This window comes from Cibotium barometz, chromosome 59 (assembly GCF_041138505.1).
Source record: "Cibotium barometz isolate CiBa-2024 chromosome 59, ASM4113850v1, whole genome shotgun sequence".
NCBI lineage: Eukaryota > Viridiplantae > Streptophyta > Polypodiopsida > Cyatheales > Cibotiaceae > Cibotium > Cibotium barometz.
In genome coordinates this window covers 21,481,735-21,553,823 of record NC_141104.1, presented here as the reverse complement: position 1 = coordinate 21,553,823, position 72,089 = coordinate 21,481,735, and the positions used below count along the sequence as shown (strand labels likewise).

The 72,089-nt window shown below is 42.6% G+C and overlaps 1 protein-coding gene across 1 annotated transcript; it reads left to right on the top strand.

The window, feature by feature from the left end:
- The first annotated feature begins 12,488 nt into the window (after positions 1-12,488).
- On the top strand, positions 12,489-44,488 carry LOC147605599 (uncharacterized). The gene is made up of 6 exons (XM_086793286.1): positions 12,489-12,647; positions 12,981-13,111; positions 39,315-39,436; positions 39,514-39,661; positions 39,760-39,916; positions 44,132-44,488. Exons 1-6 carry the CDS (start codon positions 12,632-12,634, stop codon positions 44,221-44,223), a joined length of 666 nt encoding a protein of 221 aa, XP_086649412.1. The 5' UTR covers positions 12,489-12,631; the 3' UTR covers positions 44,224-44,488.
- The last annotated feature ends 27,601 nt before the right edge of the window (positions 44,489-72,089 follow it).

Genomic DNA, 72,089 nt, shown 5'->3' with positions numbered 1-72,089 from the left:
CTAATCTCCACCTCCACGCTGTCTCACTAGCGGGAGTCTCTCACACCACAATACAAGGCAATCTTCCTCTCACTCTCCCATACACATGCATAGAAGAGGAAAATGCACTAGAGTACACTCTCTCTCACACACACACACAAGACAAGTCAAGAGCTCTCATAGCACAAAGGGGGATTGTGTTCTATTGCCTTTTATACATCTTGCCCTTATTCACACGTGGGCGCCCAAAACTTAGTAATCAAAGCCTTGGCTGGCTAGTATCTCATAATGTACAATGTTTATAGTGCCTTTATATAACACTTATTAATGTCCTCAAATAGAGGAGAATTTTTCTTAATCCAAAATGGGATTAACACTTTGTAACATGCCCAACACCTAATATAACCGTTATGGGTATCCTCTGGCTACTATCACATAGTCTACACTTACCTTGAGCAAGCCCTCACCTCCAAAGATGCCACCATTCATACCATCCATGTGGCTTACCCACAAGACATCTTTGTTTGACGAGGCATAGGAGGCCTTTACCTTTTTCCACCAAAGCCACAAGCCTAAAGATGAAGAGAATGACCTTGATAAATCCTCACATGAAAACTTTGGTAGTCTTCTAAAGAAGAAGCTCTGCAAACCAATTAGGCTCCCTCTTCTGATAGTTTGGGTGACCAAACAAGCTACTCTAGGAGCCAAACCCAACCCCTACTAGGAGTTCATCAAAAGCCACCCCACCCCAAACAAGCTACTATAGGAGCGAAACCCAACCCTGCTAAAGGGATTCCAAATCCACCCCACCCACCCACTCCAATGTGCATAACTCTACACCCCCCCACCCATAAGCATCTTCCATTAGAGCCCCTACACCATTCAAACCCAAAGCTTAGAGCTTCTACCCAGCTCCACCACCTCATTAATTGCATCTACATAATCCCCGCCATCCTTGAATCATTCCACGAGGGGATGGATCTCGATAAGGTACCACCACCAACTACTACTCTCGTGAAGAGGCTAGTGATGCAATGGTGGAAGGACCTAGAGGCATTCTTGCATGTCCATAAATAGCAACTTGCATGCCCACCACCACATTCCAAGGCAACTTCTAGAACCACTTGGATACATCCTTTGACATGGCTGAAACCTATCTAGTGAATCAAAACATCTATTACCTATTTGCCTAGTATAAGATTTTTAACCACCATGTGGCACACTGGAGGAGGCTGGCACTTTGTCGATCCCAAGGGCTACCAGGACACATGTCACATAGGAATCCAACCCAAGTGGCACACATGCCCTATCTCCTCAGGATCACCAAATGTGGTGGGAATACATGGTTGCACACCTAGAGAAGTCCAACCCAAGTGGCACAAACCCTCACTAAATGTGCCGATCACATGTTTCTCCTAACTCAACATCCTTAAGGAGGTGCAAAAAAAACAACAAACAAAGAGTGGTTGGTCTTTGGTCTCAATGAAGGTCCCAACTTTTGCTAAGTAGATAGATCTTTATAGCATGGCCAACTACTTCCATGGTCATAGATTGGTCACTTTCAAAGACATGCCACATATTGGGTTTTGAAAGCCCTTTGAGATCATGTATCGATCTGGTCATCAATGGCATTCCCCACCACAAGCACTTCATCCCATCTTTCTATGAGGTCGATAGTATCTTTAGAACCAATGCAACCATTGGTAAGTCTCACCCCATGCTAGGTTTACCCAAATTTGCTACAAAACCCTTGGGTGCACCAATAATCTACATGAAAAAAGAGTCAAAGAAAGCAAAGTTAAAAGAGACAAAGCAAGCAATGTGCTAGAGTTTTCACCAAAATTTTCATCAAAAGGAGCTGCCACATGGGCACACCTTAGCCCATGCTCATGCACAACACATGCAATATGTACACGAAACCTACATGTAATAGACACATAGGCACCCCTCTTTCAAAAACCTACATTAAGCCTCATCGTCTTGATAACTATCTAGGTACATTTCTGGATGGGGGGGATCATGGTGGCAGGCACAAGCTTGGCCCATGGTACAACCCATCACACCACCACCTCATCTTTGCCTTGCATCAACTCTCAGTCGACCTTGCTTCTACCCCTAGTGCTTGTGCCAAATGCCTTAAGCCACATAGGCCACCTAGCTCACTGCAACTATGGGCAAAGCTAGCTAGCTACTATGCATCCACAATCTAATGATCTTGACTCCATAAGAAAAGGGATATGAAATGTCAAAGAAATTAGTCAAGAGAGTTAAAGAAACCAATTGAGTTAGTGTTAGAGGAGTGCACATACAAGACACAACATCAATCCATTGCCCATGCACGTCATTCACTATGAGCATCATATTTTTTTCCACATTTCGCATTTAACAGCATGCACGTACACATACACGTATAACTAACCTCATTAACGCCAACTCTCCAGGTATATCCCTAGATGGGGGGACCATGGTAGCACAAGCTTGGCCCATGATGGTACGCCATGGTACGGCCTATTATATGGAGAACCTTCGACCTTGAAAGTACCTCTAATGAGCTTCAATGCATGTAACCTTTGCTTTAACTCCAATTCAACACCAACATAACCTTGCCCTGCACTCATGTATTCACCATGCATAAGCCTAATATCTAAGAATCACCATGTGATATCTATGCATGATATCTTGTCATACACTAAGACATCTCATAGCACCATCATCTACCCATGACAATCCTTCCATGTTGGTACTACCCCCCTCATTGTGCTATCTCATAGACCACTAGGGTGTAGACCACTTTTACCAACTATCTAATTGTTAAGGGTCCATGCCACTTCCACAACCAAACAAGGGAGGCCTTGCATGAAGATCCTCTACATCTGCTGCCTCCACAAGCTTTGTACCACATGGGCTACCCAATGCTTATCACCAACATGCCAACATGCCCTAAATCCAACTACGAACTAGTCCCAAACTAGGCCACTTAACCTCGCACACCCACTTTATGGTATATCATGGACCATCCACACCTTTACACCACCTTGTGAGAGTAGCTTCACCATCGACGGGTGTGATGCGAGGATGCGATTACCATTAGGAAGGGGGTTCTGTTAACTACTCCATTGGTTAACATGGTTTCACCCACCCGACCTATCATAATGCATCTTGCATGGACTTGGGTGTGATGCGAGGATGTGAGGATGCGATTACCATTAGGAAGGGGGTTCTGTTAACTACTCCATTGGTTAACTACTCCATTGGTTAACATGGTTTCACCCACCCAACCTATCATAATGCATCTTGCCATCTTACCCACTTGAATGGGCACTTATCTTTTGTAATTCGACACCACTAGAACATATAAAGTAGCCTAGCCTTATGCTTAATGTTAAAAAGGGAAGGTCTGAGGATTCTATGTACATACTTGCTTAAGACTAGTAATAGAGGCCAGACCATTTTTTAGTTTGGCCAACCTAGTGCAAAAATTAGTCGCTTGTATAGATAAGTCATTTTTCATAACAAGCAAGGACAATAATTGACAATCGTTCTCTTACAATAGAGAATACTTGTGTGAGCTCCCCTTCTTCTCCTTACTCTTTTCACGAGGTTAATGGTGCTATTCACTGAGCGAATTAGTGAATCTGTGCTCTACCTTGTAAGGGCCCCCAGTGGCCAGATGGTTAGGAGACAATCTTGGTACTCTGGATGCATACTTGTGCAAGCTATGTGACCAAATTTGTGAGTGGTGGATAGTAAATTAAGGACACATTGTTCTTGAGTTGCAAGGCCCGTTTGAGGGTCTAGGCAGTCTCAGATGGGCATGGAAGCTGTGCATAGTCTCTACACGATTGTGTTGTATTCTAATATGGTCCTAGTTGGATGATAAGGCTGGTTGGTCATTTTGGACCAAGTAATACGCTGGTGGATATAGCCGATCTACGTCTATACCAATCCTAGGCACTATATATAGACTAGTTTAGTAGCCCTAGTTTATCATCGAGTTTATTGTGTGAAAACAAGATATCCTTTGTCTAGAGTCTATCTAGATTGCCATCAAAGTTCCTTATCCAAAGCACATGGGTGGGCGGATACCACCATCAATTTATAATCAAAGATTGTAGGCAAAAATATTGTTTACTCCTCCACTTCTTTCTGCAATTCAGTGCTTTGTATTGTGTTGATCATGCTATATATTACCCCTTTGATTATAGATGGTGACACTATTGTGGGCCACCTCCAAATGTCTTTGTTTTGAGCTAGCTGCATGGTAGCCCTCATTCCAAAGCCATTGGAGACTTTCCTTTTAGTAGATCTAGTAAGATCATTGCTACAATAATGAACCATAATTATTCGCTCTTAATCATCACTAGTACCATTGCACCTTGCAAAATATGGTACCATGATTTATATAATGGATTGGTTGCTTAATATTTAGGCAAACACAACCATGCAGTACTCTTATAATATCCTTGAGATTTTAGTAGTATTCTTGCTACCATCCCCACCATTGAAGTGTTGTGTAGTGACGTTCTTTCTTCTTAAACTGCTTGCATATTATGGTAGATGGTGTCTTTGGTATCTAAAATTTAAAGTAACCATCACTGTAGCTTTTTGCTACCTTCATCTTATAGGCACCTATGTTTGAGAAGGTCTCCAATTGTTCAAAATAACCTACACTAATAAATGGTACATATGTATGTGTTAGTTCTAGTGTTGCTTGCCATGGATCTCCATGTATCATAACTCATCATATTAAGATCATGCTTTGGATACATAGGTTCTTGCTTCAATTCTATCTCTACATGAGTTAAGAGATCTAATAATATTTTTGGTTCTTTACATTTAGTTAATTGAAGGTTACTCATAAACTCACTTGGTGTTTGTATTTTGGATCCATTTCTTCTTCTTCATGCCTTCAGAATATGGTCACATTACCTATTGGTATAGTTGTAATGTCAATGTGCAATCGAGCTTCTTCTAGTGAATCTATGGGCACTACATAAAACTTGCATTGTGATGGATTAGGTACAATGTGAACAAGTGGTATAAAACATCCCAAACTTTTCACTCTATACAATTTCTCCCAACATAGAGCAATGTGTTCGTCCCTTCAAGAATTGGTATATGGGATGTTTTTGTGCTCTCACTGTTTGTTTCAGTTGGTTCGTATGGAGGGGTGATTCCTTGGGTACTTACACCTGGCAAACATGTGTGTGGATGCCTTCACTGTTTGTTTTAGTTGGTTTGTATGGAGGGGTATTTCCTTGGGTACTTACGCCTAGCAAACATGTGTATGGCTATTATTTGGTTATTTATGGGTTGTCTATATCTCTGGATGACGTGGATACCGTCTAAGTATAGCAACGAGAAGTGCGACGATACCGATTGAGGTGTCGCACTATACGAGGGTACTGATTGAGATGTCGTATGGCTGGTGGATTGTGCAATGGTGTGAAGATGATGATCATTTTTATACATGTTTTCTTGATTTAATAATCAGTGTGATAATCACCAACCTTGGTGTTGCACGAGTTTTCTTGATTAGTATTCCATGTCCATAAGAACCTCTGAGCCATGCCTTTGTGCCTCTCAGCCATGTTCGGACCTCTGAGTTTACCTTGCAGGTTATGACATCAACAATCGTGTTCTCTTGGTATTTTTCTTAGGCAATTGAGGATAATTGCTTCCTCAAACGGGAGGACTGTTATACAGGTATATATTTATTCATATTTTTGGCGAATTACAAAAAGATGTTTAATTTCATTTGTGCAAGATTAAGTTTAATGGAATGTGCAAGTTCGCACGAGATTAATGTATAGATGTAAATGTGCACTTAGTCATTTTATGTAACAAGGCCCACTATTAATTTTATTTGGGCAAAGGTTTTTATTTGTACAAACCTTAGGGGACTTCATATGGTTAAAAATGTGTAAAGCAATACCCCAAAAGTGGAAAAAGGAAGCCCAATATGTATGCTCATCTATTCTTAGCTCCTTGGCCTATTTTTATTAATAAAAATCTCAAAATACTCAAGTCGTGGAAGGGAAGCTACACGCTTGAGGGGGAAAGATTTCACCCAATCTGTTTCCATTGTGTGGTACTCTCTATCTTATATTTTGATGATTATGATGCTATTTTATTGATGTTATTTTATTTTCTTTATTTTAAAGATATGTTACGTTATTTGATTTTAATTTAATTTCAAGTCTCTATTTTAATAATTGATGTATTTTGTGAGAATTTAACTATTTCTTCAAGAAGTACAAAAAGGATCCCATATCAAGCATTGGTTTATTTGAAAGTTCCTAAAGATTCTCATACTTTATAAACAGGAAAGTACTCAAAATTATCTCCTAGATATTGTCTTCCATTTCGAATTATACGTTGGATTGGCAGGGTTACGTATGAGCTAAAACTACCTCCACATGTAAGAGTTCATCGAGTCTTTCATGTCAGCAGACTGAAAGAGAAGTTGGGAGGAAGGATAACATAGTTACTCCACGAACTCATTGAGGTCGTGGATTTATCATATGTTCAACATGAGCCTCAAAAGTTACTTGAATTCAGGGAAAGGTAACTTTGTAATCACTTAATCCCTGAGGTTAAAATTAAGTGGAAAGATAGGAAACTTGAGGATTTGACTTGGGAGTCAGTTGAGAATGTTCAGCGCAGGTTTTCTTGTTTTCATTGCAAGAGTGCAATGTTTTGAGAGAGAGGAAGTATGTTATGTGCACATCATATTATGTGCATAACTAGGAGGCTGACCCACCCTAGGCATGTGAGCATGGGATCATGGGATCATGCTCTAGTGGGACAAGGGTTAGACCTAACCTTGGGTTGAGGTTATAATTAGGCAACCAAGGGTCACACATGGAAATGGAGAGTCAAGAGTCACTTGAGAGCTCTCCTATATAATAGGAGCATGGGGAACTCTCAAGGGATGTTGTCTTGTGTAGAGCATAGTATCTACTCTCTTGCCATTTCATACTAGAGTTATATGCTACTGGATTCAAGACATACCTCTTTGTGGTATGGGACACCAAGGTTAGGTATGTGGTTCTTCATTACTTTGGTGTGTGCACCCTTGGGCTGGGGGGGGGTGGGTGGGGTGGATGAGTATATGGCTGGATTATGTGTGTTTATACATAGTGATTAGCTAGAGAGATCTATGGGTTTTTAACAGTGGTATCAAAGCGGTCTCTAGTTAATTTTTGGTGTTTTTTCTCCTCTTAATTCTTTCATTATACCAATTTTTAAGCATTTTAAAGAAATTTTAACGTTTACTAAGCAAAAAAATCTTATTTTTTGGTTTGGTTTGGTGTCTTATGTGTTGGAAACATCAATATGGTAGTCAAAACATGGTGCTTCTTGACTTGGATGGATGTATCGACTATGCAAGGAAATTTCGTAATAAGTGAAAATGCTATTTTTCTCTATTTTTATGGTTAAAATAAGCATTTTACATATTTTTAACCAAAATATTACATATGCTACGGTAGGTATTTTTTGGTAGAAAGAATTCCCTATGTCTCTACAATTTTTAAGAATTTTTTCTGATTATTTAAGACTTTTTTAAAGCATTTTTATGGTAAAATGGGCATTTTCAATGCATTTTTTGCGTGTTTCCCGCGAGTGTGTTAGCAAAATTCTGTCGATTTTCTACTCAAAATCAGTGGGGGAGGTAACATGTTAGAGCATCGGGTTCTCTCCTGTGTGCACGGCATATTTTTTATCCCTTTCATAGGAGTTTTCTTTCAAATTCTCTCTTGCGCGTGAGAACACCCCTTATGTGGGTAGAATTGATTAATTACTAAGTAGAATCGATTAATTACTAATAACATTATTAGTAATTAATCACCTTGTTTAACTATGGAAGAGAAGAAGGAGATGAGAGAAATGGTTGAGGAGGAGGATGAGGTGGAGAAGTGGAGGGGAAAGTGAAGCTTTTGCTTCTCCCCCTCTCCCTCACACAACTAGGTGTGGATTCCCCCCATGATGATTCAAATTTAAAAAAAAAACTCTTTACAATAGATTTAAATCAAAGCTTTTAAAAAAAGTATATCATTATCATGATTTTTAAGAAAAAATTCATCTTGAATCTTTTGGCCTTTCGGGTCCAATTTTTTTTTAACCATTTGCATTCCGAGAAATTGCATGTTCTTTCGTTTTCCGCATCCGTTGGCTGTTCGCATTTCGGGATGGCTGGTTTGCGTTCTGAAATTTATGTCCGTTCGTATTCTCGTGTGTTCAAGGTAAAATTAATTCTCAAAAATTCATGAAAAATTAGACAAAGGATTTTTTCAATTTTTGGAATATCCAGGTTTATCGTCTGACACGTGGCATGTTGTTCCGGCGCCCGTGATCGTTTGATTTCTTGTAAAAAGCGGATTTTTTTCCTAGAATCAAAAAATTACGTGATCATTGGGATTCTCAGAGTAATTTTTTCATAATTACCAAACTTAGAAAAATTTATAAAAAATATTTTACAAATCCTAGAAATTGGTATTTTTTGTATACCAATTGTATTCTGGCGAATTTTATCACTAAAATTTCCTGGAAAACTTTAGATTTGGAGTGCCATAAGATAGGATTTAGTGGAGTTCAAAATTAGTAAATTTTGAGGCCCTAGAAACTCTAATACCAATATTAAAACCCCGTAGATCTCTCTAGCTAATCACTATGCATAAACACACATAATCTGGGCATATATTCATCCACCCAACCAACCCCGAGCCCAAGGGTGCACACATCAAAGTAATGAAGAAGCATATACCTATCTTTGGTGTCCCATACCACCAAGAGGTATGTCTTCAATCCAGCAACACGTAGCTCTAGTATGAAATGGCAAGAGAGTAGATACTATGCTCTACACAAGAGAACATCCCTTGAGAGTGCCCTGTGCTCCTATTATATAGGAGAGCTCTCAAATGACTCCTCTTGACTATCCATTTCCATGTGTGACCCTTGGTTGCCTAACCCTAACCTCAACCCAAGGTTAGGTCTAACCCTTGTCCCACTAGAGCAAATCCTAAGCTTGGGTCAGCATTTCCTGCATATCACGCAACAAATCCCTCGATGCATCAAGCTCAATATCCATCAACAGGTGCCCTGGGTTGATACCCATACATAAGCATGAACGGACTATAACCACTAGAGCCGTATGCTTAGAACTGTTATAGGCAAATTCCATCATTGGAAGATACTTTTCCCAACTCGATGGTTTTCTAGAGATATATGCACAAAGCATATCCTCTAAAATTTGATTCACACACTCTGTTTGCCCATCAGACTGCGGGTGATCAAAGGAACTCATACTCAAAGTCCGCCTCTGACAATCCTCAAATCCAATGAAAATCTATAATTTTAATGGAATTTCTAATTTTCTAGGGAAAAAAATATATATTTTTACACGAAATCGAATGGTCACGGGTGCCTAAACAGACACTCCACATGCCGGACGACAAATCCGGATATTCCAAAAATTGGATAAATCCTTTGTCTAATTTTTCACAAATTTTTATTTAAAAAATTTAATTGTACCCCAAACGCACAAGAATACGAAGGGACACAAATTTTGGAACCCGAATAGCTATCCCGGAATGCAGACAGCCAATGGATGCGAAAAACCAAAGGACATGCAATTTCTCGAAATGCGAATGGTTTTTTTAAAAAAGACCCGAAAGGCCAAAGGATTCAAGATGATTTTTTTTAAAAATCATGAAAATGATGATTTTTTTTGAAAGATTTGATTTAAAGCTTTTGTAATGCTTTTTTTTAAAAAAATCGAATCATCGTGGGGAAGGGGGCACAGGCTGCCACTGGCTGGGAAAAACCCCCCCCCCATTGTGCATGATTTTGTGAGGGAGAGGGGGAGAAGCAAAAGCTTCTCTTTCTCCTCCACTCCTCCACCTCATCATCCACTTCAACCATTTCTCTCATCTCCTTCTTCTTTTCCTCCTCTGTTAAACAAGGCAATTAATTACTAATTATGTTATTAGTAATTAATCAATTCCACCCACATAAGGGGTGTTTCCACGCACAAGAGAGAATTTGAAAGAAAACTCCTATGAAAAGGATAAAAAATATGCTGCACACATAGGAGAGAACCCGATGCATTAACATGCTACCTCCCCCTGATTTTTAGTAGAAAATCAGCAGAATTTCACTAACAAGCTCTCGAGAAACTTGCAAAAATGCATTAAAAATGCTTATTTTACCATAAAAATGCTCTAAAAAAGCCTTAAATAATTAGAAAAAATTCCTAAAAATTGTAGAGATGTAGGGAATCCTTTCTACCAAAAATACCCATAATAGCATGTGCGGTATTTTGGTTAAAAAATCTGTAAAATGCTTATTTTAACCATAAAAATAGAGAAAAATAGCATTTTCACTTACAAAATCTCCTCGCATCGTCTCAATACGTCCACCCAAGTCAAGAAGCACCACATTTCGACTGCCATATTGACATTCCCAATGCATACACCACTAAAACAAACCAAAAAATAACATTTTTTTTGCTTAGAAAACATTAAATTTTACTTTAAAATGCTAAAAATTTGGTATAATGAGAGAATTAAGAGGAGAAAAAACACCAAAAATTAACTAGAGACCGCTTTGATACCACTGTTAAAACCCAATAGATCTCTCTAGCTAATAACTATGCATAAGAACACATAATCCAGGTATATACTCATCCACCTGACCACTCTCGAGCCCAAGGGTACACACATCAAAGTAATGAAGAACCACATACCTAACCTTGGTGTCCCATACCACCAAGAGGCATGTCTTTAATCGAGCACAGCGCGTAGCTCTAGTATGAAAAGGTAAGAGAGTAGATACTATGCTCTACACAAGAGAACATCCCTTGAGAGTTCCCCATGCTCCTATTATATAGGAGAGCTCTCAAGTGACTCTTGACTATCCATTTCCATGTGTGACCCTTGGTTGCCTGACCCTAACCTCAACCCAAGGTTAGGTCTAACCCTTGTCCCACTAGAGCGTGTTCCCATGATCCCATGCTCACATGCCTAGGGTGGGTTAGCCTCTTAGTATATGCACATAATATAATGTGCACATAACAACTTCCATTACCACAATCTACACCTTATTAGGACATGCAAATGCTATGGAGTATGCAATTCACCACATGTATGTTTGGACAACCTTGTCGCATGGTCAAGTGGGAGAAGAACTCTACATGGAACAATCGCTAGGATTTGCCACCAACCCAAACAAGTAAAGAAATCTATCTATAGCAAACAAGCATCTCAGAGCTAGTACTTCAAACTTCATGAATTTTTCCTTCAAATGGGTTTTACATGTTGCATATAGGCAACCCAAGTGTTCACATCAGCACACGTCCCACGAGTAATGCTCATCGTAGATTTTTATGTGGAAGCTCATGATATTACAAGCCTTGCTTAGCTATTCTCTCAACTCTTGCAAACATGAGGTCATTGGCCTTTAGCACCAATTTGTATTTCCTCTAATACTAGAAGCTGCTTCATATCGTGAATATAGGGTAAGTCCTTTATATACTTCTTTAGTTTTGGCTCCAAATCTCAATAGTATATGCTTGCCCATAATGCAATATTACTGCATTTTTTATTGGGGTATAATCAACAAGGTGTCTTCTCCCGTAAAGGCTAATAGAGATTTCATATCCTTATTACTTTTCCAAAGGTCTGTGTGTGGCGACATACTGGGAGGAGTTATTGATGTTGCACAAGATGATAGTTGATATCACCCTTTGCTTCTATAGGTGATATTATGTTTTCAAGAGATATTTGCTCCACTTATACACAGTTTTATGTCAGAAAGAGAGAGTCCTTCATTGTCCCACACTGAAGCTGGGCCTATAGTTGCCTTCACTTGATGTGATTGCTCGATTAACCTATGTATGACCTTTGTGTGATCTTTCATACAACTTTCATTGTTTCTAGTTTCATCTCTCATTGCTTTGTTTAGCTCATCATTGTTGGTAGGTTTCTTACCTTCAAGGACATGCTTAATCCTTCTCATTCTCAAGCCTTTCAGCTCTTTAGAAGTTGAGCTTGGCTAGATCTTCAACCATCTCCAAATAGTGTTTAAAAAAAACATATTTTTCAACCAATCAAAATAAGGGCAAATCTTAAACCTATCCGGGTTTTGTTTCAAAATCTTTACAATATGCCAGTTTTATAACTAAAATATATGAAAAATCATACCTTAAAATAACGGCTACTTAAAATCTCAGCCGGGATTTTCTAAATTCTGGCCAGCACATAAACACTAGGAGGCCATTTTTTTTGAGCCTTGTCTCCAACACATGCGCTAGCTTATCCTTTACTTGTGGATGGCATTTGCATTGAGGAGCATTCTCAAGCAGAGGAGGATGCATAGCCCCAAGACTTTGATTGAAATTCTACTTCATCTAGAAGGATTCTTTACATTTTGTGAGCCTACATCTTTTTTCGCACCCAAAAACATGATGATACTCTTATTACATAAATTGACATGAAATTATATAAAAACAGTGGAAGACCAGTCTTTTCAGAGGAGCTCTCCTTCACCGTCTTGAGTTCTGACTCCTGAGGAGTAGCTGCATCAGCCACAGACATTTCGCTTTAGCGTTCTCTGTCTCTGCTGATTCTGCCGCCTCATACCTTGCAGACCTATGGATGACGATTGGGGTAAGCATCCGTCCTTATCATCGCACAACCATCTTTACCATGCAAAGATCATAGAAAAGCGCATCGCAAAACCCTGTTCATTTTGTTGTCTGTTAATCTCTGCTTTCGTAGCTATGGAGAACAATTAGGGTTTGTGTCTGCACCTTACCTTTCATCTGAAATGCAGATGAAAGAGTAGCACCTGATTTCACATGCTTTGATGATGTGTTTGCAGTTCTTGTTTTGCACGATGATGGATTGCACTGTACTGGTTGTGAATAACCCTAATTATGGGCATGGCTCATAGTGGCTTCTAATGGACATGCATAACAAGATGTTATGTGTCATTTGCAGAATCCGAGGATTTTGTGCCACCACCTCCAAGCATCGCCAGGGAACAGCCAAAGAGTCAATGGGATGATGAAGATGTTCCTGAAGAAGAGGATGTCAAGGAATCTTGGGAAGATGAAGAAAAACCAAAGCCAGTATGTTTCAATTATTAACCCTTTCAATTTTCAATGACAACCTGAAGCACACACCCCGTCCCCCCAATCAGCCCACATGCCCCCATAATGGGGGTGAAAACTTGAATCAGTAACAATTTGAATGGGTAACAGCCAGACGTAATGTGATGAATATGTGCCTGGGCGGGCCATGCACTCACTGCCCGAAGTATAGGGTTAGAAGTGCTGGCTGCATTGGAGTCTTCATTAAAGTTTCAAGATTGGAGTGCTGGAATGGCTGATTTGTGTGCTGGAACTGCTCCCTTTGCTGCTGGTCAGCCGCAGGGCCATTTTAGGAGAACGAGGTCTCAATCATGGGACCTTTTTGCAAATTTGGGCTTCCTCAAGCTACTCAGCACTGCGTGACATTTCATTTTTCATCTTTTGAGTCTGCACAGGTTTTCCTTCCAGATAGCTCCTGCCCTTTCAATCCTATTGTATGGCATGTTTATGATGTCCGTGGTGGGAGCCTGACATGACATGACATGTACGGGTCATGGAGCATGACATGATAGTACGTGTGGCTTGTGGGGCCTGACATGGTGTACATGTATGGCTCATGGAGCCTAACATGATGTGATTCCTTGGGACTAGCTATCCTTGGGATCTTATGTATTTATGTTATGGGAAGGTTTCAGAAGGATCATGAGCCCTGGACATTTAAATTGATACAATTGAGCAGCTGGGTGTTTCTTCCAGCCTAGCTGCACTCATGTGTGTGCATGACTTTGATTTTATATTTGGATGACTTGTTTTGTTTGCTTGGACAATACCTGAGATTACCGCTTGTGTTGTCCATGGGTTGGGGACGCATGGGCACTCTGTGGACATGTATGTGCACACCTGTTTGGGATTGACAGGTGGTCTACATGTGTTTTGCAGGTGATAAGTGTCCCCAAAAACCCAATTTATAGCTTTATGATTTCACATACTAATATTTATGGGTGTAGGTTCACACTCATTTATAAGTGACTAGACAAATTATAAGTGGGCAGAACTAATTTAATACACGTGGCGGCCAATAGATAGGCATTGGAAAAGATTTGGACCAATCTATTGTTGGCGCCTCCTTTTGGACTAGAAAAGCACACGCCTGGGCTATTTTCAGCGGTGGAACTCTATTAGGAGGGGGGGCGAGAAACTCCAATTTTGGATAGGCACCTGCTTTTTGGTGCATGGGAGGAGCTAGTCGACTGGTTCTACAACTTCCTATAGCCATCTACCACTACCTATCATGATAGAATTAAACCAGGGGTGTGGCCAAGGTTGGTGGATTTCATCTGGTGGCTGTTTTTAATACTGGCCGACTGTTTACAGCCCTAAGAAGTTGCTGGTCAGGGCATCCGGAGGCAAGGAAGTGTTGGCCGATTTGTGGGAGAGACATCCTTGATTGATCGGAGACTATCTGGCTTGTGAACTGCTGCTGGTCAAATTTCCTTGTGGCTTCTGAGAGCTGGTCGACTTGCTCTGTGAGCCATACAGGAGGAAGATGAAGATGCAGGGCTGTCCTGGGCTAATGTGGGAGTGCTATGGGCTGTCCATGGTTGTCCTCCATGTGCTTAATGCCGGGAATGCTCTCTGGTGTTGAAGATTGACATCAAAATTCAGCATATGTTTTGTTTTGTTGATGATGTTAGCGGGGATGTCGTGGTATCTAGTCCATACTAGGCATAATGGAGTTGATAGCTATATAGTCTTGTGGATGAGTATATAACATGCATGTTCCTAAAAGGTGAATTTGGGCATCTTCCTGGATTCATCTAGGTAATATATGTTTTGTTTTGTTTTCATATTGTATTGGAAGAAATAGGTGCTAGCCAATGGAGAATCCCTAGGCACCCGCAAAGTTGTATTCGGAAGCAGATTCCTTTTTGGTAATCTAACCATACAGGGGGGGAGGGGGTCAGCCCATGTTCTGGCTCCTAGTGTGGTGTACTGTGTAGTGCTGACATCTTTCTTTTATCTAGCATGCTTATGTGTTTATTCAGTTTTCATGATTGATAAGATTTTCGTGTTACAAGTGTCCTTCCGTTACATTGGTATCAAAGCTTGGCTTTCTACAAAGCTTGTGCCTTATATGATGCTGGATATGGCTATAAGGAGTCATTATCCGTGAGAGAAGGTTGGGATTTTGAGATAGCCCTCGTCTTATTGTTGCGCCTCGAAAGAGGTTACTTCTGGTTTAAGTTGCAGTGAGCGTATGGAAAGACTTTGTGGCCCTCTTGTCTGTGTAGGGGCATTGTTGCACCCTTGCAGTCTTTTCAATATCATACTTGGAAAGCTGGTAGAGAGCGATTCCGGGGCACGGAAATTCTTTTCTTTTTGAAAATCTGGTAGATACATTATGGCCAGCCAGTCAAATCATTCTGTGGAGGACTCTTATCACCTGTATTCGCTGCATGCGGGAAGAGGATAGAATGAGCTTGAAGAGCTACGTGCTTTGCAAAGGGACCTAGATGTATAGAGGGTTATTGAATCAAAGTCTCAGGTTAAGGCTAATGTAGTCACTTTTGATGCAATTGTCCAACAGATGGGCATTAACAAACCTCTAGAGTTAGCTTTTGGTTATTTGAAAAGCTGTAGCAATGTTGTTTCCGATGATGAGGGTGCACGGTAACCATGTAGGTTATCCCGTGAAGGGAACTCTGATGATGTTGTGAGAGGACATGCAGTTCACACCAGTGATGTGAGAGGGCATGTAGCCCAAGCAAGTGATGTAAGTGGGCATGCAACCCGGACAGATGTTATGAGGGAGCATGTAGCCCATGCAACTTAGGTGAGAGGGCATGCAGCCCGAGGAGATGATGTACATTGACATGTAGTTCGAGCGGATGATGAGGGGTCTTTAGCCCATATGAGAGATGCATAAGATCTTTATGCATTGTTGGTGATATCTCCACCTTCTAGGTATGGTCATGCTCCCGAAGTTCCATCCAGAGTGGAGGGTGTTGCACGGGAAATCAGCCCTAGATCTGGGCACTGTCGCTATCGTAGACATGACGAAGAGAATGATATTTTAGAGTGTCGGGATGCTTCTCACAGTAAGAAGGCCAAAGAGTTAAAGTCAGGGGACATGGACATCAAATTCGAGAGCTATAATGGAAAGCTGGATAACACCAAGGCACTTGCTTTCATGAGGCAATTCGAAATGCCTTTTGCACTGAGGACTTCATCGAGAAATCTATGCTTAGGCATGTGGGTATACATCTTAAAGAGTCTGCAAGTGATTGGTGGATAGCAAAGCTCTTGGATAGGACAGCTGCTCTTACATGGAGTGCTTTCAAAGAGCAATTCTATGATCAGTTCCTTCCTCCTCACTTCGAAAAGGATGTTCGACAGGAATGGGATTGGCTAACACAAGATGAAGGCGAGTCCGTTTTCTCTTATGTCTCAAAGTTTTGGCGGATTCTTCTCAAGGTCACACCTTTCATGACAATTAGTGAGGATGAGAAGAAAAGAAAGTTTGAGTCAGGGCTACAAAGAATCATTTAGAAGAGCCTTGCAGTGTATCCCTACAACACTTTACAGGAGCTCATATATTCAACTACTATTTTTGAGGAGCTACATGGCAATCAAATAGACAAGAATTCAGTAAGGGAAAATTCAGAGCTGGAAATGAGCAAAAAAAGGGTGGACAGCCACCTAAGTTTATGCCCAATGAGTCCAAGGATGCAAAAGGGGGCTTGGAAAAGAAGCCGGGGGGTAAAAAGGATGATCCTAAGCTGTCCAGACGGCACATTTTTTATTGCATGAGAGAGGGGAAGTGTTTCTTGTGTGGGAGCAAGGATCACATGAAATCCCAATGTCCCCAGAATCCCAAAAAGAATACTGTGCAGGATGCAAAACCGAGTGTGAATGTTATACCCGATGTGCATGGTAATACTGCACATTCAAACAGCTTTATTCCTTTTTGATAATGCCTCTACAGATAACTTTATATCCATTCAGATGGCTGTTGCTCTTGGCATGGACTTTCATGGAGTTGCTGCCTTTGAGGGCAAGGAAGTCAAGGTCTCTCCCATCATCGGGAAGCTTCGCATACAGATTCATGGATATTTGGATCATGAAGACTTCCTTGTAGTACCACTTATGGGATGTGATGTGATACTTGGGATGCCATGGCATTATTGTTTGGATTCCAAGATTTTGCACAAAGAGAAGAAAGTTATGTTTACTCATAGGGGTAGGGAAGTTTGTATTGATGCGGGTACTACTTGGAGTACCATACCCGTTGCAAGTCACATTTCTATTTCCAAGGCAATAAAGAAATTAGCTTCTTCTTACTTGGTCTTTGTACGTGATAATGTTGAGCATGATGCTGTAAATCCTGTAGATCAAGATAAGATTGATTTCTTAAGTGATTATGTTGATTGTTTTGTTGACTCCCTACCTGGATGGTTACCCCTAGAGAGGCCAGTGGATCATTGTATTGACATAATCCCTGGTAGCTCTCCTTCTAACCGGCCTCCTTATAGGGTGATTGTTGTCCAACAAGAGGAAATTACGACTCAAGTGAATGATTTGCTTGAAAAGGCTAAGTTCTTCGCCTTATTGTTCTCCAGTTTTTCTTGTGTAGAAAAGGGATGGGACATAAAGAATGTGTGTTGATTATGTCAGAATACGCAGCGGCGGAGATGATGACCAAATCTGGGAACACAAGAGCAAACGCAATGCAGAAAAACAGCACAAGAGAGGGAGAGAGATAGGCGTGTTACTCTGCTCTATATACACAAAGAAGATCCCGAAATAATGATACAATGGCAAGGGAGCGGGGGGCCATTATATATGGACCCCAGGCAGCAGTCGGCCTGCTCTAGAGGCAGCCGACTGGGTCCAGTTCTCCATGACCTGCTCTAAAGGCTAGCCGGCCAGCACAAACAGGGTCGGCCAGCACTGTCCCAAGGTCGGGTACAGTCGGCCAGAGAAGAACGAGAGAACGACAGCTGCCAGCACACGACTGCCACCCCAGGCCAAGAAAAAATGGAAAAAATATGGGAAAAAATGCGGGGAGTGAGAAAAAAATGAGAAAACACCTACAAGGGCGGGCACACCCACAACAAAGGCCCTGGTGTCTACATAAAGAGAGGAGATGACTTCTAACACCCCCTCTCAGCTCCTGGCTGTGAAACCAACCACAGCGAGCTGGGGTGCCGCCTAAACAAATCCTAAGATAGCGACTTCGTGAAGAGGTTCACCGTACTGTCCTCCGTCGAACAGAACTCTAGCAAGATGTCATCAGCAACGAACTGTTCATGAACAAAGTGCCTCTGGATGACCGTGGGTTGCTCCAGTGGAAGCCAATCTTGCGATGCAACCTTTGCAACCTTACCACCTCACAAGTAGCATCACAAGTAGCTCGGTACTTTGCCTGTGTCGACGACGAGGCAAAAGATGACTGCCTCTTACTGCTCCGTAAAACTGCTCCTGGGCCTGAAGTACATCTCCTCATGTCTGGATCTCCTCCCCAATCTGAGTCACTCCAACCGTGGAGTCGGACTCCATCCATCAATCCCCCTCCTATGTAAAAGAGTCCATGATCCTTCGCATGCCGCAAAAACCACAAGATACGCAATCCTGTCTCCCAAAGAGTCATGTGCAACCATGAGCTCAACTGCCTCATCAGGAAGCTCCCGTCCAATCTGGTATCCATCAACCAAATCAATGCTGCTTCTGAGTCAAAGAAGCATCACACTGCTCACAAGGATCAACACCTGGTGGAAAGCCAAATCTTGGAAACCTGCTGAAGACCATGCAAGGCCTTCTGAAACCTGTCAACCACTCCCTCTGAATCCAGAAGAGTAGATTCTCATCAAATTCAAGATCTTCAACAAAGTGAAGGAAGCCAGCAAATCAAGAAAGCGGGAAGAGAAGAATGGAAAAAAAATTGGTAAATTTTTTGTTTTTTCCGTCAAGATTTTCGTCCATTTTTTCGTAAATCTGGTTTCGTCCATTGACATCTCTCTTTGGAGCCTTGGAGTCTTGAAGAGGAAGAATTGGAGTTTCCTTATAAAGCCTTTGGATATGAGACTCACAATAAGGGAGGTGGAAGACATAAGCAAGAAGGAAAAAAAAAAACGCAGGTTATCTCACTGTTGCAATTTTCCGTCGCCGTGCATTTTTTTCCGTGTCAACGTTGTTCATCCGTCAAACCTCCAAGTCCGTCAATTTCTGGAGAATCCACCTCCTTCCGCAAGTAATTAACTGCCACCTGCTTGGCTTTCGGAGAGGTCCCCGTGGAAAGAACAGCCTCATCTACAGGAGTTTCTTTGTCCCGAATGCTACAAGACATCAAAGCATAAGTTACCTGTTCAATTTCCTTTGACTGACGAACACAAGAACCACCAACATCAGCACTGGAAAGTTCCTGCCAACTGCTGCCATCAACTGGCAAGCTATCCTCCATCTGGTCCCAGAGAGCTTGCACCTGCAACTTATCCACACTTAAGTGGCCATTACCAGACTGCCACTCATCACAAACCTGAGGACCTGGGGGAGAGAGAGTGCTGAAAGCTTGTAAACTCCATTCTCCACTCCGCCTTCCCAAAGTACTTGGCTTGTTGCCTTGTCCCCGGGGAGCAACAAAATGCTCATCAAACTCCACCCGTATGCCAGTCTTGCAAACCTAATGCACTGACAAGAGATGAAAACCAAGTGATGGAACATACAACACCTGGGAGGAATGCTTCCCCCCTCTACCATCGGGAACTATCTCCAACCTGCCCTCACTGTGAATTGGGATAGTGGATGTATCCCCAGTAAGAATGTGACCAGAATACCTAGAGAGATCCTATAAATTTGAACGGGAAGGAGTCGTGTGCCTGGACGCACCACTGTCTAGAATCCACTCTCGAGTATCCGTAGCGGCGAGTTCTCCAATCTCCTCCTTGCCTGAAGTTGAAATACTTTGTGCCTGACAAAGACAAATACGAGGAGATCCATGCCTTGCGTCTAGGAAGGTGGAATTCCTACTACTATCCATTGCATGCAGCAACTTATGTGGTGGACCCAAGATTCCACAGCAACAAGCAGGAGAGCGACCGGGAGGTGAGCGCTGGGTGGAGGATCATCTTGGACCGTCTTGTGCCTGATGCATTGGTTAGGCGCAAGATTAGGGACCAGCTTTCCATGTATAGGTCATTTCATGGTTCCTATGGTTGTCATGATGCACAGATCAACCGCTCCAAAGTTGGTGCCGCTCTATGGTGGGAGGACTTTGGTTCGGATGGACCGGAGCTATAGCAGTTGGCCATTTGCATACTTAGCCAGGCCCTCAGCTCCTCTTGCTTGGAGAAACTTTGGAACAACTATAGCCACATTGCCTCTAGGAAGAGGAACCAACTCGGGATAGAGCGTACCAATGACCTTGTATTTGTCAACGCGAACTTGCGAATGCTTTGCAAGAGCGTGACCAAGAAGGCACATCCCTTCACCGAGTGGGAGATGAGTCAACAAGAAGAGCAACAAGAGGATGAGGTGAGGTGCAACAGCAGCATGCCAGTGAGGATGAGAGTGAGGATGAGCTTAATGTTCCTTTGGCACAAGCTACCCATGACCATGAGGCGAGCACTTCACATGGATCATGATTCATGGGCCTTACTACTTAGCTCTAGGCTTTAGCACTTTTGAGTCTTTCCATGTATTGTGCCTCCTTAAAGCTTAGTCCTGACTCTTGAGTCATGACTCATTTTGTATCTACTTAATACAATCAACCGTCAATGCCTTCACTCTTTGATTGAAGTATTTTGTTAATATGACTCAAAAGCTTACCATTTTAGTGTAAATTTGTGCTCATTTTGATGTACTTCCAAAGTAGAATAAGTGGAGAGTAGAAAAACTTTTTTAAGAAGTATTTTTTAAGTTCCATTCTCTCCCCTGTCCCCTGTCCCTTGTGACTATGCCTGTGCATCCCTAGAGTCCCATCTCTTCTGCTCGTGTGGGAGCAAGTTCTACTTGGGGAGCTCTTTGAGCACCTCCCCTTTGAGGCATTGCTCGTTGTATGGTAAGTGGGCATGTGTCGTCACAACACACGATGCCCCAAATCCCTTTGGCTACCTGCAAGTTACGGATCATGAAACTCCACAAGGAATAGTTTGATCCATCCAACTTGTCCTCCTGGGTGAGCACACCAAATATATCTGTAGCATTTTGAGCCATGTAGACAAAATACACCTACAGGTAAACCAAGCACCTATGTGCACTGCCAAGCAACAAAATGTCATGTGCAAACTTTTGCCTGCAACCTCAAGCAAGTATAAACTTGCACCAAGTTGTCCTATGTATACATATGTGACAAATCACTGCTATAATCCCCTATTCCATGCTCCAAACTAAAAAGCCCCAATTTTTATGCTCGACAATTGCTTCAATGTGCAGTTAATTGCCCAATTTTCACAAAAGCCCAATTGCAACTGAAAGAGGCTTAGCTCAATTTACTAATTTTGACCTCAATTTAAAAAACCCCCAAATTTTGGGCAACACAAGAAGTTCAGTTTTGCCAATTTTGCATCAAATTGAAAAACCCCCAAATTGTGGTTATTGACATAGCCTTCAATTTTGCATGCAAAGGGCAATTTTTGCCAAACCCCCAAGTTTCTCTATCTGCAAATCAAGAACTCCCAGAATACCGAATTGAAAAACACGACTAGCAATACCTATAGAGAGGCACAGAGGGGATCTTTTGAGGACTTTCGTGAGCTGGAGAACCTTCTGGAGAGGTTTGTTGGCCTCTTTCTTTGGTAAGCCTAAGGCTCCTGACCCGAGAAGCTTAGTGGCTATGTGAAGGCCGCTGATTGGGAAGCGGGCTCTGCACCATGACGAAAGCCAGGTGTATGGTGCACAAGTGAGGACCGTGCAAGCACTGCAAGCACAACCTAGTCAGAGGCGGGAGCAAACAGGGCCGTTAGGGGTCGAAGGTAGGCGACCGGACTGGACGGCGAGTTGCAAACGAGGACGGACGGCGACCTTGGCGGGATGTAGACGGCGACGGTGACGTCAAGCTACATATGGGCGGAAGTGACGACGGACTACACAACTGCCGGACGAGAGGAGCCGAAAAAATGCAGAATTAGCTTCGTCGAGGGCCGCTTGTGGTGAGAGCGCCGCCGCTTGGCCGGGTGGCGGCGGCTATCAAGGCACTAGAGCCACCGACTTTGGAGGCGAGAACTAGGCAGAGCAACGCTGAGTGGGTGGCTGAAGGACACACCGGGTGGAACAATGTGCGTGGAGAGAGGGCAGACGGAACAGCTTGAATAGAAGACGGACGGACAGACGGATGGACGGACGGGGATTGCCGAAAGGGGACTCGCGAGCACCAGGCTCTGATACCAATTGTTAGACTCACACACTCACACACACAGAATCAAGGTTTCCTGCAAATTAGGGTTAGCTGTAGGAAGACACACAAAGAGATAGCAGCAAGGTGTGTGGTAGATCACAAATGCAAGTCAACTCTTGCATGTGAGTCACATCCATATAATATTCAAGTACAAAAGTTGAATGGATAGAGTGTCCTTTCACACTTGATATCCAAGGGGAAAAACCACATGGGAAAAGGTGCCCTTGGTTAAGCCCTGTTCACACGTAGTACTACTATAAGTGAGCATGTGCCTACATCTATGGCAAGGTTGATGGGCTGCATGGAAGAAATCCACCAAGCTTCAAGACTTCTCTTCCTTCATCGTTTTTACAAAATGACCATGTTTTCTCCATTGTTTTAAAAAGACAACTACACTCCCTCCATCGCTTTTGCTAAGACCTTTGATGAAGGCTGTACTGACGAAAATTGGGCTGCTATTCTGTTGTACAGCCAACTCCGCACCTTTCTTTTGCTGCTCGTAGACTATACGGCCATTATACTGTTAGAAGTCATCTCCTGTCTAGATTTATACACCAGGGCCTTTGTTGTGGGTGTGCCCGCCCTTATGAGGTGTTTTCCCATTTTTCCCCACTCTCCGTATTTTTTCCCTATTTTTTTCCCATTTTTCTGAGGCTTGGGAGGGCTGCCAGAGGGTGCCAGGAGCAGTACAGTGCTGGCCGACTGGATGTTTATCAGTCGTGGGCACTCTTACTGCTGGCCGACTGGTTTTGATCAGGTTTTGGCACCAGATAGCTGGCCGACTGCATTTATGCAGTCGTGGACTTCTTTTATCAGTCGTGGGCTTCTCTTATGCTGGCCGACTGCCCTCTAGGGGAGTATATATAGGTCCTCAGCCCCCATACCTCATTTGTATCATATTCGGGATCTTCTTGTGTATACAGAGCAGAGTTACACGCCTACATCTCTCTCTTTTTGTGCTGTTTTTTCTGCCTGCGTTTTTGCTCTTGTGTTCCCAGATTTGGTCATCATTTCCGCTGCATATTCTGACATGGTATCAGAGCCTAGGCTCTAGATAGGTCTTGGGATTTGTGTGAGCAAGAGGGGGGCTGTTTTGTGGCTGATTGGTGGACTGTTCTGGACTGTTCGGGAAGAGGAGAAGCAAGAGGAAGGCGGGCTGATTCGCTGGACAGCCACTTGCAGGTATCAGTTCTTCTTTGTTCCCACCCACCCACCCTTTTCAGAGTACATCCCCGCTATGGCAGATCTGTTTGAGATGGCCGAGAGACACGTGAAGATCCCGACACTCCCCACGTTTCCGGTGGACCGTCAGTTAGACGGGAGCAACTACGGCATATGGAAGGTGATGATGGAATCCGTTCTGGAGTCTTACGACCTCGCCGATTTTGTCGTTGTTGGTGTTCCACGGCCGGAAGTAGAGGAAGGGGAGTTACCGTCAACCCGAAAGGACCGGGAGGCCCAGACGCAGATGTGGGATCGCGTCAACGCCAGGGTCCGTTCGTTTATTTTCCTCAATTGCACACCGCAGGTAATCAATCATGTCAAGCACATGACGCTGGCCAGAGGTATATGGCAGCATTTGGCTTCTCTATACAACAGGGTATCACCCATGAAGAGGATTTCTTTGGAAGTACAGATGCGGGTTATGAGCCCTGCAAAGTCGGCGACGATGCGGGAGCATATTAACAAGCTGCAGGCTCTTCAGCAGGAAGTTCTTCAGGCTGGGAAGGAGATATCGTCAGAGGACATGGCCATAACGTTGCTGTCACATTTGCCCTCTTCGTACTCAGCATTCTACTCGTCGTTGATTACCAGTGGCAGGCTCAGCACCATCACGTGGGAGGAGCTTGTGCCCATGGTCCTGGACCAGGAGGAACGATTCACGAACCCTCCTCAGGGTGGAGGTTCGGAGGCCTTTACTGGCCAATGGTCGAAAGGCCGTAACACGGGCAAGGGGAAGGCTTCGTCGGAGAAGTCTTCTGAGAAGATGTCCGTTAGTGACCGCGAGAAACTGAAGGCAGAGAGGACCTGTAATGATTGTGGCGAGAAAGGCCACTACTGGAGGCAGTGTCCCAAGCGGAAGACTGAGAAGGGTGAAGACTCCTCAGCAATCATGAAGACTCCGGCTTTTGTGCACCTGGAGGTGATGGACACCGATGCTTCATTTTCTTCAGGCAGGGAGGAGATTGGAGGATTCTCCGCGACGGATACTCGGGAGTGGATTCCCGATAGTGGTGCTTCCAGGCACATGACTCCTTCCCGTTCCGGTTTACAGGATCTTTGCAGGGTTTCTGGTCATATTCTTACTGGGGATACGTCCACTATCCCAGTTCACAGTGAGGGCAGGATGGAGATAGTTCCCGATGGCAGAGGGGGGAAGCATTCCTCCCAGGTGTTGTATGTTCCGGCACTTGGTTTTCATCTGTTGTCAGTGCATCAGGTTTGCAAGACTGGCGTACGGGTGGAGTTTGATGAGCATTTTGTTGCTCTCCGGGACAAAGCAACAGGCCAAGTGGTTTGGGAAGGTGGAGTGGAGAATGGAGTCTACAGGCTTTCAGCACTCTCTCTCCCAGGTCCTCAAGATTGTGATGAGTGGCAGTGTGGTAATAGCTACTCAGGTGTGGATACGCTGCAGGTGCGGGCTTTCCGAGACCAGATGGTGGATAGCTTGCCAGTAGATGGCAGCAGTTGGCAGGAACTTTCCAAGCTGAACAGGTCACTTATGCTCTGATGTCTCGTAGTGTTCGGGACATAGAACTTCCAGTAGTTGAGGATGTTCTTTCCACGGGGACCTTTCGGAAAGCCAGGCAGGTAGCAGGTGCTTACTTGCAGAAGGAGGTGGTTTCTCCAGGCTTTGTGGTTCCGGATTCAGAGGGGGTGGTTGACAGGTTTCATAAGGTTTCCAGGACTTGCTTGTGCACCGTAACAGGTGTTGATCCTTGTGAGCAGTGTGCTGTCTCTGTGACTCAGAAGCTGTACGGTTCATTGATCTGGTTGATGGACACCGGATTGGACGGGAGCTTCCTGATGAGGCAGTTGAGCTCTTGGTTGCAGATGTCTCTTTGGGAGGCAGGATCGCGTTTCCTGTGGTTTCTGCGGCATGCGAAGGATCATGGACTCTTGTACACAGGAGGGGGATTGTTGGATGGAGTCCGACTCCACGGTTGGAGTGACTCGGTTTGGGGAGGAGATCCGGACACGAGGAGATCTACTTTTGCCCGAGGAGCAGTTTTACGGAGCATGAGGAGGTTACATTGCAGGTTTGGGCTTCCACTGGAGGAACCCTTGGTCATCCAGAGGCACTTTGTTCGTGAACAGATTGTTGATGATGACATCTTGCTGGAGTTCTGTTCGACGGAGGACAGTACGGTGGACCTCTTCACGAAGTCGCTCTCAGGATTTGCTCAGGCGGCACCCCAGCTCCCAGTGGTTGGTTACACAGCCAGGAGCTGAGAGGGGGTGTTAGAAGTCATCTCCTGTCTAGATTTATACACTAGGGCCTTTGTTGTGGGTGTGCCCGCCCTTATGAGGTGTTTTCCCATTTTTCCCCACTCTCCGTATTTTTTCCCTATTTTTTTCCCATTTTTCTGAGGCTTGGGAGGGCTGCCAGAGGGTGCCAGGAGCAGTACAGTGCTGGCCGACTGGATGTTTATCAGTCGTGGGCACTCTTACTGCTGGCCGACTGGTTTTGATCAGGTTTTGGCACCAGATAGCTGGCCGACTGCATTTATGCAGTCGTGGACTTCTTTTATCAGTCGTGGGCTTCTCTTATGCTGGCCGACTGCCCTCTAGGGGAGTATATATAGGTCCTCAGCCCCCATACCTCATTTGTATCATATTCGGGATCTTCTTGTGTATACAGAGCAGAGTTACACGCCTACATCTGTCTCTTTTTGTGCTGTTTTTTCTGCCTGCGTTTTTGCTCTTGTGTTCCCAGATTTGGTCATCATTTCCGCTGCATATTCTGACATATACAACCCCTCTACACCTCCCTAGAACCTTCCCATGCTGCCCAACCTGCAAACCTGCTGTACAGCCATCTCCACACCCTTTTAGTTGTCACATGCACTCTGCACTGTAGTGCATGGTGACAAACTGGCTCATCATCAGCAGTGCAACATCTGTACATTATTAGAACCCAGTAGGATGATATTTATCGTACGCCGTGACCCCATTGTATATCCTCAATCCAGGATAAGTCAGGCATGAGCTACGTAGGTCATTCTCAGCCATAGTTAGTCAGCCAGTCAGTCTAAGTCCCTTAACCCACTTAAAGAGGCGCATTCATGCATATACAGTCGGTAGAAACCTTAGGGTTTACATCTGAAAGCATCCTGCATCCTGCACATCATTCATGTATAGCATCTAGACCATTGCAGGAACCTCAGATAGCATCTAGGCTTTATCCAGGATTTTTTGGGTATTTTTTCCATCATTTTCAGCATTTATACATCATCATTGACATTTAATGTTTATATAGCAGTCGGTCAGCATCTAGTGTCAACCGACAACATTAGTAGTATAATGTCATGTGCATGATCAATGCCATGGACAATTCTCTGGTGCTGATCCAGAAGAGGCAGCCAGATAAAGACTATGAACCAGATAAGAACCAGAAGCTGGAGCAAGGAGTGCTGTTTGGTAGCATTGGTCTTGGAGCATGGCATGGAAGAGGCTGTCGGCTGCCAGAATGGACTGTCGGCTGCATGAAGGATGATGTCAGCTGTGCGAGAGGTGTGTCGGCTGCAGGCGCTACAGTGTGTATGGACTTGAAACCAGTCGGACAGTGTTTTAAGCAGTTATTGCCCAGTCGGGCAGCGCTGGAGTGATTTATTGAATGTGAAACTGGTCGACCAGGAGTCAGCCAATTGGCCAAGCCTTAGGGAGGTCCTATAAAAGGGACCATGTGCTCATACAGGTCCAAGGTACAGGAAAGTACACGGAGACGAAGCCCAAGGCAAGGAACACAGAATCGGGAAGAGATCCCAGGAGGTTTGTTGGTGGTGTTCCACAAAGCCAGAGGGGATGGCAGTCCTATGAGCCAGATAGGTTCTCGGGCAACGGTCCCAAGGGAGGATTATCCTCCAAGGGTGATGTGAGAATGCCAGACTCATTTCTCAGGAATGAAGACCAAGACAGTGTTCAGAGTCAGGGCAGGAATGGATTGTGGACTAGATGGAAACAGATGCATAGATCTTAGTCTGTGACAGAGTAGTTTGGAGACCGGGACGGGCTTTCAGAGAAAAGGGTTGTCAGGGATGGATGGATGGATGACAGAGGGACTCCGGGAATAGAATGGGATGATGACAGTCATCCAAGAACAGGTTGGAATCCCGTCATCAAGTTTAGCAGAGGGGGATGTCATGTGCATGATCAATGCCATGGACAATTCTCTGGTGCTGATCCAGAAGAGGCAGCCATATAAAGACTATGAACCAGATAAGAACCAGAAGCTGGAGCAAGGAGTGCTGTTTGATAGTATTGGTCTTGGAGCATAGCATGGAAGAGGCTGTTGGCTGCCAGAATGGACTGTTGGTTGCATGAAGGATGACGTCAGCTGTGCCATAGCCTATAGGTGTGTCGGCTGCAGGCGCTACAGTGTGTGTATGGACTTGAGACCAGTCAGACAGTGTTTTAAGCGGTTATTGCCGAGTCGGGCAGCGCTGAAGTGATTTATGGAATGTGAAACCGGCTGACCAGCAGTCGGCTAGTTGGCCAAGCCTTAGGGAGGTCCTATAAAAGGGACCATGTGCTCATTATTAGAACCATTCAATCTTGTAGGGATTGGGTCTTAGGGGTCCAAGTAGGGACCAGATTTAGGGTGTTTACCACCTTTTATGAAGGCAGCCTAGGGCTGTAGCAAAGTACCCTTTTTGTACTATATGAATATACTGAATTTCCAGCACATCTCTCTCTCTCTCTCTACTCTCTCTCTATATCTGCGTTTTGCATCAGATGGTTTTCTAGGAGTGTTTAGGGCTGAAAGAAGACTCCCAGAGCTTCCGCGTGTTACATATAAATAGGAGGGCTTGACCCATTCTCTCATTCATCATATTCAGCAAGAGAGCCATTAAGCGCTTGTCATCCTCAGCCTCAGGAGCATAAGCGATTGCAGTTTCAGCCCTCTCTCTTCAGCGTTTGTCTCCTACAGCCCTAGGCGCCTCAAACGCATGAGCATTCAGACATCTACATGAGTCAAACGCATCAGTTCAGCATTCAGCCAACATTCAGCCTTGCGTTTTCTGTATCCACACAGTTTTCAGCATTCATCATATCATCGTTTTGCTCCAGCCACTTGGTGAAGGTAAAACGCAAGATTCTCATTCATTTACAGCATTCATATACAGTCTAGAAAAGTCCCAAACAGCCCCTCTCTCAGCCCTAGCTTTGCATCCCTCCTGCATACCATTGGGAAGAGTGCATAGGCTTGAGATTGGACATCTTTGGTGTTTCTACAGCAGTGTACAGCTCAGCCCAACACTTGGTCTTCAAAGGTCTTGCGTTTGGCTTATCGTCAGTCACACCGTCAGTCTCTTTAAAGATAATAAAGCAAATACTATCTCAGTAACGGCATAGGGGACCCTTCAGTGGGTAATTCGGGACCCCATACGGTAAACAGTTCTCATCTCTTTCTCTCATATCTCTCTAAAGTTTGAAGTATTAAAGTGGATTGCTAAACTCACGAAACTCAGGATATAGAAGACGGTGTGAGCATTTGTGTGACAGGATCCTCCAATATGAAGACTTCCGTTGCATGTTACGTTGGTATCAGATTCAGCTTGTCCACACACACCATATTCTAGCGTGAGGGCATCCTTGGATGGTCAGATTGCGTTCCGGCACGACCATCGACTTCAGCATCATGTCTACAGAGGAGAGTACTTATCAGCCGGAAGACGTCTCCCCCGAAGGAGACCTTGCTCTTCTGTCTACTGCAGACACCATAGCTCTTCTTAGAGCTCAGAACCGGCCGCTCATGGAGCGTCTCCAACTTTTGGAGGCAGCAGCAGCACGTCCTTCTTCGTCTCCAACAGCACCCGCCTACATCTCCCTCTTCTTTTTCAGATGGAACAACAAAAGAGAGAAGATGAGGCCCGAAGGAGAGAAGAAAAAGCAAAAGCAGAAGCTAGAAAGCAACAAGAAAAAGCAGAAAGACGAGACTATGTTGAAGCCCAACACAGGATCGACGAAGATCGGCGTCAGGCTGAACTCGCCGCTTGGGAGCACCAACGAGAGCTCGATCGAGAACGTATGTTACTTGAGCACCAACGAGAAAAGGAGGCGATTTATCTTAGATACCAGCACCTCTCTTCAGCACCCCCCCGCCTCAGGTGCCACCAGCCAATAGTCCGTAGCATCAACTACCGTCATTCGCAGTCAACCAAATTTCAGTAAGTATGATGGTAAGTGTGATCATTTAGCAGTAAATCAGTTTATTCATCAATTTACTGCTCATTTTCCATTAGCTAGGATCACAGATCCGCAGGATAGAGTCCACGTAGCGGGTCCCCATCTCACTGGTGAGACAATCACTTGGTGGCAGCATTGGTCTTATCTTTATACAGACCAGACCATAGGTGGGATGCCTTTGTCCATGACCTGAAGACCAGATTCCTTCCGTCTCAGTACATGACCGGTCTGGCAGATGAGTTCTATGGACTCAGACAGAACGGATCCCCAGTGCTTCAATTTTCCGGCAAGGTTATTACTTTAGCACAATAGTTAGGGCTATCTACGCAAGCCAAGATGGAGCAATTCATTCGTGGATTGGATCCTAACATTCGGTTCAATGTTCGTAACTTTGAACCCAGTACATATGACCGGGCTTTGACTCTCCCTCAAAATGAAGAAATGAAGATGAACGGAGGCAAGCCCAAGCAGTCATCACAGTCTAGTACCAAACCCCAACCGGGGAAGGGTAATTCGTCTTCTAAAGACACTAAGATAGACAACAGTCCTAACTCTAGTTCAGGAGGTAAGGAATCCAAGCCTAAGAAAACCCCTGAGGAAAAGGCTCAAGCAGGCATTACTGGAGGTTATCTTCCTCCAGAGGAGCAAAAGAAGTATCAGTCAAAAAACAGATGTTTTTTTTGTCACATCATAGGGCATAGTAAGAAGGTTGTCCAAAAAGGCAAGCGGAGCAAGCCTCCAAAGAGCCTTCTGCCATAGTTGCCGCAGTATCCCCCGCTCCTCGAGACCCGCCTGCTACCACCAATGCGGTTCAGATCTTACCTTCTATGCATCTCATGCCATCCGTGGTACTTGATGCTAAGCAGGAGGGTCACGCAACAACCACACAGAAAAGCCTGATCCGAGCTTATGGCTCTGCCAAGGACCAACAGTTCATAATCCTTTTTGACATGGGCAGTTTTGAGAACGCCATCTCTCCCCAGTTGGCTACCAACATGAGTTGTACCTTAGTGCCCTATAATTTGGAGGTAGACATGTTTACACCTAGTCTCTGCACCCACATATCTCAAAAGTCACAACAGTTTTCTTTTCAAGTTCAAAAGGCCTCATTCTAGCGAGATTTCATTGTCTCTCCTCTTGTAGGGTGTGAGATGATCTTAGGAATCTAGTGGTTTCGTCAGTATGAACCTATTCCCAATTAGGGGTAGAACACCTTTATTATCTCTAAAGGTTTTCCTGAGCCTATCATGATTCGGGGAGATAGGAGCATTCTTGGCATTCCTATGATTTCTCATCTCCAGGCCCGATGAGCTATCCGCAAGGGAGTAGAAGGAGCATTAATTTATATGCTCAGACAGCTTCTCTCTCATCGATAACCACTGTCTCATCTTCTTCAGTCCCTGAGTTGGCAAATCTCCTTTCTCATTCAGACATTTTTAAGGATGATCTCCCACCCAGTATCCCACAGTTAGCAGAACCTCCTAGCAAGTTTTCCTCGTCTTTCCAAGACTTTCAAGGGCAAGCTAGAATAGCAGTCAGTTCTCACACATTTGAAACCTGTTCCTTATGGACGCATTTTCACAGTCATCACAAACCACCAAGCACTTAAGTGGCTCTCGATGATGCCAAGTGCCCAGTGTAGTGATCAACACACTAGACAAGGTTAGCTCTTCCACTAGGTTGGAGAAATGATCCAGTACATCCCTGGTCAGCATAACCCAGTAGCAAATGTTCTTAGTATCTAGATGATTCAGGAGTCTACCATTCTCAACATCTCTGGAAAAGACTTAAAAAGCATAGAAGATCAGTAAGTCGATTCCGCAGAGTTTGGTACTCAACCCAGTTTGGCTCTCAATTTTGAACCTGGCCATTATTCAGTTCACAGACAGGCAAGTAAGTTTAGACGAGATATCCACTTCAAGAAAGGGGATAGGGTCTATCTGCGTATCATGAAACAAAGATTGAAACAAGTGGACAAACGTTGTCCCAAGCTTTCATTCCGTAGTTTTGGACCTTTCCCAATAGTTAAGAAGTTAAGTGATGTCTCCATGAAGTTAAAGTTGCCTTCTAGTTGGATGGTGCATGATGTTTTCCATGTTTCTTGGCTAAAACCATATGTTGGACCAGAAGTGTTTGATGTTTCAGATGAACAACAACCAGACGTGGTAGACGAAGCAGGAGTCATCGAGCTCGAGCAGATCCTTCTTCATCGTTGGAAGCATGGTTCCGGCCGACGGATACGTCAGTTCTATACGAAATTCCGAGATTGAGGTACCCATGAAGCCGTATGGCTTGCCGAGGAGTTCTTTCAAGAGTACCCCCAGTTGTTGGCGGACTACTTGGAAGCCATGATGTCGCCAAGCTAAGCAGGAGGGAATGTCACATGCACTCTGCACTGTAGTGCATGGTGACAAACTGGCTCATCATCAGCAGTGCAACATCTGTACATTATTAGAACCTAGTAGGATGATATTTGTTGTACGCCGTGACCCCATTGTATATCCTCAATCCAGGATAAGTCAGGCACGAGCTACGTAGGTCATTCTCAGCCATAGTCAATCAATCAATCAGTCAGTGAGTCTAAGTCCCTTAATCCACTTAAAGAGACGCATTCATGCATATACAATCAGTAGAAACCTTAGGGTTTGCATCAGAAAGCATTATGTATACTGCACATCATTCATGTGTAGCATCTAGACCATTGCAGTCTAACACGCGGAAGCTCTGAGAGTCTTCTTTCAGCCCTAAACACCACTTTGAACATGTTGATGCAAAAAGCGCAGACATAAGAGAGAGTAGAGAGAGAGAGCTGAAAAATTAGTATATTCATATGGTACAAAAAGGTACCTCTAAATCTGACAACCATGGGTTGCCTTCCATGAAAAGGTGGAAACACCCAAATCAGTCCTAAAACCTGGACCCACTCCATAAGGGAGTGAATGACTTTAACTATGAGCTCTAGTGCCCCTTATATAGGCCTTTTGGACAAATAGAGTGCTAGCCGACTGCTGGAGCCTAGTCGGCCAGCCGACTGGACATGTTCTCCATAAATGCAGCTCCGACCAGTTCCATGCAGCTGACAACAGTCTTCTTCACGACTGCCCCCCTTGTCCTTCTCCTAGTCCAACGCTTCATGCTCCAAAACCTGGTTCTACATGACCATGGGCAAAAAACCTTTGCACATGACATCCCCCTCTTACTAAACTGACTTCTGCTCAGATACGTAACACTTGAGCAAATCAAGTATGGCTGAATATGGCAATTTCACTATGACCATCCATTTGAGGATGATATGTTGATGCAAAACTCAGCTTTGTGGCCATATTAGTGGTCTGAGGATCTCCATCCCCCCCAATAGATTTGGGCATGCCATGATGTTTGGAAATTTGAGCCAAAAATAACTTTGCCATGTGCTCTGGCTTGATGGTTTTCCTCTCAGAAATAAAATGTGCCTGTTTGCTAAAACGATCAATGATAGTCCATATTGCATCATTACCATGTGCCAATCTCGGCAAATCCATAACGAAATACATGCCAATGCTTTCCCATGGTTCCTGTGGAATGGGTAAGGGCTGAAGCAAACCGGGTGTCGTGTGCCTGTCAAACTTGACTTTCTGACATAGTAGGCATTCATGAACGTAAGCTTTAATATTTCTGCGTATAGTTGGCCAAAAGAAATATCTTTTCAAAGCATGTGTAGTAGCCAGAATACCACGATGTATGGAGGAGCATGACACTCTTCCATAACCTTTTGCCACAATTCTTGGACCACACAAATACGGTTTTGCATCGTCAGAAAACCTTCTCGAATCGAATAAGATGAGACAGCAATACCATCATTCAAATCAGTCTAAATAAGCTAAAAATCTGTGTCCACAGAATATATATCCTACATCCCTGACAAGTCTTGATGATAGGCAGTAGTCACTACATGCACTTGAGGCCTACGTGACAAAGCATCTGCCACCGAATTCTTCTTGCCATGGTGTTGGCCTCCTCAATGAGCAGGCCTACGTGACAAAGGAGACCATGGTGTTGGCCTCCTCAATGAGCAGGCTGATCCATGGCAATGCTCCTATGTCCTTGAGGAGGTTGTTTAGGTAGTGAGCCATACAAACGGACACTGTGTACATGCCTTGGAGGATAGCTCTCGCCGCCCTATTCGAAGGCTCCCCATCCACAACAAAGCCCACTACATGCTCGGGGCCAATGATCTCCATGGTGGTAGCCCACTCCGTCGCAAGCACATCCGCACTCTTCCCTGTGTTGGATGCATCATGAGATGAGAAGTACATCTCTCCATGGGAATATGCAACCGTGCCATGAATACTCCTCTTGGGGGTGTCGCTCCATCCATTCACAATGAGGGAGACTCTGTCCTCTCCCATTGCCCCTTTGTGTTGTCGGCCGCTTGCTCTATGATGCTCTTCTCCTCCTCAAGCAATGTAGTGTGCAAGCTCTCAGATGAGGGGTCATATAGGTTGAGCCATTCTCCCCAGTCTTCTTAACCATGGCCTTGAAGTATTCCGACCTATTCAAGAAAGCAATTTACTAACGAGAAGGGGACTAGTATGATGAAAACATGAATGATGAATCGGTGATGATCGATCGCAGTTACCTAGCCGTTTGAAAGGCAATGTGGTCGTGGAACAAGCGGGCCACCGCCATATCCACCTCCTCCTTCAACTTGGGGTTCCAATTCTCCCCAAGTGTAGATTGTCGCCATGGGCCGCGTAAGGGTTAAGAGACTGTGGAGATGGGAGGCTTTTTGATAGATGGAGCAACATTTCGACTCGATGGTGAAGGTGATGGCGTGCATGATACCGATCGGCACGATCCACCACATGACTCTATTGTAGAGGCTTGAGTTCCTCTCCCCACTCGTGGTGCCCTTCTTGCCACTTCAACCGCCTTGTAGACGGCAAGGTTGTCGAGAAGTTCCCGTCTCTTTTCAGGCGTGACATTCGTGCAAAACCGCACCTCATGCCCACTCTCATTGCTAGAGGTGGTCTTGCACTTTGTTGGGACCGCCCGTTTGCCAGTACGGGCAAAGCTTGCATGCCCATGGCCGAGAACCACCTCCATGAGTAGATGGGGTGCAGTTAACCTCCTCCCACCATGTCCATCCTATCGTCCTTCTACGGGAAGCCCCAGCACGTGAGGAGGATGCCACAGTTGAAGATGGCTTGTCACTTGAAAGTTGATAGCTTGAGAAAGGGAGAGAGAGGCTTGAGGGAGAGAAACTAGAGACCAGAGTGCCTGTATGAGAGGCTTGGAAGTTGGAAGAGGCTTGAGGGAGAGAGACTAGAGTACTTGTGTGAGAGGCTTGGAAGTTGGAAGAGGCTTGAGGGAGAGAGACTAGAGTGCTTGTGTGTGGGGCTTGCCGCTTGAAGCTTTAGATGAGCAATGAGACTTGAGGCTTGAAGGCTTGAGTGTTGAAGGTGTGTGTGTGTGTGCTTGTTCTTATATAGATAGGCAAGAGTGTTGAAGACTCGAAAAGGCAAGCAAGAGGGCCACTATGGCCCTTGTGACTACGGGCCAAAATGGCCCAAAAAGGCCCCCAATACGACGTTCCCCAGTGGTCATAAAAGTGACCGTTGGACCACGCAACGGATCATCGTCGTCCTCGCAGGAGCCGTCCCCCACACCATCCTTACCCAGAGTTGTCCCCCCCCCCCCCATAGTCACAGGCCCCAGGGGACGGCGGGGACGGAGCCTAGGAACGCTGGGATGCCGAAACGGGACGGCGCAGGGACGGGGACGGACGGACGGACGTCCCCCGACGGGCGTTTCAAACCGGGGACGGCGCAGGGGATGGCGTAGGGACGGGGACGGCTGTCGGCGATGGCCTATGCGGGGACGGCAGAGAGCCGTTGCGCCTGCGTCTGCGCCCGTTTCTGGCCGTTGCGCCTGCCTGCCCCTTCGTAGCCGTTTATGGCTGTTGGGCCTGGGCTCTTCTAGCCGTTTATGGCTGTTGGGCCTTGGCCCTCTCTCTCTCTCTTGCCCTTGAGGCTTTCCTCTCTCTCTCTCTCTTGCCTATCTATATAAGAGCCCACCTCTACAAGGCTACAAGCACACACAAGTTCATAACTCTCAAGGCTCATTGCTCAAGCTTCTTGAATCTTCTCTCTTCCAACTTCCAAGTTCCAAGCTCTAGGGCCTAGGCTCTCACCTCTCCCTCAAGCCTCTTGAGTCTTCCAACTTCCAAGCCTCTAGGCTCTCTCTCTCTCTCTCTCTCTCTCTCATTCCTCAAGGCTCAAGAGTCAAGCCATCTTCAACCATGGCATCCTCCTCACGTGCCGAGGCTTCTCATAGAAGGACAACGGGATGGACATGGTGGGAGGAGGTAAACTACACCACATCCGTTCATGGAGGCGGTTCTCGCCCATGGGTATGCAAGCTTTGCCCGTACCGGCGAACGGGTGGCGCCGACAAAGTGCGAGCCCACCTCTTGCATGAGAGTGGGCATGAGGTGAGGTTTTGCACGAATGTCACGCCCGAGAAGAGACGGGAACTTCTTGACAAGCTTAGCGTCTACGAAGCGGTCGAAGCGACAAGAAGGACACCACGAGTGGCCGTGGATCCCGCGACGATGGGGAGAGGAACTCAAGTCTCTACCATGGAGTCATGTGGTGGATCGGGATCATGCACACCATCACCTTCGCCATCAAGTCAGAATGTTACTCCATCCACGACAGCGGCACCCTTCATCTCCACGGCCTCTCAATCATTACGTGGCCCATGGCGACAATCTACACTTGGGGAGAATTGGAACCCCAAGTTGAAGGAGGAGGTGGATATGGCGGTGGCCCGCTTCTTCTTCCACGACCACATTGCCTTTCAAGCGGCTAGGTAAGTTTAATCGATCATTGCCAATTCATCATTCATGTTTTCATCATCCTAGTCCCCTTCTCATTAGTAAATTACTTTCTTGAATAGGTCGGAATACTTCAAGGTAATGGTTAAGAAGATTGGGGAGTATGGCTCAACCTATACGCCCCCCTCATCCGAGAGCTTGCGCACTACATTGCTCGACAAGGAGAAGCGCATTGTAGAGCAAGCGGCCGACAACACAAAGCGGCAATGGGAGAGGAACGGAGTCTCCCTCATTGTGGATGGATGGAGTGACACCCGCAAGAGGAGTATTCACGGCATGGTTGCATATTCCCGTGGAGAGATGTACTTCATCTCATCTCATGATGCATCCGGCACTGGGAAGAGCGCGGATGTGCTTGCGGCGGAGTGGGCTACCACCATGGAGATCGTTGGCCCCGAGCATGTAGTGGGCTTTGTTGCGGATGGGGAGCCTTCCAATAGGGCGGTGGGAGCTATTCTCCAAAGTATGTATGGACATGTCACGGTGTCCTTTTGTATGGCTCATTGCCTAAACAACCTCCTCAAGGACATCGGGGCATCACCATGGATCAGCTTGCTCATTGAGGAGGCCAACACCATGGTCTCCTTTGTCCTCAACCACCAAAGACTTCGGTATGAGTTCAACAAGAGGTCCTGTCTCTCTCTCCTCAAATATTCCGACACCCGGTTTGCCTACAACTTTCTCATGTTGGGTCGGTTGAAGGATTGTAGTGGTGCTTTGAGGGGGCTTTTCCTTAGCGACGAGTTTGTCGCCATGCAAGAGTCCCATACAAACACTGGCCAAGAGTGTAGGCTACGGGCGGATGACGCCTCTTGGTGGGAGTGTGTGAAGACCACAGATGCTATGGTGAGGTCCATAGTCCACCTGTTGAGGATTGTAGACACTATGCAGCCATGCATAGGCAAGGTCTATGAGGCCATAGATCGCATGATAGAGAAGTTGAAAGACTTCGTGCCTGACGAAGACAGATACGAGGAGATCCATGCCTTGTGTCTAGGAAGGTGGAATTCCTACTACTCTCCATTGCATGCAGCAGCTTATGTGGTGGACCCAGAATTCCAAGGCAACAAGCAGGAGAGCGACCGGGAGGTGAGCGCTGGATGGAGGATCATCTTGGATCGTCTTGTGCCTGATGCATCGGTTAGGCGCAAGATCAGGGACCAGCTTTCGATGTACAGGTCATTTCATGGCTCCTATGGCTGTCATGATGCACAGGTTGACCGCTCCAAAGTTGGTGCTGCTCTATGGTGGGAGGACTTTGGTTCAGATGGACCGGAGCTGCAGCAGCTTGCCATCCGCATACTTAGCCAGGCCGTCAGCTCCTCTTGCTTGGAGCAACTTTGGAGTACCTACAGCCACATTGCCTCTAGGAAGAGGAACCGACTCGGGGTAGAGTGTGCCAATGACCTTGTCTTTGTCAGCGCGAACTTGCGAATGCTTTGCAAGAGCGTGACCAAGAAGGCAGATTCCTTCACCGAGTGGGAGATGAGTCAACAAGAAGAGCAGTGGGAGGATGAGGTGCAAGAGCAGCATGCCAGTGAGGATGAGACTGAGGATGAGCTTGATGCTTCTTTGGCAGCCGCACAAGCTACCCATGACCATGAGGCGAGCACTTTATGTGGATGATCATTCATGGATCATGATTCATGGGCCTTACTACTTAGCTCTAGCCTCTAGCCTCTAGTCTTCAGCACTTTTTTGTCATTGGCCACTGGTTTTGGTCACTTTATGCCTATGTTATCAACCGAAGTTCGTGTATAATAGTAGTAGGACTAAGGGGAGTTAAAGTTACAGTCAGCCGTGGACTTCTTGCAAGACATGCAAGGTATGCTAAAGATTGCACAACAGTGTGCTAAGAGTGCTCAAGATCAAGCCTAGTTTTACGCTAACTAGAGAAGAATCAAGAATCTTACGGGATGACATATATGTTTACCTTAAAAGTCCCAAAGGATGCCTCATCAAGTAGCAAGGAAATCACCGAAGTACAACCTCCACTTGCACCATGAGCTTCCTCGCATTCTCATCAAGGGTTACCATACGTTACCATTCAAGCACATACTTGTTTCAAGTGCCCAAACATTTGGTGTTTTGCTTTTGATCATTTGTACGAAGGCTAGATGATATAGGATTTGCGCAAGGGTATAATCAAAGGTGGCTTTTCTTCTATAGGATTAGAGCTAAGGATATCCATGAAAGATGATTATATGTACACACATGTAAAATTTTATGTACATACAAGGCTTGTTGTTGATTGGTGTATCAGACCAGTAGATGAACAATGATTCATAAACAACAATGAATAGAGAGTAAAATTTAGTCCCACAAGGAGGTAGCGGTTCCACATGTGTCCTCACAGCTAATAGTATCAGTTTATGCCTTTTCTCCTCCTGTATATTTTTTCTTTGCCGGTCACATATTTTTGTGCTTGTGTTTCACCTCTTACTGTGTTTTTCTAAAGTGCAATGACTTAAAATGGTGGTTAGAATGATGGCTTGTGGTTTGATATTGCCCAAATTATCTTTTACATATTTCTAGCTGTTGCATCGACTTTTTTGTGGTTTAAGGTGAAAGCCCCAGCCCCTCAAAAGGAGAAAGCGGAGAAGAAAAAGGTTGTGGAAACAAAGGTGGTCCTTACTCCTGAAGAAGATGCAGCAAACAAACTGGAAGAGAAGCTGAGACAACAGAGGTATGCTATGTGGAAATGTTTTAACCTGGGTGCTTGTAATATGCTTTGTTGAGATTCAATTATGATGTTCCCTGCAGGCTAGTGGAGGAGGCAGACTATCAGTCTACTACAGAGCTTTTTGGTAAAAGTAGTGGGGATCATTCCTTGGATGACTTCATTCCAAAGTCAGAAAGTGATTTCATTGAGTATGCAGAGCTTTTAGCACAGAAATTAAGGCCATTCGAGGTACCTAATGCCACTAAAATACTTGCCATCTTGGCAAAGCACTGAGATAGTTCTGCTTCAGATGCTCACTTTTTTCTGTTCTTGTTTACGTTGGGCAGAAAAGCTTTCATTACCTTACTTTGCTCAAAGCTGTCATGCGGCATGCCATGACATCCTTGAAAGCTACAGATGCAAAGGAGATTGCGTCAAGTGTATCAGTTATTGCAAATGAGAAGTTGAAAGCTGAGAAGGAAGCCACTGGAAAGAAGAAAACAGGTAAGGAGTTGATATTATTTACTGTTTCAGATGTTTAACTTCTTACTTGATATTGTTGTCTGGTTTTAAAAGTCTCTTGATCCTCTAAATTTCTCCCTTTGTCGTATTCCACATATGCGTGTGCGTGCCTAAACTCTCGAATGATAGATCATTGCGTAACACAACCAAGTCATGTATTTGTAAAGCATGTGGTTATTTGCCTTCTCAATGAGAGTTTTCAAGTTGTGAGTGTGGCATGTGGGGAAGAAGCATGTTGTTGGCTATCAGGAAGGGTAGTCTGTTTTTTGTGATTGGGGGCATTTCACCTCAATCACTGGAGTGGATGCCTCTAGTTGAAACCCAATGGTGATTTTGGAGCCTTTGTGAAGTGAACTGGTCATTAGTTTAGGAGATTCTTGTCAAGTTCTGGGACCTGTTTTTACAATTTTTCTAGAGCCTTTAAGGAGACTTATCAATGGGTCTGCTTTAACCCTCTAATAGATCCCCATCACCTTTAAGTGGTGAAAGGAAGTGTGCTAGCAAATGCATCAGCAAAATATCCTAGTGCCAAGTGCGTCTACACATCATTGTATTTTGGGATTTCCCTTTTCTCGCGCTCTCATTTTAAGTGTCCCCTGCCCTGGTGCAGTAAGTGAGTCAAGTGTGTTGGCTGGCCCCTGCAGTATAAACACTTTCTTTGGCTTTTTTGTGTGTTGTGTTTGCATGTTTACAAAAACTTTTGCTTTTACACACCTGTGTGTGTGTGTGTGTATTATGTATACTTATGATTGACATAGATTACTCTGCCAGGACAAATTGTGCCACCTAATCAGATAGTCAGACATCTTGGATATCCCATTGGATGGGAGATCTCCCTCAAAGAAAAGACCGAATGGGTGATGCAAAAGTTGACATCACAAAATTAATATTGGAAGTTGTTGGAACGTGGGAACGCCACTTAGCACATGTGGGGAGCGTGGGAACGTCATGGAATGTGTGAGGCGGCAGTTACACAACTCACGTTCCAAGAATGGATGTATGTGGGGAGCATGGAATGGAATGGAATGTCATAGCCTCTCATTCCTATAGCTATGAAGTTACAGAATGTCCACATTTTCTAACTTGTAATCTCTCTCTCTACTAACTCACTCTACTCTTTAGAGTTTAGACTCTCTCTCTCTCTCTCTCTCTCTCTCTCTCTCTCTCTCTCGCTCGATGACGTGTCGTTCCCGTTCCCGTTCCGAGTCCAAACGTCCCCGTTACCCGTTCCGAAATCGGGCCTCGTTCCCACTCCGGTTCCACATTCCATGTGACTATGCTGGGTAGACCAAGGGCCTAGAAGATGTACAGTCATTTATGTCACGTTTTTGTACCACAATACAAATAAAACCTGAAACCAACTCTCTCTCTCTCTCTTCTCTTCTCTGTCTTAATCATTTCTCATTAATCAGCATCTTGTTCTTAATCAAGCTTAGGACTGTGGATTAAGCAATAAATCTTTCACGCATGCAACATTGGTATCAGAGCATTCAAGCTCAGCCACTAAGCATAGTTCCAAGGAGGTGTACAGATTCATCAGAAGAATGCAGTTAGTATAGCATATGGAGTGGTCTGTAACAGGCAAAGCTGGAGGAAAGCATTCTCTAGGGGTATGTTCTCAAAATTAGTACATCATTAGTTCTCAGATCAGTTCCAAAGGCCTAGCAACAAGCATGATTACCTGCCGCTGTGTTAAAACTTAAGGGAAAGGAATAGCAGGCATGGGGACATCAGTGGAATAGATGCTGAGTTATTTAGCAAGACTTGGAAGTGGGGATTATAAGTGGAAGGTGTTCAGGCAAAGTAGAAGGTCAAAGTCAGAAGTCAAGGGAGGAAGGAAGGATGACAGAGTGTCTACCTCATCATCCAGTTTAGCAAGAGGGGATGTCACGTGCACGCCCGTGCCATGGCATAAACCTCAACATATTCAACATAATCCTTGTTTAGGACAGCATTTAAGGCTTAGCATAGGGCATCTACAACAGTGGTAGCAAGCCGACATCAGTGTATGCACATGGGCTGCGCATCAGGGCATGAGGACCTGGCTGACCAGCATACAACAATTTCCATACATTGATTTGTCCAAGACTGGCCAACTTGCAGCCCACAAACCTATATAAGCATAAGTCATCATTTGCATTGCAACATAACCTTTTTGAAGAAGTTCTGAATTAGTAGAAGCATGTAGAAGGCCAGAGGTCACCCTATTGGGTAGACCAAGGGCCTAGAAGATGTACAGACATTTATGTCACCTTTTGTACCATAATACAAATAAAACCCTAACACCAACACTCTCTCCTCTCGCGTGTCTTAGTCATGTTCATTCAGCATCTTGTTCTTAATCAGGGTTAGGGTTGTGGATTAGGCAGTAAAGCTTCCGTGCATGCAACATACATGGTAGACTTAATATTCTCAATATCCATTATCATGTCTTCACGAGGAAGGCGATGCTTCTACTTGATTTTGTGGCACAAACAAAGCCATGGGCTCGCAAGTTGGGCGATAGGTGTGTCTCCTGCGTATAGAAGCATATGGACTTTCGATCACCCGTTATAATGATATAGTTTTTGGACATTTTAATGACAAAATCACGGATTCTTCTTATGTTACTACTCTCATTCAAGAGTGGAAAGCTTTGTTACACCACCTACATTGGTCAGGCCAGTCCCCAAACCAGGGAAACTGGAGAGCATTCATTGGAGTAGGGTGTTTGAAGTGCTTTTTTGCATTATCCCAGCCAAGGGAGGCCTATAGCATGTCCGTGCTTGGAATTCGCCACATACGGGATGTTATTGATGAGGATGGTATGGTTTTTTCATGTCCTCAAGCAGTCAGACATTGTCATTTGGGATTGGAGATGATGCAACCAATGCAGCCAGTGCCTGCACTTGAAGAAGGCCGACTAGAGATTGGCTTTTTGACAAGAAGCTTCCTAGATATACATCTCTTCCTTTTCATCAACTCACAATTCCTAGGGTGTACTAACTCCTTCCTCTCCCCCCCCCCCCCTTGGATTCATGAGCATGCAAATCACCTATGGAGGATGTCTAAATCCTTGCCTTGGTGGAAAGCGGCATTGGGATGGATATGGAAGAACAAATTGCCCTTGAAGCAACGATTGTTTCTATGGAGATGTAGTATGGGTGTTTTTCTGTTGGGGATTCTTTTGGCACGTAGACACATTCGTGTCGGTGATGCTCTCACCCACGTGAGACAGTGCCCCATCTTTTGTGATACTGCTCCCACTCTCGAGCCCTTCTTAGGGCACCTATGGCACGATTTCCAGGTAGATTTTTTGGGAGGCAGTTTTGGCTTTCTGATCGACTCTCTCCACTATTGCCAGCTTATGCAATCTTTCTGGATTGGACGAGATTTTGGGCACTCTGGACTATCTACCATGTTCGGAATCAGCTGCTTTTTTCTGTTGTTTATGTCAACCCTTTTCCTTCTTCCATAGATCACTGTACCAGTCTCTTAGAGATTCTTTTGATCTTGGAGAGCTCTCTTTTCCGCAGCTCGAGGTGTTTTCCCACTGTTTCTGATCTGAGTCGTAGCTGTCCCACTTTGGGACAGCTATGAATGTACATTACTTTTATTAATGAAGCCGGAGACGGAGTGGGATTCGGAGTCGGGTTGTGCCTTCTCATAGGCCACTTCAGTCTCTCGCAGACATCAAAATCTCTTTACACCCCCCCCCCCCCCCCCCCCTCTTCTCTTCCCACAACCCCCCACCCACCCGCCCCATATTGGGATGTTTGTCACTTTTTAAAATGTCTGCTAAACAATCACATTTTAAAATGCCTGCTAACTAAAGACCTATTCATTTCTACTCTTGTTTATATTCGTTTGTAAACAAATAGGTTGTTTGCATTTTGAATTTCAGCAGTTGGATTTCAGGGTTGCACATAATCATGCACATGCGCACCCTCCAGTTTCACTTTTTTAAGTGCCTCTTTATTAAAGTCCTGTTTCCATACTTCTATTGTTGCTTATATTCGTTTGTAAAGAAAGTACGTTGTTTTCATTTAGAATATCTCAGGGCACTGTAGAATCATAGTAAAGTTTGTCTGTCACGAGAGAGTTGTAGAATCAAGAGTGATATGATCTGAAAAAGAATTGTTTGCTTTTAATCTAGCATTGACTAACAGAGCTGGTGTGTGTACTCCTGACTACAATTGTCTTCCTCTGTTTGTGCAGGAGCCAAGAAGAAGCAATTACATGTGGACAAACCGGATGAGGATAGTGTTCTGAATGCGTATGATGATGCTGATGATTATGATTTCATGTAGATACACTTTTACAATAGCTATCATGATTTGATTGTGAGAAACAGAACTCCTGCTCTTAATGGATTGGCTGTGGCCCATTGTAGTGGTGTAGTGGCTGAGAAGCATGTGACTTCTCATCGCTTCTTGGCTTGTATTTGCTAGAAAAATTTTTGATCGTGGTCAGGGTGGAGTGGTTACGCATGTAGTGCCCTTGGAGGTTGATCTTCAAATGATGTTGCTGGTTATAACTTTGAGTGCAATGAATACAAAGGAGTTGAGTTGAAAAGATCGTGATTTGTACATCTAACCAACACACTATTTGGTGACTAGTGTGATTGTATGCTACCTGGGGCCGGTGACTAGTGTGATTGTGCATGCTACTTGGGGTTAGTGAGTAGTGAGATAAGTGGGGATAAGTTGGTGTTATGTGCTTATACCTACGGACTTCACTTCCTTTTAAGCCTGTGTATGTAGTAGAAACCATCACTGAGCATGCTTGTACGTGTAGAAATCTCTTGCCGATTGAGTTGAAAGTCCCGAGTATCCACATTGCTCTCAAGAATGCTTTGGGGGAGGGATGAATTGGAGGACTGTTTGGGTGGAGATGCTATCAACCCCCCTGGATAGGCCTAGATGATCTCTAATGTGTTTCTTATCTTGCACACAACCGTGTTGTGCTTGTCACCTGTATCAATTTTTGGTGAGGAGTAAATCAGTTGCTTTTCCTGCTAGAACTGCATGAAAAGTTTTCTAGATTGTAAATCAGTCCCTTGATTGTGGTATAATTAGTTTATAATGAGATGACATGAGTGCCCAAATAGTTCCCAGAACTGTTGTTCCACATAGAGTAGTAGTGTATTATGGTGCTGCTTTAATATTTTTCCACGTTACTTCAAAAAATGGCTAGAGAGAGAGAGAGAGAGAGAGAGAGAGAGAGAGGACATGACCTATGTGATCACAGTGCTAAGATCATAAAAGGTCTCATGTACAAGACTTGCGTCTTGGAGCTGGTATTCCACCAGCTTTAGCATCTTACATTTCCTAGCCCTGCTTAGACTGCTGTCCATTTTCCAATTCTACTCCACGTTAAATTTTAGGGCTAGGTGCTCTCTCTGCTTTAGCTCAACTGCTGCACATCCTAGTTACTTTAGTTAGTGGCTTCCTTCTTGAAGGTTTGGATGGCATCCTTACTCCATTGAGACTAGTTCCTTAGCTGCCTTGGCATAGCCTCCGTTGAGTCTGTACCCCATTACACATGCTTCTTGATACTAGCCTATAGTGATTGACTTCCTTAATAGTCCCATGGCTCTCAACCATGATCTCATCAATGATTGTGGATCAGAGCTCGCTAGCATTGAATGACACTAATGTAGCTATTTGCGAACTTGCTACTACTGATGTCTCCTTAAGTTGATGTATATTTTAGACTTTGATCTTAGATTCATGTATCCTATTTTGGGCTACTTGGAGATTGTAGTGGTCCAAAACTTTGTTTTGCAACTTTTGTTTGCAAAGAGGGGAGCTATGTCTAGGCCTTAATTTACCTTGCTTTTGTGTAGGTCTTCTTTGCCTTGCTTAGATATTTGGTTGCTATTGGGGCTATGGTCGCATTTCACTCTACTTAAAAACACCTTTGTTTATAGCATGTAAGGATCACAGTTGTGACCCTATGATCTTTTGCTCACCTCAATGCGCACTTCTCCTTGCTTTTGCTGTTGTTGCATTGTTGATTTATTTCCCCCCCTTTGTGCTTTTCTTGTTCATTATTGGTGAGATTAAAAAAAGAAAAGAATGATGAACTACATATATTTTTCCCCCCAAGATATGTGATATGGGCTGTTGACCTAGTTTGGAAATTGGCACTCTATTTTTTCTCCACAATGATAAGACAATCTGGTGCATTTGAGGAAAAGATCAAGACATGCATCAACTTCTATAAATACCCCTAAAGATAATCACATCATCTACAGAGGCAAGCCTTTCTTAACTGGCATATAATTATAAGAAGGGCTATAACATTCCTCCTTAAATCTTGCTAAACCTTCTCAAAGAGGCCTTTTTGAAGTTGACAAAACATCAAAATAGTCCCTTGCAATCAGGACAACTTTCCTCCATAAGTGTGCAAAGATATGGATCTTTCTTTCCCAAGTGCTCTTTCCATATTTTGATCCATTTTCTAATTTTTTGTTACACAATTGAACTAAAAAAGATTTTCCATGCTAGAGAAAACAATTATGGTTTCAGATTTTGTTACACAATGGTACTAAAAGATTTTCCAATTCTAAAGAAAACCATTATGGTTTGAGATAGAGGTATATTGACAAGACTAAAGTTATGATTTACCTTCAAAATCAAGTTTTACAAGTTTATCAAATTTAAAGCCCGTGATACTAATGGGGACTATGGAAGTCATTTGTGAGGGTTGTGTATACTCTTTTCCTTAAGATGTCTACACATAGGGTAACTGGGCAATAAGGATGGGTTCACAAGCTTTTGTTTGGAAACTATGACCCTTTTGACAGATATCCATAGTGGACATTAAAAAAGGCAACTTTTGAAATAACTAATAGCCAACATTCTGTTGAACCCTTTTATTGGAGTGGAGACAATGGTAGCAAAACACACACAAATGCAACAAGCAAGTAAAGATAGAGAGAAGCACAACATTCAAGGTAGATTAATGAGAATGAGTGAAGTATAAGTGAAACGACATGAAAAGATCATTTACACACTCACTCATAAGAGTATATACACAAGCTTAGGAGAAAAAACCTCCGAAAGAGGGAAAAAGTGTATAGGCCCATTGTTAAGCCTACGTCCACACATCATAATTACCATAGAAATGGCTACAACCCCCTAAGTGATGATGTGAACATGTACAAGGATCGTATGGCCGTTCAATCCCCAAATGGAAGTAAGCCCAAAGCTTTACGAAAAGCTTCAAACTTCTCTCGTGTGAGAGAGCCTTCGTGAACATATCTGCCACATCATTGCGTGTGGAGATAAGCCAAGCGAATCTCTCCTACAAGATAACATAATGATAATACATCTCAATGTGGTTTGTGCAAGCATGTGAGCATGAAACACTGGGTTCCTTGCAAAAGACCAATACATTGTGGTTGTTAATGAAGATGGAGGTGGGGGACTGTTGTCCAACACCAATATCTGCCAAAAGGCATTTGAGCCATACACACTCCACAGTCGCTCTATAAAAGTTATTGTGCCATGTACTCAGCTTCACAACTCGAAATCACCACCGTCTTGCTGAGCCATAATATACATAAATCACCAAGATGAAAGCAAAAGCCACTAGTGGACACTCGCGTCATAACATCCAACCCAATTAGAGTCATTGAAAATATGCAACTAAATACCCACCCCCAGCATAGAATATTCCAAGGGAGTGAGTGGCTAATTTTCTATCCTACAATGTTTGCACTAGCCATTTTGGCATACGCCAGATGCATATATGGCTACCCTTTCCTCGTCTGCTACATCATCCCCTTAATTACCTCCTAATCAATAGGTTGATCTATGGATTTAAATTCGACATGATTTTCAACCGATATGGGCCAATTTTTTGCAGCACCTTTTTGAGCATTCATTTGCTTCACATATGGTTGTCTTGCATTGTACAAAGGTAGAAGAGTATCAAATATGTCCCATGAGTATACATTTTGCTATATTTTGTGCACTGTAAGTGTCAGAATACTTGCCTTGGTAGAGCCTGCCAATGCTTACTTCCGGGATTGTGCATAAGCCTGCTCAATTGGGAGCCCCAAGCTGAATGTGTGGCCTCGTATTGCATAGATAGATGGAGCACCTAACAGCTTGTTGATAAAGTGATGCGTCAAATGGTTCACTTACATCCTAGAGACTAAGCCTAGCACTTATCTCTACTAGTATGCATGCTTACAATCTTTCAAGACCAAACTGTGTAAGCAATCTCTGTATGTACTTTGAATGCAACATCGCAATAAACTGTATACTCAAATAATAATGCAATGAATCCAAATTTATCATCTCAAATGACACACATAATTTAGTTTTAATGGCTGAAATCTTCTCTTTATTGGGACATGTATGAAATAGTGACAAAAAAAAAAAACCATCCATACTCCTCTCTATATAGAGAGGGTACTCTTAGTTGGATTGTTTCCAAAACCATTTGCAAAATAGAGGGTAATCTCTTTACATAGAGGGTACTCTTAGTTGAACTATTGAAAAAACCATTTGCAACCAAGTATGCATTTTTCTTCTAATACCATGCTCTGGCAGCTTGCTTAAGGCCATAAGCTTTTCTTAATCTACATAATTGGCCCCTTTTGAAAAAAACCATGAGGTTGAGATATTTAAATTCCTCATGTAAATCACCATGCAAGAAGGTAGTCTCTTGATATCCAAGTGATGTACGTTCCATCCATGATGTTCCATCCATGATGTGCTAGCAATCAATGCAATAATACATCAAAACGAGGTTGAGATATATTAAACTCCTCATGCAAATCACCATGCAAGAAGGTACTGTTGATATCCAACTGATGTACATTCTATCCATGATGTGCTTCCAATGCAATAATACATCAGATTGTAGTCATACGAGACATGGGAGCAAAGGTTCCATCATAATCTATGCCATTCTTTTGAGTATAACCCTTTGCATAAACAAGCCTTGCCTTGTAGCAATCACAACACTACCATCAGTTTTACGCTTCAACTTATAAACCCACTTCATAGTAAGAATGACCTTTTTACCATAAGACATTTACCAAATACCAAGTGCCATTTTTGAGGATTATGTCATACTCATCCTTCATTGGCCTGTATTCAATGATCATTTTTTAATGCTTCCTCAAAGGAAACATGTTCCTCTTCATTACAAATACTAGCAAAGAGAGCATGATCTACAAATGAATAAGATGTATGATCAGAACCTAAAACATGCACATGTCTAGCTTGTCAAAGGAATGGCTAATTTGCTATTCCACAATATTTAAAGGTAGGAGTGTATTAATGTCTTGTGAGCATACATTTTGATGTTTTTGGCATAAAAGAATGGGTTGAAATGAAGACAACATTTGTACTCACCAAAATCTGCCTTGTAGAGTATATGTACCCTTTTTGCGTTCTAAGCTGTATCCCACAAAAATGGAATTTACCACCTTATAATCCAGCTTATTGCATTGTTGCTCAGGCACATGGGCATAAGCAAGACAACCAAAAACACACAAATGAGCCACAAAGGGCTTCCTACCATTCCAAGCTTTGTACGGGGTAATTGTCTGCAAGGCCTTGGTGAGGCATTTGTTTAGCATATAAGTGGCACACATAGTTATCTCGAACCAAGAAACATGAGGTAAATCCTAGCCTTTAACTATACAACATGTCATCTCCATGAGAGATATGTTCTTCCTTTCAGTCACACCATGTTGTTGCAGAGGTGTGTAAGGCACTCTGCATTGATGTTTCATATATACATGAAACTCCTTTGACATATACATCCTCCCCCCCCCCCCCCCCCTTCGATCTGTATGAAAGGTGCCAACTTTACATGCATACACATTTTTAACCATAGAAATAAATTGTCTGAAGCATGTAAAAACCTTTGACTTTTCTTTCAACTAATACACCCAGGTGTGCCCGGAGTAGTCATCAATAAAAGTCACAAAGTAGTCGATGATGTCCTTATAGGACCACATACATCACTATGTATAACTCTTGCCTTTTAAGGTACAAAAAACTACCAAAGTTCAAGTGACCAAAGTGAGCATGCAATAGCTTTGCGTCACTCATTTAGCACGTGTGGTAGCAATTGAATAAGCGTTATGTGCCAATTTTTCATACTTGTCCAACCTAAAAAGCCTATGGCTTAGAGTACTAGATACCACAATGATATCACTCTAGTCACCATGAACTATACACGTCATCAATAAATATGACCACTAAAGCTGCCCTAGAAATGGTAGAGACTGATAACAAGTTCTTTTTATTTCTGTCATAAACAAGACTTCTGAGAGTGTGATTATTCTACCATTTGCAATGGTGAGCACAACCTTACCAACTTCTTTCACTGGATATGAGGAGTTGTTTGCACATGTGACTATGATTCCTTGAGGAGCAGACTCAAGGGAGGAAAACAAATCATGTGCTTGCGAGCACCACTATCAAAATACCAAATATACTAATCTATCATTAACATGCATACATTATTAACAGAAGGGGGAGTGCACAATATATACCCCCTACTCTATAGTATGATGTTAACTACGTCAACATAATTTTTGTGCCTTTTGGGTGCATTTTGAGGCTCATTGGCATGCTGTGAGGTTTCCACAGACATCTCGGAGGAGTGTTAGTTTGAACTATCTGTGCTTGATTTTAGGTTTTATGTATTGTAAACAACATACATTTGGCTTGCATATAGGGTCGTCATCACTGCTTCTTTGTCATCATCGACATTGTGACTTCGAGCTCATCAACAGCTTTGTTAACATCATCATTGTCATCAACTTTTGCATCCTTTCCCCAGTAACATTTCTAAACTCTAAATATTGCCATTTTCAAACACTTCGCAAGTTTCTTCGTCATAATCGACTAGTAGCCATCTCAATTGTATTCCTACATATTGTTGGGATATTTGAATTTTGTGCCAGAGGTTTGTTATTTGCAAGCTAAAATGGCAAGCAGTGATGTATTTGGGATGCTTTCTGATGAGGATACGCTTGATGAGATCAACTACTCGTTGTTGTGATCTTATATGATACATGATGTATTGGTTCCCAAAGGGCTTTGGAATGATGTTATTAGCATTGAGGTATGCCCTATCTTGCCAGTGCAGGATAGTGCATGTATTTTGGATGGTGATACTACTTTAGATATATCTGTGGCATCTTCCTCTGTGCACCTCCCACTAAGAAACAAGCTAGGTGGGATGGCATGGATGTACAGAAACATGCATTAGTGGCACTTTCTATGAAAAGGAGCATTATTCCTCACATTTGCTCATATAAAACTGCCAAGCGGGCTTGCAATGCACTGTACAAGTGGTCTACTTACCCAAGTATATGAATGAGGGAGACTTATGGATGAGTTTCTCACAAGGATCAAAGATCTCATAAATAGCTTCCATGTATTAATGAGGCCTATTTGGAGAATTCATTGGTGTCTACTGTTCTCATGAGGCCTATCTGGATAGTTCACTGGTATCTACTACTCTCACGGCTTTACAAGATTCATACCAAGGTTTTACATGCACACTTTGGCTCATGATGAAGGGTAACCCTAATGCCCTTATGTTTGATTAGTTCTCTTGCCACCAAAAAACAATCCCAGCAAAATCAAACTAGTATGTGTGTGGAAGATGAGGCATTCGTTTTGCTACTAGTTCAAAAGGTAAAGACATATAACTTCTCCACCTAAGAGGATAGGCCAACCTAAGAGACAATTAGAAGAGAAGCTCACCGCCGTTAGTTAACTGTTAGCATAGTTAACATCATACTATAACATACCTAAGAGTTAACTACATTGACATCATACAATAGGTTATACCTTCTCTAGGGTAGCACAATCTAGATAATCAGAAGAGCAGCTCAAGGAGGAGATGAAAAGGGGGTTGAGTGCCAAGAGAACCTACTTTGATACCAATTGTTGGAGTGGAGACAAAGGTAGCAACACCCACACAGATGTAGCAAGTAAGCATATATCGAGAGAAGCACATTACTCAAAGTAAAATGATAATGAGTGAAGTACAACTGAAGTGACATGATAAGGTCACTTAAACACTCTCATAAGAGTGTGTACATGCGCTCGGGGAAAAAACCTCCTAAGGAGAGAAAAAGTGCCTTGGCCCATTATAAGACTACGTTCACACATCACTACCATATTGATGGCTACACCTTTTAGCCAATGAGGTGTTAGCTCAAGTGGTGAAGTGTTTGTCTTAGGACCAAGAGGTCCTAAGTTCAAACCCCTACTAGGTGCTCCCTAACGGGCATCGCCTATATGGACAAAAAAAAAACACCTACAGGTAGTGAAATGCGCCAATGGGTGGTGAAACAAAGATAACTATGGGAGGATCTTGGACCTAAGGCCAGTTGGGGAAAAAAATGGCTACACCTTTTAGTGTATAAGTCTTCCTATGGTTTTTGTTAAACCCCAAGACCCCTACATATCTTGCACATTTAGATAGGTGTTTGAAGCCATAAAAAGCCTTTAAATGCTTTCTTGATGATTTTCAACGAGTCTTTTCCATGTGAGCTTCACAAGCTTTTGCCTTGTAAGCTTATGAGCATATCCTAATAGAATGGCCCTCAAAATTAGCCCGTTTACTCATGTCCTTTAGTGAGGGGCGTCTCTTCTCATCCTAGAGTCAATACAACACAAGAAAAATTACACATGCTGGTAAAATTTTCCAAATTGTGTAAGATTTAAGACTTAGTTATCTTGTTCTAGCAATTTGTTAGTTGATAGAAATTATCATTATGTTGTTCTAGCAATTTGTTTGTTGATGGAAATTATATGTTCTATGGCTATGAACAACTACAGGAGACACTATAGGATTGCCATAACTTTTCTCGTTAGAAATGAAAAGTCCACGATACTAAAGAGCCTATAGAGCTTGCCTATAATTTTTCTCATTAGAAATGATAAGTAGACACAAAGTTATGGGCAAGCACTAGAGCCTAGACTAGGCGTGTGGGGTATGTTAAAAGCATGGATCAAGCTCTTCTAACTACACATCCTAATCATACACACTAATCTACTCTAATGACATTACTAATTTAAGGTGGATAGAAATGAAGGAGAATCATTGTGAGTGTGTGCTAATTAAGATTAGACTCAAGTTCAGTTAGCCTACAAGATGGAATCTTGTACTCATAAAAAGACTTGAGATGTTGTGCAAGTGATATGATTTCATTGCTTAAAATGGCCCCCTTTTATATGAGGAGGTACACCCTTGGAGTTGTACATCAATGTGGGATATATCCCTTTGCTCATGTGGCTTCATGCTATGCTTTGTACTTTCTTGGCTACTCAATTCACTTCCTACCTCTTCCTTGTGCTTTTTGGCACCATATTTCTCAACACCCCCCCCCCCCTTGATGGTGACTTGACCTATCTTTGAGGCCTAGAGGTCATCTCTAAGAGTGAGGTCGCCCCCTTGATAGAGACTTGACCTATCTTTGAGGTCTAGAGGTCTCTTCTGAGAGTAGGGTTACACATTTTTACTATTTCTACCTTGGCTACATCATCAATGCTAGAGGGTAGGACATGCAATGTTTTAGAGGATATTTTTGGAGCTTGCTTCATGTTGATGTCAATGTCATGGTAGCCTTTTGGTTGCTATGACCTTGACTCCACTTCTTGTTCTTCTTGACGCCTTCTTCTTCTTATCATCTCTTTGGTCTTTGCTTGTGCACACCTACGCTTGCATACTTATTTATTGTAGCGTTTTTATAAGGATTGTTTTCTTCTTTTTCACACACACTTTCGTGTGCTCATACTGGCCGCTTTTATAATGGTTTTTATGCACACGCTTTTGGAGAAACTCTTCCCCTTGAACATAAAATTTTAAAATCCGAGATGTTAATGAACATTTCCTTAATGACCAAGCCATTAATCTAGTTTGAGCCAATGGGATGGAAAAAATAAAGCTCATAAATAATGTTGCTTTGGTTCCCATGAGAATAGCTCGTATGAGAGGATAAGGTTTAAGAAACCTTAATCTTTGTATTTTTTTAAATATTTTTTTTGAGATAATTTCTTTCACCTTATCCTTTTGCGGGTAGCCAATTCTTAGCGATGGGATGCTTGTTATGGCTCACCCTAACCCTCCTTGAAACACATCCAAAAAGAGATTACTTGGTGAACCGCAACTGTCGTGAGGATCTTTCCAATGGCCGAGCTCGTAACCCTTGAGGTCTCCAAGCTCTCCAACTCCTTGAGAAGCAATTCCACCATGCCTCTCGCGACGAGGAGCATTGTCACACCGCCGCATTGCACTACGGATACTCGTCCCTCCTCTCACCTCACTTCACTCACACACACTCATCACTAGCATGCATTAGGAGAGATTAGCAAGAGCAAGACTTAATTGCACAATGGGAGAGTATGTTATATTATGAGAGAAATTCACTTATATACATGGCCATAAGTGTTCACACTCGCTTAAACTGTGGTGGCCAGTCGGGCACTTTAGGCTCATAAGAGGCCTACTGCTATTACAATGACTACTCTCATAATATATCCATGAATTACATCACTTAGGACTTCATCCTATCTTGCTACCACACGCTCTTGAAGTGGGAATCGCCATAAATACTCTGTCACACCATTACTACGGGCGCCCGTCCAAGTTGTAGCTTTGGACAATTTTGTTTTATATCTCAAATGTATGACCCTTTGGTGTATCTATCGTGACTCCTTAATGTAAGATAATGGCGGTAGCTCTTGTTAATCCTAGAATTGGATTAACATCCCCCCCTCCTAATGGCGATCGCGTTCACGTGATCACGTTGAAGACTGTTGTGTGGGGAGAATAAACAAGCTTTGTCGATGGCTTTGATGTTGAATGACATTCAATGGTCTTTGTTCCTCCTTCGGAACAAATAAGAAAAGCTAGTTAATGAATGAAGAGGTTAGTGGTTTATTGGAAATTCCTAACGGGATGGGGGTGGATTTTTTTACGAATGATTGCATTTTTATATTTGTGTGAGTCCCTTTTTTGGGCTCAATTTGTTTTTGGCAATCATCGGCAAGGTTACATGTGATTTTTGTTAGTGGGAACATTGAGAGATGTTAATAATGGGAGAAAAGAGAGGGAAGGATCTGGAGGAATGTAGACTTAATCATCAGAACGAGATGGTGATTCTCAGTTCCTCATTTGATTCATTGAAGCACCATTCATCATTTGAAGAATTTGGCCTTTGATGATGTTTCTTTGTGTGTGGCAGGATTCTTGTCCAATGTTGAGAAGGACCTGTTCCTGTCTTCTTTTGCCCATGTGCTTTTTATGTTTTTATGTATATTTCAGTGCTCTTATGAAGCAGATTTACATGAAGTACAAAAATTGAGTCATATAGACTCTTATTGAACTGCTTTGTGTTGAATTAGCCACTTGTTGGTGAGGATTGAAAGAATTACCTCGACTTGCGAGGCTCATATAGATATCTTCACGAAGGATTGAAGATTATTGATTTGTGAAGATGGCATTGTCATTTGGAGAGGTTTGTAATGTGAAGGAAAATTCTAGATGATGATGGGTTGTACCATTGACCAGGCTTTCGCCCACCATGGCCCCCCCATCCAGGGATGTACCTGGAAGTTGTTGATGGTGAGGCTTTGGTGCAAATGTTCTCCAGTGCATGAGTATGGATATGTACTCATGGAGCAACTGCTAATTAATTTAGCCAAAAGAATAGTAAGCAATAAGCTTAACAAATATATAGTGGCTATTGCGTGATATGGCTTAGTTCGTGATGGGGCTTAAATCGTGAAAGTGCAGGTTCTTAAGCCATGAGACTATAATTCGTGAGAAACCTTAACTCATGAGATTACAGGATTTTTGGCACCCAAATTTGATTGGTACCTTCATAGTAGCCTTGAGCTACAAGTAGCTGCTTCTCCACCCACATCTTGATATTATTAAGATATCATGATTGTGGTTTTCTTGGTGGAGTTTGCTTTTGGGTTGATGTGGAAGGTTTGGGGCCTTTTTTGATTTTGGTTAGCGCTGAGGCTGCAGGTTGAGACTCATGGACATTGTTGACGATGATGAGGCTAGAGTCTCTTGTGCAGTGGCTGTCGATGACAAGGTCTTTGAGCATGTTATTGTCTCCTTTGGTGAGGTTTGTCGTTGAAGATGCATAGGCTCCGGGGTCTTTCCTTTGAGTTCCTTGTTAGAGATAGATGGTTTGGCTGTGGGAACTTCTTCAAGAATAGTTGTTGATTGCGAGATTTTGGCATCGAACTTCGTAGGTGAGGATGGGGTTGAAGGAGTAGATGCTTTATCGGAGTCGGTCGTTGATGCAGTTGGTAGGAAATATTGTGTAGGGGGGCTTTTGTGGAAGAGGCTTGTATCCTTTTGTATTCAGCATCATAGATATCCATTAAAGTTGGATCCTCTTCCTTGCAGTATGGTATTGTCAACTTTTTGTCATTGACCATCATGATGACTCTATCTTTAGCAAAGCACAGTGGTGCTTGGGCAGCAATAGTCCATTTATGCCCCAAGATCAAATCTTCTTCTAACACATACTCAACCACAAAAAACTTGCAAGTGACAAGGTTAGTTTCAATATACATTGTATGTTCAAAGTACCCCAAACATGGCATGTTCAAGTCTTGTGAAAAGGTAATCCTTTCAGGATGTGCCGTGAGTGTTGGTTGACTTAACAAATCCCATAGCTTGAGGGTCATGAGATTGTGTTCTCATGTTGGGTAAAGCTGTGCTTGAGCTATGGTGATTTTATTTGTAATTTTCAATCCAACCAGAATGCTAGGGATCTTTTCTGTAAGATATGTCGGAAGTTCCAGCTCTTGCAAGGTCTCTTCTTCCTCCCATAATAGCAATTTTACATTGCTTGTTGTAGGAGTGTTCAAGGTGACTGTTTTCATGGATTCATCTAGTGAATGCAACGATTCACTTATCCAAGTTCCACCAAAGATGACATCATACTCAAGGGAATCTAGGGTTACATGAAATGTAAATTCCATATCGCCCCCATCGATTGTTTGAGTAGTGTATTTAAAGTAACCTGGAACTTCAATGTTTTGTCCATTGGTTCCTCTTGCAAGACTATTGCTTATAGGGATGAGTTTAGGTTGTCCCAAAATGACACCCAAGTGTCTATTGTCACGATGTTATGAGTAGCTCCAGGGCTAATCAATGCGCCTTTGCTGTAGGGAAATCCAACCATACCATGATAGAATCTTCCAAAGGAACCATGGGTGTTTCGGTTGTTGTTTCAGCTTCAGATCCTATTTCTGTTTCATATTCCCATTCACTTTCAACCTCTATTTGGGTCTTAGCTTTTTCAAGAGTAACCAATGCATACACTGGCACACTTGGCCCTTTGACAATTCTTAATGAGGGCTATTTGGAAACTTACGAATCGTCACAGTCTTATTTTATGGAGTTCTTTATGTCCTGGTATTCAGGTTGAGCCCTTAAAGGTACAAGTGCTGATGTGATGCTGAGAGAAGAGCATTCCTCCAAATGAGGTTGTGAGAGACTGATTTAATCTTATATTTGATGCAATGGATGCAAACTAACCCTAATACAAACTATGTGCAAGCCCTAAGAACATGAAAAACCACAAAAATAATAAATTAATCTAAAAATTAAGCAAAAAGCATCCTTTTTTTCAAAAATAGAAAAGAGAGCTATTCTACAACAAATCTCACACAAATCACCATCAAATCCACATCTTTTTCATGGGAAACCATTAATCAAGATAATGAAAAATGGATTATACATAGATTAGAGGCAAAACGATGGAAAAAGCCAAGGGATAGCTCCCCGACAACAGCACCAAAAATGTTATGGCTCACCCTAACCCTCTTGAAACACATCTAAAAAGAGATTACCTGGCTGGTGAACCGAACTGTCGTGAGGATCTTTCTAATGGCTGAGCTCATAGCCCTTGAGGTCTCCAAGCTCTACAACTCCTTGAGAAACAATTCCACCGCGCCTCCCACCATGAGCGTTATCACACCGCTCGCATTGCACTACGGATACTCGTCCCTCCTCTCCACTCACTTCACTCACACACTCACTAGCATGCATTAGGGAGAGAGATTAGCAAAAGGATTAGCAAGAGCAAGACTCAATTGCACAATGGGAGAGTATGTTGTGTTATGAGAGAAATTCAATTATATACATGGCCATAAGTGTTCACACTCACTTAACTATGGCTGGTCGGGCACTTTAGGCTCATAAGAGGCCTAATGCTATTACAATGACTACTCTCATAATATATCCATGAAGTACATCACTTAGGACTTCATCCTATCTTGCTACCACATGCTCTTGAAGCGGGAATCGCCACAAATACTCTGTCACACCATTACGGGTGCCCGTCCAAGTTATAGCTTTGGACACTATTGCTTTATATCTCGAATGTATGACCTTTTGGTGGGAGTACATGAGATGAGCTTGAGGGGGAGCGTTGATAACCCATGCTCATCTTCTTTATCTATGGTTGTACATCATGAGTTTGAGAGGGACTGTTGAGATTACAAGCTTGATGACAGCTAGAGCCAGGCACGATATGTGCTAGCATGGTAGATAGTAGCATGTGTGTGGCAATAAATGGCCGCATCCAACTGGCCACAGTGTGTGGACATTAGATAAGGTCATTTGGTGTGTGAACACAGCACATTTAGTGTGTGGTGTGTAGTTCTCTTCTATTATGCATTGTGTGAGAGTGGATATGGCTTCCCTCTTTGGTTAGGGTTACACTAATGGATTAGGGTTTGCTCTCTTGTGTGTGTGCTCTCTCTTGTGTTTGTGAGAGTGGATATGGCTTCCCTCTTTGGTTAGGGTTACACTAATGGATTAGGGTTTGCTCTCTTGTGTTTGTGCTCTCTCTTTATTAGTCTTTTATCAAATGTATGATCAATCCACATTTTGGAGGTATATGCATCATATTGGGTAGCATACAGAAGATACCATATGTCCAAACGTGCCCAATAGTCTATAAGTGCATTATGATGGAAAGTAAAGCCACAAAAGAGATTGTATTGAAAAATGATGGGCATGTAAAGGACAAGCTTTGAGGAGTAACTTGTTTCCCATTGTCGATTGGGCTACTGCTAACTCTCACACGCCCTTGCTCGCGATTGCATGCCCACTCTTACACTTGTCCACACTACCCGTCCACACCTAGCTCTTCTTAGTCACATTTCCACACAAGTTCACCAACACAATCTGGTTGGTACCATAAACCCAAGGTTTACATGGTACTAATCCCATCAACCATGGCCAAAACTATCCACTCATATGATGCCAACAAGTGGTTCCAACATTAAAGTCACAAGCAAAAGGTAAGAAACATAAAACTCAATGATCATGATTGCAGGACCATATAGAAGACAGTGCCTATTTGGGCATTAAAGAAGCTATGTGAGAGTAGCGAGAGAAGGGTGAGATAGTTTACAAAGTATGGATACTCATGATCATAAACCACCATGCATAAGAAATCCATAACCATTAGTGTGACGTGTAATTCTAAAGTTTCCCTCTTGGTGTCATCTTCAAGTTCATCACCATTCTCATCAACACTTAATTAATCTCAAATAAGACCATCTTCACCCACATATCCAATGGATTAGATAAGTGATGTTAACCCAATCTACCAAGGTCAAAGATCAAGAATGATCAAAGGGTCACATCACACCTCTTTGGCATCACACCTCATTTGCATCAAGATGCATACTACCTAAAACTAGGTGGTAGTGGGAGGCAATGGCCAGATCGGACAAGGATGTAACAAACATCTCTCTATACAACTACCAAATTTGGTTGATATCGAATCACTAAAAATAACAATTTTCATGAATAGTAAGTTGATACTAAGCAAGTCACATAGGCATTCGAGATGCTAAAGGCAATGCATGGTCAAAGATCAAGAATGATCAAAGGGTCGCATCACACCTCATTTGCATCAAGATGCATACTACCTAAAACTAGGTGGTAGTGGGAGGCAATGGCCAGATTGGACAAGGATCTAACAAACATCTCTCTATTCAACTACCAAATTTGGTTGAAATCGAATCACTAAAAATAACAATTTTCATGAATAGTAAGTTAGCAAGTCACATAGTCATTCGAGATGCTAAAGGCAATGCATGGTCAAAGTTTGGGCCAATTTCGAAGTCAAATATGGGTGATTTAAGATACTGAGTATCACCACATCAAGGATCAAACCCTCAAGGTGGATTCCCATTACATATTTATAACACAACTAAAGTGGATCAGGCATTTACATTAAGCAAGAACAAGTTCCTAATGATACAGAAATGAAACCGAGTGACATGAAGAGAAGTCGATTTGGTCTCGTGCATCAATTACGTGGAATGTGTAGCACTAGAAGCCCAATGGCAACACTAGGGTATGCCCGTAATGTACCTTATGCTTATTTATTTTGTAGAGATAGAACTTAAAGTAGAGATCTAGATTAGCGTATAAATAAGTTGTGGGCATTGGACAAGTGTAAACCACCCACACTTAGATTATCCTATCCATTTGTATATAAGTTATTTTTATCTACTTTGTAGTGGACCACACATTGTATTGTGAACTATTTTCTAACATTTTAATGCTCCTTGTTGATAGAGCATTTCTCTCTATCATTACAAGTTCCGTTGCACTCATTTATACTTTAGCTTCACTTTAGGCTCCCATTTGTGTGATTTACATGAGATTTTGCGTGATTAGCTTGAGATTTAGCTCTAAATTTTTTCTATATGAGAGTAAGTTGTTTATTGAGCTTCTTAGATATATGTGCATTATCTAAATTGTCTATGTGAGAGTAAGTTGTTTATTGAGCTTCTTAGATAGATGTGCATTCTCTTTTGTTTGAATCTACTATCTTGAGTGAAGTGAAGCAAAGAAATGGAAGGGAATGGAGATTGTGAGCTCGAGAGAACACCTTGAGTAAGTAGTGAACAAGGTGAGAGAGAGTAGAAGGAGAAGAGTGAGAGTTAAAGAAGCTATGTGAAAAGACCTAATAGAAGAGAAGCCCCCCACTATGATTATCTTGAGCTTGGAGAGGAGAAAACACCATCACCACAAGAGGGAGCTAAATGACTAGAGATGGCTAGCTAGGTCCTTCACACTTTGTCCTCGTATATCCACCATATTCACCGAGCTCTCGAACTTATCGCCATCATCCGGTGCTCTTTGACCTCACCGACGGTGGCCCCACCATCTCTCCGAGCTCTGTAACCTCATCAACTTTGTTATGTGCACATAATATGTGCATATACTAGGAGGCTAACCCACCCTAGGCATGGGAGCATGGGAGCATGCTCTAGTGGGACAAGGGTTAGGTCTAACCTTGGGTTGAGGTTAGGGTCATGCAACCAAGGGTCACACATGGAAATGGAGAGTTAAGAGTCACTTGAGGGCCCTCCTATATAATAGGGGCATGGGGCACTCTCAAGGGAGGTTCTCTTGTGTAGAGCATTATCTCTACTCTCGTACCATTTCATGCTAGAGCTATGTGCTGCTGGAGTAAAGTCATATCTCTTGGTGGTATGGGACACCAAGGTAAGGTATGTGGTACTTCATTGTATCTATGTGTGTACCCTTAGGGTGGTCGGGTGGTCGGGTGGATGAGTATATGTCTACTTTATGCATGTTTATGCATAGTGATTAGCTAGAGAGACCTTTAGGGTTTTAACAGTGGTATCAGAGCTGTCTCTAGTTAATTTTTGATGTTTTTTCTCCTCTTAATTTTCTCATTATCCCAAAATTTTAAAGTAAATTTTGACATTTACTAAGCAAAAAATATTATTTCTTGGTTTGTTTTTGTGGCCTATGTGTTGGGAACGTCAATATGGCGGTCGGAACACGGTGCTTCTCGACTTGGATGGACGTATCGATGCTGCGAGGAAATTCCATGACTAGAAATGCTATTTTTTTATATGGTTAAAATAAGCATTTATGGATTTTTTAAACCAAAATACCGCACATGCTATTGCGGGTATTTTTTGGTAGAAAGGATTCCCTGAATTTCTACAAATTTTAGGAATTCTTCCTAATTATATAGGAATTTTAAGAGCATTTTTATGGTAAAAAAGACATTTTTAATGCATTTTTACGGGTTTCCTGCGAGTATGCTATCAAATTTTTGCCGGTCTCTTCATTTTCCGCAACCCTTAGCTATCTGCATTCCGCACAACGAGTGACTCTTTGGGTTCCAAAAATTATTGACCGTTCATATTCTAATGTGCTTAGGGTACAATAAAAATTATGAAAATTTTTTGAAAATTTATGAAAAATTAGACAAAGGTTATTTCCAATTTTTGGAATATTTGGGTTTGTCGATGAACATGTGGCGTGTCTATTTGGGCACCCGTGATTGTTCGAATTTCTTAAAAAATCTATTTTTAACCCAAAAAATTAGTAGTTCCATTAAAATTGGATATTTTGATTGGATCTGAGAATTGTTGGGCGGAATTGAAAATTTTCATGATTGATGAAATTCTAGGAGTAAATTTTTTTAATAACTACTGAACTTAGAAAAAAATTAGAAATTATTTAAAAAATCATAAAAATTGGTATTTTTAAAATATTAATTGTATTTTCACAAATTTCATTGCTAAAAGTTTTTGAAAATTTTTAGATTTGGAGTGCCATAAGATAGAATTTGGTGGATTTTAAAATTAATAAATTTTGAAGCCCTTGAAAAATAGAGAAAATTAGAAAAATTCATGGTAATTCTTTTTTCTCGAGGATTATTTAGTATTGAAGTACATTTTCTACGTGCTGACATTAGGTAGATGCAGGTTATTTGCATATAATTAATGTGAGTGTGCCTTGTATTTGTAGTTATTTTCATTTGGATTAATTCTAGACAGTGTTTTCATGATTTTTTATCAATGATAATGTCAATGAGATGAGTGATCATCCCAACTCAGTGTAAGGAAGATCTTAAATTCCAAGTTAAATTCCAAGTTGAAGAAGAGAAGGCTATTGGAAAGAGTGAATTTTTGGAAGTGACAGAGCGTCTAGAGGCAACTATTGCTAAATGCCATGACGGGATGGAGTCACTGAAGATGCAGATCTTGACTTTGTAAAAAGCTCTTTTGGCGGCACCTCCTACTCCTACCAAAGTAGTTGCTTTGTCGTTTGCACTAAAGGTGTACGACAATGAGAAAAAGGAGAAGACTAAAAAATGTGTAAATGCCTAGCTCAATATGTAAACTAGACACTTTGCCTTTCATCCATTCACTAATGCGCAAAAGCTATAGATGACACAAGGGTTATCTTTTGACAATTATGTACAGAAGTTTAGAGAATTGGCTGCCAAAGCCAAGTCTGATGATCATACCTTGTGTGGGATTTTTATCAATGGTCTAGCTCGTGACTATTAGAATGAGGTAAAAACATGCAAGGTCAAAACGGCTAAGATGCTATTCAGGTAGCTCAGGTTTTTCATAAGACTATGGTTGGCGCTAACACTTCAAAACCATCGTCTAATGAAAAGAAATCCACCTTCACTTTTTTAAATAGTGGATAAAAAAAGAAAGTTGGTTTTCACACTAAAACCAAAATATTCTGACAACGCGAGCAAGAAGCAAAAATTTGTGAGCAAGGATAATATCACATGTTTCAAATGCAAGGAAAAGGAACACACGCAGAAATTATGTCCTTTGAATGGAGCTACGGCACCTTCGGCACCTTTGGCACCTGGACAAAAGGTGGCACCGAAGAAGTTCATACCAAAGAAATATGTACACATTACATAACTTCAAGGTAAATTTTTTGAAGTCAATATTATGCATCTTGAAGGAAGCCAATGTTCAGATTATTCTTTCAATAAAGATGTTTTTGGTCCAAACAAATTATTTTGTGTTTATGGATCAATGAATGGACATGAGGTTCATATTTTATTTGATCCTCGTAGTGCTCACAATTTAATTGACAACATTGTGGTACAGAGGATGAAACTGGAAACCACACAGAAGGATAAGTCCAATTTTGGGACAAGAAGGTGTCAAAAATACCGTTAGACATCTAGTTGTACTTAGATAGACTTGATTTTCATGTCATAAGCTTGGATCATGTAGACATCATTTTAGGGAGATGGAATGGTTTCATTAAAAAAAATGAGGATTTTTTTATTGATTGAGTGAAACATTTTATATCTTTCCATCACAATGGGAAGCTTTTTACTCTTAAGGGAGACATTGTTGTACCCAAGGAAATTTTATCTAATGAGCTTGAGTTAATGGAATTTTTTTTAACTATGAACTTTTCCAATTGGTTATGGATCCACTGTCTTCATGTGTTCATTTTGATGTAAACATTGTCTTTGGATGTTTGGGAAAGTAAAGTGTTAAATTCCATTAAGAGCGAATTTTAGGATGTATTTCCTGATGAGTTACCTCATGGATTACCTCATGGATTACCTCATGGAGTTACCTCATGGATTACCTCTTAAACAAGAGGTGGACCATAAAATTGAGCTAGTGCCGGCTGCAAAACCTATTAGTATTCCTCTATATCGACTTAGCTAGACTAAGGAAGACGAGGTAACAAAGTAACTAGCTGAATATTTGAGGATGGGTCATATTAGACCAAGTAAATCCAGTTCTCCTGGTTAAGAAAAAAGATCAAGGTACCTGGGGAATGTGTATCGATTACAAATGTCTTAACAATTAAGAACAAATACCTAGATCATACAATCTTATTGATAGGTTTCAAGGAGCTAAGTATTTCACAAAGCTTGATTTGCGAACCGGTTATCATCAAATCCGTATTGCAAAGGAAGATGTTCCTAAAATTGCTTTTAGGACACGTTATGGCCATTATGAATTTTTAGTGTTACCCTTTTGTCTCACTAATGCACAAGCAACTTTCCAATAGATAATGAATGATATATTTCGAGATTTGTTAGGAAAATGCGTGGTGGTTTTCTTAGATGATATTTTGATATACAATAAAATTTTGGCTAGGCATGAGGATCATCTTAAGAGGTTCAAGGAAGGCTCAGGAAGAAGGAAAAACTGTATATTGTAAATTATCTAAGTGTGATTTCTTCAAAAAGGAATTATTATACTTAGGTCATAAGATCTCTCGAGATGGCTTAAGTATAGATTTGGATCGAATATAAAAGGTTTTGGAATAGCCAGTTTTGCGTATAGTCAAGTAGTTAAGATCTTTCTTAGTTTTCGTGGTATTTCTTTGAAATCTGTCAAGGATTATTCGAAGTTGACATTGCCTTTTACCAACGTTCTTAAGGGTAAAAATAAGAAGTCCAAATCTTTGATTAAGTGAAATGAGAAGCTACAAGAAACTTTCGATACTTTGAAACATAAATTTCGAGATGCTCCTGTGTTAGCCTTACCAGATCCTAGCAAGCCTTACATTGTTGAGACTGATGCTAGTGATTTTGCGGTAGACGCAGCTTTGTTCCAAGATGGAAAGTTTGTGGCCTTACAGAAGACTAAGAAACTTAACGAGGCATAGACTAGGTACCCAGTTTAGGAGAAAGAGTTGCATGCAATCATTTATGCTTTAAAAACATGGAGACATTATCTCTACGGGTCTCAGTTTATGGTCTTGGCAGATCATCAGTCTTTGTAATTCATTTGTGATCAATCGGACTTGAAAGGTAGAAAGGACATGTGGGCTAAATTGATGTAGGACTTTGATTTCATGATTAAATATAAAAAAGGTAGCTTGAGTAGCATTGCTGATGCATTGAGTCGAATTGGTGAAGTTATTGAACTTAGCTTCATGGAAACTACTTCTAACTTGTACGATTCACTCAGGGAAAAATACAGTACATATATTTCTTTGGAAAATATTAGAATTTGGCAAAATGGAGCAAAATATTTTCTTTGAGGTAGATCAAAACCTAGTGAATGAAGGAAACGCCAACCAATTTTTTATTCAGAATGGTCTTTTATTCCAAAATAATAAGGTTTGCGTATCGAATGTGCTGGAAATTAAATTGAGGATCCTATTTGAGTGCCATGATGCACCATGTAGCACATCCGGGCATACAACGTATCTTGGCTCTGGTTAGGACTTTTTATTGGCCAAAAATGAAGGATTTTATTCAAAATTATGTGGTCAAGTGTCATCAGTGTCAGATTAATAAGGCAGAGTGTCTTAAATCTGCTGGGTTATTACATCCTTTGGATATTCCGTCTCAAAAGTGGGAAAGTATTTCCATGGATTTCATTACGGGACTTCCACGTACCAACAGGAGTCACAATGCCATTTGGGTAGTCATGGATAGATTAACAAAGATGGCTAGGTTTTTAACCACAAAGATAATACTTAAAGCGTCAGAATTGGCTTTCCAATTTATCGAGCAACTGTTTAGACTGTATGGTCCACCTTTTGATATTGTGAGCGATCAAGACTCTAAGTTCACAGCTCATTTTTGCCAAGAAGTTTTCAAGAAATTGGAAACTACTTTGAGTATGAGTTCCTCTGATCACTCGTAGTTTGACGGGCAAACAGAGCGTGTGAATCAGATTGTAGAGGATATGCTTCATGCATATGTCTGTGGTGCATGAAGCAGTTCCTCTGATCACTCGTAGTCTGATGGGCAAACAGAGCGTGTGAATCAGATTGTAGAGGATATGCTTCATGCATATGTCTGATGGGTAAACAGAGTGTGTGAATCAGATTGTAGAGGATATGCTTCATGCATATGTCTGTGGAAAACCATTGAGTTGGGAAAAATGTCTTCCAATGATGAAATTTGCCTATAACAGTTCTAAGCATATGGTTACTAGTTATAGTCCGTTCATGCTTATGTATGGGTATCAACCCAGGGCACCTATTGTTGATGTCAGTCTTAAGGACATTAAGCTTGATGCATCGAGGGATTTCTTGCGTGATATGCAAGAGATGCTGACCCAAGCTCAGGATTCTATCAGGAGTGCTTAAGATAGAGCACAATTTTATGGTGATAGGGGACGCTCACCTCGATCTTTGAGCTAGGAGCATTGGTTTATTTGAAAGTTCTTAAAGATTCTCAGACTTTGTCAAACAAGAAAGTACTCAAAATTATCTCCTAGATGTTGTGGTCCATTCCGAGTTATACATCGAATTGACATGGTTGCGTATGAGCTAAAACTACCTCCACATGTCAGAGTTCGTCTAGTCTTTCATGTCAATAGACTGAAAGAGAAGTTGGGAGGTGAGGATAACACAGTTACTCCTCAAGAACTCGTTGAAGTCAAAGATTCGTCTTATGTTCCACATGAACCTAAAAAGGTACTTGAATTCAGGGAAAGGGAACTTCATAGTCACTTAATCCTTGAGGTTAAAATTAAGTGGAAAGTTAGAGAAATTGAGGATTCAACTTGGGAGTCAGTTGAGAACGTTCAGCGTAGTTTTCCTTCTTTTCATGTAAGAGTGCAATGTTTTGAGAGAGAGGAAGTATGTTATGTGCACATTGTATGTGCATATACTAGGAGGCTAACCCACCCTAGGCATGTGAGCATGGGAACATGGGAACATGCTCTAGTGGAACAAGGGTTAGGTCTAACCTTAGGTTGAGGTTAGGGTCAGGAAACCAAGGGTCACACATGGAAATGGAGAGTCAAGAGTCACTTAAGGGCCCTCCTATATAATATGGGCATGGGGCACTCTCAAGGGAGATTCTCTTGTGTAGAGCATTGTGTATACTCTCTTGCCATTTCATGCTAGAGCTATGTGCTATCAGAGTGAAGTCATATCTCTTGGTGGTATGGGACACCAAGGTAAGGTATGTGATACTTCATTGTATTTATGTGTGTACCCGGGTGGATGAGTACATGCCCGGTTTATGCATACGATTATCTAAAGAGATCAGATCTTTAGGGTTTTAACAGACTTGCCCAACCACTAGGCTCTCCGAGATTTTTGACCTCATCGACCACCAAGCCGTCATTGTCATCGATGCTATCTAATTTCACCAACCACCATCATTATTGGTGCACTCCAAACTCTCCCTACCTTACCTCCACCGTCATCATCGAGGTGCTCTCTAATCTCATTGACCAACCACTATCATTATCTGTGCACTCTGAGCTCTCCATCCCTTACCTCCACCACCATTACTACCCCAGTGCTCTCCAAGCTCTCCCCTCGCCTCTACTGTAACCATCGATGCCCTCAGACTTCTCCAACCACCAAGTCCACCGATGAGGCTATGTGCACTATGGCCACTTTGAACTAGGCTATGTGCACTATGGCCACTTTGAACTAGGCTATGTGCACTCTGGCCACTTTGAACTAGGCTACTCAAGGCTTGTACATCCCCCTCCCTTTCCCAAGGTGAGCAAAGATCTCTCTTGAGCTCTCTCTCTCAAGTGTTATCTCCCCCTCCCTTTCCTAAGGTGAGCAGAGATCTTTGTTGAGCAATATATGCCCTTCCTTGATGGACTCTAGATCGGAAGATCTTTCTTATAATAGATATCACAGTTGGTGTGGATATTGAGGTAGCCCCCCCTAGCCCTCAAGAGGTGTTATCAAGAGGTTATAACCTATATATTGCACACAATGTGTGTATTGCAAGAGATGGGTACTCCACCCCTAGAGATAGAAATAACATGGTGTGTGGTTTATATCTCCCCTTTGAGCTGGGAGGAAGACAGTATGTGTATTATAGAAGCTCTTGAGAAATGAATATGTTGTTGGCTCGCCTCTTGTTTATGTTTTCACTATGAGTAGTTAAGAGTGGTGTGGTGTGAGCGAGAATGTGGCCGACTCCATGGGTTTTGGAGTGCAAGGTAGTCTAATAGTATAGTAGACGGTGTTAAGCAAAAGGCTTGCAAGTTTAAGTAGTGAGAGTGATAATAGTCATTGTGGGTATACGTCCGAGAGAGAGAGAACCCCAACTCCCTCTTCATCTTCTTCTCTTTCTCCTTTTGTGGTGGTTGTGTGAGCCAAGACCAACAAAGCCATCTAAGTTAACAACTAAAAATTTGGCAATCACAATGAGACTCTTATGGAGGGAAGGTCTCTCTCAACTTTTGCTTTGTCTGTGGGGAGGGCTCTGAGCAATCATTGTTGTTGTAGCATGTAGTTGCCAAGGTCTTGAGGTAGAGCCGAGCTACGAGAACCTTTGCCCAAGTGATGAGCTAGGCCACTGAGTCACTAGCCTTCATAAAAAGTTAAATGAGCGTTTGGGTGATAAGGTCACAATATTTCTGTAGTTGGAATGTAGCCAAGAACTATTGCCCTTAGGGAATCCCAATCCGGAAAGTGGTTGGCGGTTGTATCAGTCTGCACTTTCTTCTAATTTAGTTGGGAACAAGACTAGTTGTGCATCATCTTGAGATTGAGCCCACGGGAGTTGCACACACTGTGAGAAACTAGCGCACATGGTCTTCAACATCTTCTCTGATAATCCCTTTGAAAGTCGATAGCTTTACTTGCACACAACCTCTACGATAATCCCTTTGAAAGTCGATAGCTTTACTTGCACACAACCTCCACACGTGCGATCGCTTAGCTTCAATCATTAAGCTTTGCCTATTTTGTTATCTAGCGCACATGGTCTTCAACATCTTCTATGATAATCCCTTTGAAAGTCGATAGCTTTACTTGCACACAACCTCTATGATAATCCCTTTGAAAGTCGATAGCTTTTAGCTTTACTTGCACACAACCTCCACACGTGCGATCGCTTAGCTTCAATCATTAAGCTTTGCCTGTTTTGTTATCTAGCTTTAATGATAGCATGGATCTGACCTTGTTCATCTTCTTCTTCATCTAAGAGGGTAACAACATGAGCAGTGCAAGTAGCTGGCTTGGGTCTTTTTATTGAATTGGTGTTTCAAGAAAGATCAAGTCAAGTAGTGACATAGACGGAGATAATTGGTGCACTTACTCCACATTTTGAATCCATGTGTCCTTTGTCGAAACACTTGCCTTTCACTCAAGCTCTCTCTCTCTCTCTCTCTCTCTCTCTCTCTCTCTCTCTCTCTCTCTCTCTCTCTCTCTCAACTCAAGAGACAAATAAGATCCTTTAGAAATTCTTGGCTTCTCATGCTAAAAGGTTCTTGGGGTGGAATAAAACTTCTAGCTTTAAAAGGTCAGTTATTGCAAACTTGTGCTACGTTATACTAGAGCGAACAAGTCTCTTTTTTATCTTAAAAGGAGGGAAAGGAGGACGGCTAGGTTGCAGATTGGATTTGGCCTTGATAATAGCATCCATAATTGATGTTGGCTTAAGGATTCCAGTTCACCAGACATATGAGGTTCTAAGACATTAACAAACTTGCTCAAGAGTTGATCTTTGGATATATTAAGATCATACTTGGAAAGTTGGAAAAATCAAAGTGAGGAATGAATATGTTGTTTTAACTATAAGTAGTTAAGAGTGGTGTGGTGTGAGTGAGAGTGTGGCCAACTCCAAGGGTTTTGCAATGCAAGGTAGTCCAATAGTAGAGAATATGATGTTAAGCAAAAGGCTTGTAAGTTTAGGTAGTGAGAGAGACTAGTCCTTGCCAGAGAGAATCCCAACTCCTCTTGTGGTAGTTCTGTGAGTGAGCTAAGACAAACAAGGTCATCTACAATGACTAACTTGGAACTTAGAGAAAACAACATGAGCCTTGATGTTACCTTGAATCATGGGCTTATGTATAAGGTCTACCTTCAGCCTTGGACATGCCTTGGGTTTGCCTTGAGCCGTAACTATAATCTACATAATCAAAAAGCCTGAGACTCTCATACCTATTACTATGCAATGGAAAGTGAGCACTAGCATCAAAACTCCCAAGGATGGACACACCACTGAGATTAGGAGGAGGGAAGAACAGTGTGAACAAGTTCTTAAGAAGCTAAGAAGAATAAGCCATAGCAATCCTAGCTACAATAGGAGTTTATAACAATACGCCCCTAGAACCAATAAGTGTCTCTACTCAACATAAGTAGGAAAGTAAAGCTACAATAGGAGTTAACAACAATACACCCCTAGAACCAATAGTGTCTCTACTCAACGTGAGTAGGAAAGTAAAGCTACTCGAAGTGACACCAAGGTAATCCTCTCGCATTGTCCATGGGTTGGCAATAAATGCTCAAAAACAAAGGCTATCATGTCCTTCTCGGTCATCAAGCCCACAATACAAGATAAACAAGTCGTGGCCATACCCTAGGCCATCTAAACATAAGGAATGTTCTTCATAAGGCCTAATAATCCATCATAGTCCACAATCACTGATCTCATAAGTCTATCTTATCACTTAGAAACATGACTTAAATCCAATCCAAACAATTATTCTCAAAGAAGAAACACAGTAAGTAGCTTCATGATAATGACACCGAATCGTAACCTAGCACTAGCTCTTCTAAGTGACAACTAGAAGAGGAAGAAACAAGTCGTCCCAACACATAGTGAGACACCTTAAGGCTTCCGTACCAAAATATCGTAGCTACGCTGCAACTAGCAACTAGTTGTAGCTACGCTGCAACTAGCAACCACAAACCTCAAGAAAAGACATTTGTATGCATGTGGGACCAAGTTAACAAAGAGAGACATACAAATGTGTAGGGAGGTGAAAGCAAGGAGGGCTATAGAGGTTGCCTACAAAGCAATGCATAGGGCACCTACAAAAGGGTACAAAGGTTGTATATAGAGACTACAAGGTACAAGCAACGCATGGGCTAGATTCAAGAAGTACAAGGTGCAAGGGGAGGCTAGATTCAAGAAGTACAAGGTGCAAGGGGACGCTAGAAGGATGTAATTGCCAATTGTAAAGTTGGAACCTTATGTGAACATTTTATTAATCATGTGACTGACTAATTAATAAAATACTAATACTTTGGGTGAACATAGAAGGCACAAGAAGGGGTCCCACGCGTTGCTGCAATATATTAATGGTTCCTAATATGGCTCCTAAGGAGAGGAAAGATCATAACTCCTAGATAGCAAGTGATTTCAAGCATTTGTTTCCACAGATTTTTTTTATAAAAATATTTAAATCTCTATGGAGTCAAATATCTCCATCTTCTCTCTCTTTCTCTCTCGACATCAAAACATATCGAGGCTTGCTTTGGTACATCTGTTTATTCCATGAAACGATTTGATAAATTAGATATTGATTTATTTTGATACACATTCTGCCTCAAGTTGCCCATTTTATGTCTACTACAATGTCTTCTTCTCCTCAATCTACGTATCCACAACACATCTGTGCAACAATAATTT

Coding starts and splice junctions, on each gene's coding strand:
- LOC147605599 (XM_086793286.1), top strand. Junction 13,112..39,314: donor ATGAAGAAAAACCAAAGCCA/GTATGTTTCAAT, acceptor TTGTGGTTTAAG/GTGAAAGCCCCAGCCCCTCA. Junction 39,662..39,759: donor AGAAATTAAGGCCATTCGAG/GTACCTAATGCC, acceptor TACGTTGGGCAG/AAAAGCTTTCATTACCTTAC.